Source organism: Triticum urartu, chromosome 4, assembly GCF_003073215.2.
Source record: "Triticum urartu cultivar G1812 chromosome 4, Tu2.1, whole genome shotgun sequence".
NCBI classification, from domain to species: domain Eukaryota; kingdom Viridiplantae; phylum Streptophyta; class Magnoliopsida; order Poales; family Poaceae; genus Triticum; species Triticum urartu.
Window position 1 is genome coordinate 76,032,740 of NC_053025.1, and position 72,089 is coordinate 76,104,828.

At 45.2% G+C, this 72,089-nt stretch overlaps 1 protein-coding gene and 1 pseudogene across 1 annotated transcript; both read left to right on the forward strand.

Annotated features, from left to right (window-relative positions):
* The first annotated feature begins 7,213 nt into the window (after nt 1-7,213).
* LOC125553582 (dirigent protein 22-like) lies at nt 7,214-8,065 on the forward strand. The gene has a single exon (XM_048717350.1). The coding sequence runs from the start codon at nt 7,271-7,273 to the stop codon at nt 7,832-7,834; it is 564 nt and encodes a 187-aa protein (XP_048573307.1). The 5' UTR covers nt 7,214-7,270; the 3' UTR covers nt 7,835-8,065.
* Nucleotides 8,066-11,794: 3,729 nt separating this feature from the next.
* LOC125553583 lies at nt 11,795-41,998 on the forward strand (annotated as a pseudogene).
* The last annotated feature ends 30,091 nt before the right edge of the window (nt 41,999-72,089 follow it).

Genomic DNA, 72,089 nt, shown 5'->3' on the forward strand with positions numbered 1-72,089 from the left:
CAGTAGTGCCGAAGGGAGCGGTAGTACCGCTTAACCCAGCGGTAGTACCGCTGTCTCCTGCGGTACTACCACCCCAAGGTTCATGTTTTGTTGCTCCTTTTCCCTGTTTCTTCCACCTGAGCGGTAGTACCGCTCGTGGAGCGGTAGTACCGCTCGTGTGCGGGTTGAGCACATAACGGTTGGATTTTTCCCCTCCTATAAAAGGGGGTCTTCTTCCCCATTGAACCTTATCCTTAGAGCTTGTGTTCTTCCTCCATTGTTGACCTTCTTCGAGCTTGCTAATTCTCGATCCCTCCATGGATTCTTGCTAGTTTTTGAGGGAAAAGAGAGAGGAGATCTAGATCCACATTTCCACCAATCACTTTCTTCTCTATGTGAGGGGAACCCCTTGGATCTAGATCTTGGAGTTCTTAGTGTTCTCCTTCTTGTTCTTCCTCTCGTTTTCCTCCCTAGCATTAGTTACTTCGGTGGGATTTGAGAGAGAAGGACTTGGGCACTCCGTGTGCCCTTGCCATTGCATTTGGTGCATTGGTTTGAGTTCTCCACAGTGATACGTGGAAGTGAAGTTTGAGAAGCTTATTACTCTTGGGTGTTTGGGCACCCTAGAGCTTATTCCTCTTGGGTGCCTTGGCGCCCTAGATGGTTGGTGTTGTTCGGAGCTCAATCATTGTGGTGTAAAGCTTTGGGCAAGCGTCGGGGTCTCCAATTAGGTTGTGGAGATCGCCCCGAGCAATTTGACGGGTACCGGTGACCGCCCCCAAGGGTTACCAAAGTGTACGGGTTCGGTGACCGCCCCCAAGGGTTGCCATTTGTACGGGTTCGGTGACCGCCCTCAAGGGTCCCTTAGTGGAATCACGGCATCTTGCATTGTGCAAGGGCGTGAGGAGATTACGGTGGCCCTAGTGGCTTCTTGGGAAGCATTGTGCCTCCACACCGCTCCAAACGGAGATTAGCATCTGTAAGGGTGTGAACTTTGGGATACATCGTCGTCTCCGCGTGCCTCGGTTATCTCTTACCCGAGCCCTTTACTTATGCACTTTACTTTGTGATAGCCATATTGTTTCTTGTCATATATCTTGCTATCACATAGTTGCTTATCTTGCTTAGCATAAGTTGTTGGTGCACGTAGGTGAGCTTAGTTGTTTTAGGTTTTGTGCTTGTCAAATTAACCGCTAGGTTTATTCCGCATTTGTTAAAGCCTAAATCGTAATTATTTTAAAACGCCTATTCACCTCCCTCTAGGCGACATCGACGATCTTTCACCAAGCATCATGCCATGGTCAACATGTCATAGACGAGAAAAGATAACAAGACTAAGTCAAAGAGCCATATCAAGCAAAGAAGTCCAAACCCATAGAGAAATCTGCCTATGGTGCAAGGAAAATTCCTGCCATCGGGCACAATTTCTCTCCTATCCCACCATGAGCTCACGGGTCGATGAGCCTAAGATTATCGTCACTATTTCTCCTACCCACCATCACAAACCTCCTTCTATCGTCGGGGTTATGTAACGGTTAAGCATCCTCCTCACGCGTGCTCCATGATTCGTGCGGTGAGAGGCCCATCCAAAATGTATAGATATGTATTCACATATTATTGCCCATTGTCCATTAAAACATCACTATCAGCTGGGTCCACCACAGTTTTGTGAGAGACCGCGAGTAGGTAGCATGCATGTTCAAGACATATTCTCCCTCCTCTGTCTTCTAAAGAACACATGCACTTTAATTTTCTTTTGATATTTTCGACCATTCATATATTCCACACCGAAATTCGCTTTCTGAATTTTTTATATATATTTGAATTCCTGATAAAAAAAGACCTTACAAACAAGACCAATCTTGGATACATCTCAAAGTAGTTTAATTTTCACTATTTCAATCAGATTTCAATTAATACAGTTCAATGTAGTTTAATTTTTACTATTCAACCAGATTTCAATCAACTGAAATATGTGTAAAAGAAATATAAAATGGTGAAACAATTGAAACATGTTTTTTCCTGAAATTGAGTGAAATAATTGTTCAATCTTTTGCTCAAATAAGTGAAACCTATTTCTTTTGAATATATTGAATTGGTTATCTACAAAATATGAAACTTATTTTTTCTCAACATGTTAAACTTATTTCATTCAATTTATTTTAAAATAGTGAAACCGGTTCAATCATTTTAAAATAGTGAAACCTACAAAATATGTGAGTGAAATTTGTTTTTCCTAGTGAGTGAAACCAACTTCTTGAAAGTAATTGATACATGTTTTTTATTGAAAATCGGTGAACTCCATTTTTGAAATGTGTGCAATCATTTGAAATGAGTGAAGTAAGGTTTTTTTAAATGAGTGAAACCCGTTTTTTAATAAGCAGAATGTGTTTTTTCAATGAGTACAATTTTTCTCTTAATCAAGTGAAATCAATTTTTTTAAATGAGTGAAATATGTGAATTTTTTATTTCAAAAACATGAAACAGGTTATCTCGTATTTAGCTAAACTCATCATTTCAAATCAGCTTATTGAAATTAGTGAACTTATTTTTTAAATTGTGTGAAATATGTAGATTCTCAAATATAAAATTTCAATTTCAGTAAAGTAATCATCTTCTATGTAAAATATAACTGGAATTGAAATACAATTGGAAATTCAAACTAGTCAAAATATGTCCAAGATCGGTCTTGTATTAAAGATCTTGTCGGCTTGCATTCAAATAAGTAAAAAGTTCCAAAAACAAAATTTTGGTTCATAAGTTATGACTCATCGAAAATGTTACAAAGAAAATAAAAATGGCCTTTTGCTGGAGAGTGAGAATTGTGTATGGATGCAACCATGGGCCCTCCTCTCTCTCACACACTTTCTTATGTGACAGAAAGTCTGAATAGTGATGGACCATCCTCACATTCTATTGCTATGTACTCCCTCCGTCCCAAAATTCTTATTTTAGATTTGTCTAAATACGGATATATCAAGTCACGTTTTAGTATTAGACACATCCGTATCTAGATTAATCTAAGACAAGAATTTTGGGATGGAGGGAGTATTAATTTCAGAAGACAGTGCACAACTTATGTAGTAGAAAAGGACGGTGTGAATATCAACAAACCAATGGACGGTGGATCATTAACCGCTATGACTCGGGCCTTTAGAATTATTATTTTCCATCGACCATCTTAAGGGTAGCATTGGTCATTTATCAATGTCCCCTTGCTTATATAAGATCTTCATGGGCATGTTACTCATTCAATCTCACTTTAATAAACTCAATGACAGGATTATAAAGCTCCAAGACGCATTTGGAGAGCTCTAGAGTCAGGTCTGAGGAGTTGAGCATGAATGGGGCCGACATCGAGGAGGAATAGTGGATGAGGGTGCCGATGAGTCGTGAAAGATTTGGGCATGCGACCACACCTTGCTGATCGTGTTCCTAACATAGAACTAGGCCATGCTCCTTAGAGGCGGTTGAACATATTTAAAAACTACAACATGTCAACTTTGTCCATGTATCACAACCTTCGCTATAAGGTTGTCATATGCATTCCTTATTACTCGCAATCTCGACCACATGGACACACACTAATTGAAAGTTGTTTCTATAAACAAAAATATATGTATATTTCTTTTGAAAAGGATCTAGAATATAAAAGTTCATTGAAAGTAGAAAGCAACTCAAACATAATAAAAATTACATCAAAGTTTTTGGTCCACTGATTGACCACTACTGCCACCAAAATGATCCGTTGACGCACCATTGTCGCCGCACCTCATCGGAAGCTGCCTGACCTTGTTGATAACAGTCGGGAAGTCTTCGCGCACATGCCCCTGAGTAGCAGGGCTCTGGAACCACAACTATCACCCTTGAATCCTTGAATCGATATGAAGCGTCTAACATTGAATCTCACAAGCATACATGCATGGCGAAAAAGCCTAGCCTTGTCGCCTAAAGAAGTGGACAAGTGTTCGGTCATAATGCCTTATCTTTTTTATAAAATCATAGCCAATTACATCCGAAAAGGAGTCTGTGACGGCTTCGTCAATCTTAAGGTGATTAGGTGATGTGCTGGCTCAGTTTCTCGGAAGTGCTTATAGAGGTACAGTCAGGGCACCGGTAAATTCTGTAATTACCTATATATACAGCGCATATATAGCTGTGACACCGGTAAAAAAAAACAGATGGACACCGGCTAAAGCTACTCAAGCGCGGCCCATCTGGTGGCCCCTCGGCCAGCGCCCAGCGACACAGTGACGCGTGCGGGCGAGGCATGAATGCAGCCAGGTACCAAGCTATCGGTCAATTTTTTATTTTCGAATACTGATCCAGCCACCACGCCCCTACAATACTGTACTGGAGTAGTATAGATCACTAGCTAATTAAAAGAAAAGAGATAGTACAACGATTCATGCATCAACCTCTCTATTGTGCGTGCCTCTGTAATTTTGTTTTTTCCTTCCTAATTCTTGCTTCCTCCATAACTCAATAAATATACTTGATTAGTTTATTTTTTATATAAATAATTTAGCTCTATGTGATCAAGATATTTGTTTTCATAGTTTGGATTTTTCTATAATTTGATGTCCACCTTTCCTAATCAACTACTCTCTCCGTCCCATATTATAAAACCGTTTTTTACACTAGTGTAATATCAAATACGTTTTTATATTATAGGACGGAGGGAGTAGTATTCCAAGTATAACACTTCACTACCCGGAAAAAAAAGTATAACACTTCATTACATGGAGTATTTCAATTTTAGTGTCATGCCCTTTGCCTTTTTGCAAAAAAGATTATTTTTTAGTATATGTTACATTTACATATAACATTGGTTGAGCATCAAAAGACCCAAAGTATGTGATATACACATGGACACCGAGACATTTTTGTCCTGGGTCCGCCCCTGGGTACAGTGTGTGTGCGTGTGCGTTCATAAGGATGAGTGTATGTGCATATGTATGAGCGGCTGTGTCTGTATCGTGTTAAAAAATATAGAGATAATGTGGCTCTACATTTCTTTTAAAAGGTAGGAGGTTTTTTTCGCGAGTACAAATGCAACTCTTCTGATTGTTTTCCAAATTTAAGTGACCGGTATTTAAGAAGTATTTCATGCAACAGGGGTTTAGGAAGACCCGGGAATAGTAAAAGTACTAGTGCAACTGCTATGAATGTTTCAGCTTTACCTTCTTTTTGCTGCGAATTGTATTGGGGACACTAGCTAGCACATGTGTGCAAGCACGAACATGTCAAGCCCTGCCGCCCTGCGCTCATCCATGATCCATAAAGGGCGACTCGCACTGCTGCCGATGGCACGCATGCACGAGTGCTTTTTCAGTTTTCTCAGCTCTCGTTGCCCCGCGTGGAAGCCAAGCACCACAGGATCGGCCCACTACACACAAAGGCTGCACGGCCAACATTCTGCACCCCTAAATCCATACAAAGACACAATTTTCATTTCATACAGTTGGGGTTCGATAACTCACCTACCGTTTGTTTACATCTCAGAGCAGGCCTAGATCCGACCGAACATCCATGGATTTTCTCCGGGGCGCCGGGCCACGCGGTTCGCGGTATGATAACTAGTGGACCATATGTTCGGAGGGCCTAAAATGTCAGCAAATCCAGCATGCACACTACTCATACGTCATAACGCTCGTTCCCCAAAAAAAGTGATAACGCTCCAGGTCCGATGGTAAAACGCTTACTTAATATAGCACGCCATGATTATCACTTTGTCATAGAAATCGATATAATCAGTGGAATCTCAATTATCATCGATCTAATCGACGGGTGTACTTAGAGCATCTACAGCTGGAATTGACAAATCCGGTCCCTCAAACGCCCGCACTCAAAGGCCCGTAGAGGCGACCGGGCGCATCCGCGAACAGTGGCCGGGCCCATCTCAAATTAGCTATTTTGAATCTGAGTCTCTCATATTTGAACCCCTAAATCCATACAAAGCATTAAAAAAAATTCTAAGTACTACATACTACGTACTACCATAGCTAATTTTGCCGTTGGAGATGTCCACGACATCGGTGCCGGGCGACGGGTGGACGGGCGCATAGGAGGGCTCTGGCTTCTCCTCCTCCTCCTGCCCGACCTCATTCATGTAGACGAACATCTCCTCCTCCTCCAGGGCGTGATGCGCCTCCATCTTCTGCCGGCGATGGCGTCTCGCCTCCGCATCCTACTCTGATAGAAGGGAATCGAGGATGACCTGCTGCTCCGTCTGCAGATCCGCGTCCTCGGCATTCCCCATATCCTCCTCCTCAACCTCCTCCTCCGGATCCACTGCATACAGAGGTAGCCCTGCGGCGATCCTTGCCCGGATCTGCTCAAGGAGCTGCAGCCAGCGCTCCGTCGTTAGAAATGGGTGGCCCCTTATCCGGCGGCGTGAGGGCATGGCTACTAGTGGTGGTGGATGGGGAGTGGAAAGTGGCGGCGGCGGCGGACGGGGGAAGGAAGATGTGGAGGGGTAGGGTTTCGGTGCAGACGGTCGGCTTAAATAGCCAGGCTAGGCACTATGCGGCCCGCCGGGGCGGCGCCACGCAACGACATGGTCCAATGGAGGAGACGAGCTTCAGACTACAGGCTTTCCGAGCGATTCCGCGTGGGAGCCCGACGTCAGTCTGACGTGGCGGGTGCGGTCGGGCGCCCCCATAGCCGTCTTATATTTGGGCTGGATATAAGGGGTGCTGGTCAGTTCGGACGTTTGAGACCCGTTTGAGACGGTCAACATGGTCAAAATTTCATGACCGGTTAGTGACCCGGGCGGCCTGCCCAGACGTTTAAGACGGGTTTGAGATGCCCAGTTGTAGATGCTCTTAACCCTACCCGTCACTATGGACGAATACCATCCTATGCTTGATCTTGTCAGTTGCCAAGTATTCATCCTCCACAGGCGAGAGAGGCTGTGAGGCTTTAACGATTTGATTTCCACCCCAGAGATTAATATTTCTCCGTAGTTGACTGGCCGCCACCGACAGCTGAAATCTGGTGATCCACCAAAGCCACAATCCACAAGTAACATCATGACCATTGCTCCTGTGCATTGTGCTCCCCAGCTGCATATCACCATTAGCACTGGTGTCCATTTTACCCTACTACCACTCCAGTTTATGGAGCAGCCTTCTGAATCCCAATTGCTGCACGCCACGTGTCGCTTGTGTTCCTCTTACGCTCCTTCCATCCACTATAAATAGCTGGTGACCTACACATGAAAGAGCACAAGTCACAGACACACGTAGTAGCATCTACGGAGTAGCACACATATTACTTAGCGAAAGAGATGACCAAGGGAGCGGTGATGCTTCTTGTTCTCTTCATCACGGTGCTGTCCGCGGTGAGTGAGGCCCATAGGCCCGGTAACAGGGCCCTAGCCCATGGGCGTCGCCCGGGGGCCGACCCAGTTGCACCGACACACCTCCACTTCTACTTCCACGACAGCTCGAGAGGCACTCCCCCCACGTCGGTGCGGGTGGCAGGCCCGGCGAAGCCGTCGTTGCAGACCTTCTTCGGGGCGGTGTACGTGATGGATGACCCACTGACGGAGAGGCCGGAGCTCGGGTCAGCGGCCGTGGGACGGGCCCAGGGCGTCTACATAGGGGCGGACCAGACAGCAATGGGCTTCCTGCAGGTCATGAACCTCGTGCTCACCTCCGGCGCCTACAACGGCAGCTCGCTCACCGTGCTCGGCCGCAACTTCCCGCTCGCCGAAGTCCGGGAGATGCCCATCGTCGGGGGCACCGGCGCCTTCCGCTTCGCCCGCGGGTACGCGCAGGCCCGGACCTACTCGATGAACACCAAGACCGGCGACGCCAACGTCGAGTACGACGTCTACGTCATGCATTAGCATGCAAATATTTAAGGGCTAACTGATTGTAATGCTTCACAGAGTGTTTTCATTTCATTTTTTATTGCTTCAGGTTGGCCGTGCTTTGAGATTTGGACTTCTCCTTTTCCTCAATATTGGTGTGCCTTTGCTTGGGTTGATCGTCTAGCAAGTGGCAAGAAATAAGTGAACCTAGGTGAAATGTGGTGTGCTTTTTCTTAAATCAATGGAAATTTATTTATCGCATTTAAATTTGTGTTCCCTTCTTGCGCTTCTGAATTTGATTGCTTTATGACTTTATCCTTGCTGCTCCCTCCGTTTTAAATTAAGTGTCGCTGATTTAGTAATTTAGAACCAAGGGAATAGTTCAGAAACTATAATTTCTTAAGTATTCTGAAGAGATTGACTTCTTGCCATCACCGATGTAGATTTTAAAGTCGGTTTTAAGCTGTGTTTCAGTCAGTGCTATTTTTCACTCAGTGTGCTATAACATACTAGCATTCCTCCAATGTTTAATACTCACATGGGTCTTAGTGTGGAGCTCAAATGTCATTCATTTTTTCTTGTGGTTTTAACCCCTCGAATCATGTCAGAGAAGAGAAATGATTTTTATTCCTTATGACTTGATCTTAGCACTATGACCCGGTCTTCAGAATTTTTTTCTTGTTTTTTGCTAAGACCCTTCCTTACAATCCTTGAGGATAGGTTTTAATGCTATTTTTTTTGGCTTAAACCCCAAGTCTTTGCAACATTGGAGACGCCCAAGTCACTAGTTCACTACTACCTAGCAACTAGCATGACAATAATGTATTAGGCCAAATTACGACGCAAACGATTGGTCTATGGGTGTATATACACTCTATATGAAAAAATAGTAATTAAATAAAAACTCAAAAAATCTGAAAATATTTTTGAAATAAACTTGACCTTCCATTGTACTCGTAAAAAAATTCACGAAAAAAAACCTGTTGACTTCACAGCAAAAAAACATTTTTTTGGTCAAAATAGTGTGAATGGTGATTTGTATATAGCAATATTTTTTCATTTTTTCCCTAAATTCAACTCTATGTTTTTATTCGTGAAAAATTATATACTAGTGCAAAAGAAAGTCAGGTTTATTCCCAAAAAATCAGAACTTTTTGACCTTTTTGTAATTATTATTGTTATTCTCCATATAGGGTGAATATACACCCAGGAACCAAGACATATTTCCGACAAATTAGTGCATACTGTCGCTGCCTGAAAATCTCATTTTGATCCCGAGCTCAGATGCTCCTTGGATGAATTAAACAGTAAATTCAAATAGAATACCAAAATAATAAATAGTAAAATCTCATTTTGAGAGACTCTTCTAGGTTCTTGCAACTTTATTTCGTTGAGATGACATTCGAGGAGCTTGATACAAAAATAAAATAAAGTCAAGCTCGAATTTGTTGCAGCATTGGACAGTTTGCAGCTCCAATTTTATTATTTTTATACCGAGATCCTGTGATGCCACCTCAGCGCGATTTGCAAGCACCTAGGAGAGTCCCTCTTCTTTGATGTATACAACCTTCAGATTTTTTTAATACATTTTCTATTTTATTTGAATTTACTATTGATGCGGGTGCCCAAGCACCAAAACGCCTCGTTGGTACCTATAATTTTAAGTTGCCAAGTGATAGTTACATTATAAACTAGATGATACCCCGTGTGTTGCTGCGTGAATCGATTGCAATATATTTCAGTAAGATTTGATTGTATGAAATATAAATACTTAGATTAATAACACGTGAAGAAAAATAGAAATACATATGACTTATAATATTTGATTATGTATAGTTGTAAAAAAATTTATTGAATATAGATAGAATTAAAAATATTTTCCCTTGCATGGTTGCATGTGGTGGTGGGTCTTTTTTCCATGCATGGTTGCATGTTAAGGTGAGTCTTATCCCATCCATAATTATACGGTGATGTGCCATGCTTGCATGTTGAGATAAATAAATTACCAGAGATCACCCTCTTAGGTAGTATAAGGCTGGTCATAGTGAGAGTAACTTAGCAAGTAACATAGCGCATTTCAAGACAAGTTTGCTTATGTGGCATAGAGTTAATGAGGAGAAAGGTGTTTGGAGTAACATAATATGTTACTGTAACATAACGCAACCCAAAGCAAAATGAGTCTATAATGTAATAAATGCTATCATCTATGTTACTACTTATATGTTATTTTGCACTATGAAGGTAGTAACAAAAAATAATTTAGTCTAAGTTACTTCCCACTATGACTAGCTTAAGGCATAGGATAACTAGAGCTTCTCTGATGAAAATGTTCTCATGGATGCTGAAGTGAATATGTACTTGTACTAGTAAAATTATAATGTTATAAATGAAAATACAAAAAATAATTTAGTCAAAAGTAAAATTAAAGATAAAACTATTTTGCTCATCCACATTTTGTTCCTCATACTTTCAAACCGAACATGACTCGTCCAAACGGTGGTTCGGCGTTGATGTGGACCTGGTATTGAGAATTGATCTCGCCATATTAGCGCCATGTCACACAATATGGGTCCAAAATTCTCTCTCGATTCCCATCGCAGTCCAACAACGAAGGCGAATTGCGGGAATAGCATTGCACATAGGCATGGGGCACAACTGCAAAGGTGGTCGAGGTCTTAGGTGGAAGGATGTTGCGTTGTTCCCGGCGGAGGAGTCATGTCATATTTCTCTTAAGGGTTGGGGATGCTCCTCCCTACTCTATTCCTCCTCCTCCTCCCCCTCCCTCTCTCTCTCTTTCTGTGTGTGTGTCCCCTCCCTCACTCCCTCTCTCTCATGTCCCCTCTCTCTCTCATGCCCCTCTCTTCCAACTGGGGTCGAGTAGGGTTGGAACGACGAGTGCAAGAATAGACAACGAGAGAGGTAATACGAGGGAGCAGGCACGCATTGTTGCTATAGCTCGGGCAGCAAGGTGGTGGCCACAGTTGCGACGTCCTTGATGCCGAGCTCAAGGCGGCGGAAATAGAGGCTCCTGCATCTTAGATTCTTGAGAGGAAAGGGACGTCGGTAGTCAAGGTGCATGACATATCTTTCTCCTCGTGAGGAGGATGGTGGCCACGAGCTCCATGACCACAACGGCTTCCAGGCATCCAGTCGAAGCCGAGGAAGAAGGTTGAGTGTGATCTCCCATGATTTGGTGACCTCTATTTTTCGGGTGTGGATACAACTGTGGCTGCTCCTCTAGAACATGGGTAAAATCCCCATGTGTGATCCCCTCTGAAACATCTGGTAGTGTTCTTCACCCTGCTGAAGCTATTAACGGATTTCAGTACCGTCAACCGGTGACCAACCGTGCAATTCGATTAAAAACGAAGCTCGCGGACCATCCGTTACATCTCATGGCAAAAAATGTCAGCAATTCCAACATGAACTATCGCGAACTCCAAGTACAATGGTAGAAATGCCGACCTAGGAGTGCGCCCTGATTCTTATTTTGGCCACATCATGATCACCGATCTACTTAGTGGAAGTTCCATTATCATTCCCTCGCTCGTTCTCTCAGGAAAAAAAAGAGTTCCATTAGTGAAGGTGTACAATTCTATGCCCATCAGCCCATATGTTATTGATTTCCGCCTCTATTTTTTCATAGTTTTGCCACCGATAACAGAAATCTGGTGATCCTCCACTCACAAAATTCCTCCAAAACCACAATCTAAAATCTAAAGGCAACATCATAACCGTTGATCCTCTCATTGTGCTCCCCGAGTCAGGTGCCTGTCACCATTGGCCAAGCAAAGTTTTATTGTCCACCTTGCCCTACCACTGTCCACTCCTGCCTTCTGAATCGCCAATTAGAACCCACCACGTGTCACTTATTTTCCTCTTACACTCCCTCCATCCCACTATAAATAGCTGGTGAGCTACACTTGAAAGATAGCACAAACTCACATACACTCACGTAAGCATCTATGGAGTAGCACACATTACTTAGCTCTAGAAATGGCCAAGGGAGCAGTGATGCTTCTTGTGCTCTTCACGGTGCTCTTCACGGTGCTGTCAGCGATGAGCGAGGCCCAGCCGCAGCACGAGCCCGGTCACGGGATCTTGGCCCACGGGCATCGCCGGTCTGACCTAGAGGCATCATCCAATGTGGGCCAGGATCCTAGTGGCACCTTCGGCGCCACCGGTTAACCACCTCCTATTCGCTGATGACAGACTGCTGTTCTTCAAGGAAAACAGTGTGGGTGCTATCGAGGTGAACCACGTGTTGGATATATATTGCAATGCACAGGTCAGCGGATAAATTTCGACAAATCATCTATATTCTTCAGCAAAGGTGTCCCTGAGGCTGTTCGCAATGACATAAAAAAGTATTGTGAATGTTCCTAATGAAACATTAAATGAGAAATATCTGGGCATGCCCACAGATGTTGGGGCCTCAAACAATGGATCGTTCAAGTATTTAAAGGACAGGTTACGGAACATGATCCAAGGATGGGTTGAAAGGACAATGTCATCTACGGGCAAGGAGGCGCTGGTCAAAGCAGTGGCACAGGCTATCCCAGTCTTCTCCATGCCTTGCTTCAAATTTCCTACACTAGTAGAAAAAGGGCCATTTGTTCCGGTTCATAAGGGCCTTTAGTCCTGGTTTTGGAACCGGGACTAAAGGGTCGTTACTAAAGGCCCCCCCCTTTAGTCCCAGTTAACCGGGACTAAAGGCCCTCCACGTGGCCGCTGCGTGGAGGTCCACCTTTAGTCCCGGTTGGTAACACCAACCGGGTTCTAAAAAATATTATTATTTAGTAACAATAATATTTCTTGAATAAGTAGTTTGACCATTGTTTGACCACAGTTTGACAAGATTTGACCAAAATTCAAAAAAACTGAAATAATTATTTAGTAAGACTAATAGTCTCGAATAATTATTTAGTAACACTAATACTTCTTGAATAAGTAGTTTGACCAGATTTAACGAAAATTCAAAAAAACTGAAATTTGAGCATAACTTTTTTCCTTTTAGAATTTGAGGATTCTAACAATTTGCAAACAGGCCGTAGGCTGTCAAAATCGGATGCGGATTTTCGTGCTGAACATTTTGATATATTATACGTTTTTTCTGACATCGTATGCAAAAGTTATAGTCGTTTTACATTTTCCCTACACTTTTTGCAAAACATGTCCAAATTTAAGTTTTTAAATTTTCCTAACTAGTAGATGTAGTAACATAACTACATCTCGAAGGATTTTAACTTTTGAAGTTTTTATCATTTTCTTTTGCTTTTTACAAAACTGAAAAGGCGATACACGGGGGGGGGGGGGGGAAGAATTTTAAAATTGCACCATTAGTACTGGTTCATGGCTCCAACCGTTACTAAAGGTCTACCTTTAGTACCGGTTGGTGCCATGAACCGGTACTAATGCCTCAACCCCATTTGTCCCGGTTGGTGGCTCGAACTGGGACTAAAGGTCTAACCTTTAGTACCGGTTCGTGCCACAAACCGATACTAATGGGCATCGCACCCTTTAGTTCCGGTTCGTGGCACCAACCGGGACTAAAGGTCCCATTTGAACCGGGACTAATGCCTGTACGGTGCCCTAGCCGCTCGAACCGGGACTAATGCTCATATTAGTCCCGGTTCGTAATGCAACCTGGATTAATGCTCTTTTCTGACCGAACCAAAGCCCTATTTTCTACTAGTGCTAGAGGACTATGTGAGCACCTGAACATGTTGATCCGGAAGTTTTGGTGGGGGGAGTAAGAATGGTCAACGTAAACCACATTGGGTCTCATGGAAGGCAATGACTCAGCCTAAGAGTATGGGAGGTTTGGGCTTCAAAGACTTCGAGCTTTTCAATCTAGCTATGCTAGCTAGACAGGTATGGCGCATGCTGCAGGATCCTCACTCCCTCAGTGCGCGAATTATGAAGAGCATCTACTTCCCTAATACCACTATCCTGGATGCCTCCCTCGGGAGTCACCCAAGCCAGATATGGTGAGCCCTAGTGGAAGGACATGACACATTGAAACTGGGACTAATCAAGCACATTGGCAATGGGGAGAGCACCGATATATGGAGGGACAACTGGCTCCCTCGTCCGGAAATGATGAGACCATATGGCTGTATTGCAAATGCACCGCTGATACTAGTAGCGGAATTGATTGATCACACTAGTGCTACATGGAACAAGCAAAAGATCGACGCCACCTTCCTGGCATTTGATGCGAAGGTAGTTCTTAGCATGCCTCTGTGCACAACTCCCATGGAGGACTATTGGAGCTGGGTACACGAAAGAACCGGGCATTTCACTGTGCGATCGGCCTACAACATGCTAGTGGCGACCAGGCAACGGAGAGAAGCATGGTTGGAAGGTTCTTCGGGCTCCTCGACAGCACAGGCAGACTCGAGCTCATGGAAGACTCTGTGGAAAATAGAGGTACCATCCAAGGTGCATATGTTCTTGTGGAGGTTATCAAAGCAGTCTTTGCCAACGGAAGACGTGCGAGCTGATCAAAAGATGTCGACGACCAGCTCCTGCGGGTTTTGTGGAGCGCATGACTCCTGGCGACACTCCCTACTCGAGTGCACCGTGTCCAGATGCACCTGGACGATTGTTAATGAAGATTTGGGCAGTACCTTGGTGGCTACAAACAAGAACCGAGCTAAGAGTTGGCTCTTTAACCTAATGGGCTCGCTCTTGCATGAGCAGTTCACTCTCATGGCGGTAATGTTGTGGGTTGTTTGGACGTCTCGAAGAAAGCCCATACATGAAGCAATATTTTAGACCCCACATGCGATAAAGGACTTCATAACACACTACATGCAAGATCTTGAGGCAGTCATGAAGCCTATGAATCAACACCGGGCGGCAGTGAGTGGGGCACCGTTGGTTTCCAGACCAAAGGCACCACCGGCAAACTTTGCAAAGATACATATAGACGCTGGGGTACATCCTCACAGAGGAGGTTCAGCAGTAGTGATTTGCAGAGATAGCCAAGGAACTTTTTCAGGCAGCTCAGTGTAACGCCCTCGATGCGGCTATATCTCCCACGTGTCGAAGCACGACTTAGAGGCATAACCGCATTGAAAGCAATGTCGCAAGTGAGGTAATCTTCGCAAACAACCCATGTAATACAATAAGGGAAAAGATACATAGTTGGCTTACAATCGCCACTTCACACAATTACATGAATAAAGCATTACAACATCCAAAAACAATCAAGGTCCGACTACGGAACCAAAATAAAAGAAGAACCCCAAATGCGACAAGGTCCCCGATCGACCCCAACTGGGATCCACTACTGATCAACTAGAACGGAACAACACAAAGGACAAGATCTTCATCGAGCTCCTCCTTGAGCTTGGTTGCGTCATCTGCACGGACTCATCAGCACCTGCAAGCTGGTTTTTGAAGTAATCTATGAGCCACGGGGACTCAGCAATCTCGCACCCTCGCGATCAAGACTATTTAAGCTTATGGGTAAGGTAAAGGTATGATGTGGAGCTGCAGCAAGCGACTAGCATATATGGTGGCTAACCTATTCGCAAAAGAGAGCGAGAAGAGAAGGCAAAGCACGATCGAGAAACTATGATCAAGAAGTGATCCTAGAACAACCTACGCCAAGCATTACTCCAACACCGTGTTCACTTCCCGGACTCCGCTGGAAAGAGACCATCACGGTTACACACGCGGTTGATGCATTTTAATTAAGGTTAACTTCAGGTTTTCAACAACCGGACGTTAACAAATTCCCATCTGCCCATAACCGCGGGCACGGCTTTCGAAAGTTCAATCCCTGCAGGGGTGTCCCAACTTAGCCCAAGACAAGCTCTCACGGTCAACAAAGGATATACCTTCTCCCGAGACATTCCGATCAGGCTCGGTATCCCGGTTCTACAAGACAACTTCCACAAGTTAAAACAAATCCAGCAACACCGCCCGAATGTGCCAACAAATCCCGATAGGAGCTGCACATATCTCGTTCTCAGGGCACACTCAGATGAGACTAGCTACGAGTAAAACCAAACCTCAAGTTGCCCCAAGGTGGCCCCGCAGGCAGCTCAGTCGGACCAACACTCAAAGGAGCACTAGCCCAGGGGGGTTTAAATAAGATGACCCTTAGGAGCACGACTCCCAAGGGAAAAGAAAAGGCTAGGTGGCGAATGGTAAAACCAGTGTAGGGCATTGCTGGAAGAGTTTTATTCAAGGCGAACCGTCAAGGGGTTCCCATTATAGCCCAACCGCGTAAGGAACGCAAAATCCGGGAACATAACACCGATATGATGGAAACTAGGGCGGCAAGAGTGGAACAAAACACCAGGCATAAGGCCGAGCCTTCCACCCTTTACCAAGTATATAGATGCATTAATTAAATAAGATATATTGTGATATCCCAACAAGTAAACATGTTCCAACAAGGAACAACATAACCATGTCCCAACAAGGTACAAACTTCATCTTCACCTGCAACTAACAACGCTATAAGAGGGGCTGAGCAAAGCGGTAACATAGCCAAACAACGGTTTGCTAGGACAAGGTGGGTTAGAGGCTTGGTTCAACAATATAGGAGGCATGATAAGCAAGTGGTAGGTATCGCAGCATAGGCATAGCAAAAGAGCGAGCAACTAGCAAGCAAAGATAGAAGTGATTTCGAGGGTATGGTCATCTTGCTTGAAATCCCGCAAGGAAGAAGAACGAGTCCATGAAGAAGACAAACGGACATAGTCGAACGAATCCTCACACACATGAGGTAATCGGAACCAACCCGAAGAAGCAACACCGGAAAGAAGCAAACAACCACCACATAAACATGACATGATGCACAACCAAGTATGATGCATGTCCGGTTTAATGAAGCATGGCATGGCAAAATGCACAAGCAATCGTACAAATTAAGTGGAGCTCAATATGCAATGAGTTGCATATTGACGAAACACCACATGACTTATTTAGTTCTCTCCCATTTATGTACTCAACAATATTAAATGTTGATTATCATGGAAAGAGGTGAAACATAAAGGGATTATCTATCTAAACAATTTAAATGGGGCCGGATATAGCAAACAACAAATCCGGTAAATCCCCATATGCATTAGTAAATTAATGCAAACAACAATTTAGACCATCTTAATGTTGTTAACATGATGCGGATGACATGTTCAAGTTTTACGCAATTTTAAGAAAATGTTGACAAGAGCATTATGAAGCATTTGTCATCGTGGCGGAAACGAAAAAGGGGTGCCACGGCAACGATAAGGAAAACGGTGCCATGGCAGCGTTCCGGTTCCAGTAACTCGATTGAGATACCGATGCAAAGGGGAAGTGTGCGGAACGTGACATGCAAGGATGGTGGGGTGATCTCGGATACCGAGTTCCCACATGTCGGTGGCAAGGCAAAAAGAGGGGCTACGTGCATCGACAATTCGAGCATGGAGCAAGCACGAGCATCTCATACATCACACATGCATTCGTTCACGGGCGGTCGTCTCAGGGTTATACCTTCGAATCATGCATTATCGGAACGGATCGATTTCGGCGGTAGGGGTACACGTGTCGAAGGGGAAGTAGTTGTTCACGGGGTCGTCGTGGGAAGTAGCGGTTCACGTGACGGTAGTTGAACTTGACGTTTGTGTTACACGGGTCTTCGGCGACGGTCGTCGTACATGGTTCGGAGTGGTACTTGCTTCTTCGGACTTGTCGGTCTCGATTCTTGTGACGGTAGCGGTATACGTCTCGTTTTCGGAGAGGTACTTGGGGTCATTTTAACTTGTCGGTCTCGTCATCTCGAAGGGGGTGCTTGACGTTCTTAGCGATTCCGACGATGACGGTAGAGGTACACTTGTTGTAGGGGTACTTGTCGGATCCACGGCGACGGTAGAGGTACAAACATTCTCGCGGTACTTGGGTCATCGTGGAACTTGGCGATAGTAGTGGTACAAGGGTTGTGGCCGGCCTTGGCGGTTCATCGTGTAGTCGTAAGCGTTCCGTAGATGTTCATGTCGTCGTAGCCGTTCAGATCTTGGAGCGATGGTAGTCGTTCACTTGACGGTCTTGAAGGATTCGAAGGGGTACTGGGTGGTCTGTCGTGGTACTCGTTCGGGCATCCGTGTGTCGTGGTACGTGGTATCCCTGTAGTTGACCTTGCCGGTCTTGATGGTTGAAAAGAAGTAGCACAAGGACCTCGGGAGAACGACGAAGCCGCATGGAGGCTTGCGACAGGGAAGTCGAGGAAGACGAGCTCGAAGCAGTGCTGGAGCATGGCGACGCGGTGGCCGGACCAAGCAGGGTGACGAGGTGGCGGCGAGGAGCTCCTGGACCGGCTGCAGGAGACGATGCACTTGAGGTCGCGGCGATGCAGGGAGCAGCAGCAGCTCTAGGAGCTTGATAGCAGGTGAGGAGGTCGAGGCCAGCACCGGTCGGCGCCGTGGCGCAGCTCGGTTGCGGCAAGGCGAGGGGCGTCCTTGCAGGAGAGGGAGGCGCATGGGAGGAAGAAGGAGAGTCCGGCGATGTTCACTGTAGGTGGTGGGGTATCGAGGGTGAGGCGGAGGCGCCGGGAGCCTGCAGGGTGGAGCCGAGGAGGAGGTCCGGTGATGGCCGGTGTTGTGGCTCCGGCGAGCTCCGGCCAAAATTGGGACGAGTGGTGCGGGGCCTTGCTGGAAGAAGGAGTGGAGGGGCTCGGCGTGAGCGAGAGAGAGGGAGGCGCAGGTGGTTCAGACACGGGAGCGAGAGGTGGGGAGATCGAGCGAATGGAGAGGAAGAGGGAGTCGGGTACGAGCGATCCTCTCCTGGCGGCGCAAGCAGGAAACGAAGGGGGAGAGAGGATCGTCCAGAGGGTGTGGGCTAGGGTTAGGTGTAGGTGGGATGGCTGGGCCTTGGAGGGGCAAATGGGCCTGCGCTGGAGGTTGGGCCGGCCTGTGCTATCTCTCTTCTCTCTCTCTGATATTTCCTTTAACAGAAAAGAATTGGAGAGACGAAAATAAAGAGAGGGATAGGGAAAGAATTAGCGCACGCAAATAATATTCCCAGACTCGCAAAAATGCGCTGGTTCCAAGAAAAATAGGAGAGGCATGATCGCAAGGATTTAATTCAAAATCATTTGAATTTAATTCAAATGGTTTGAACAAGGGCTAGGAATTAGAGGTGTCCAAAAATGTTGAGGTTTTAGGAGGAGCCTCGAGAAAAGAGATGAGAGATATTGGCAAGGTTTGAAGGTCAAAATCGAAGAGGAATAGACATGGGAATTATTTTGCACGTGTGTTACGATGATTCCAAATTAATGGAATATTTATAATAACTCCCTAAATATTAGGAGGATAAAGTTATAAAGAGAAGTCACTCTTCCCTCGATTTAAATGGATCGAAGATCCACACAAATTCTTTAGTTGAGATGCAAAAGATTTATGACATGATGCAATGCACATGATGCAAAGATAAAATGCATGACACGCAAGCAAAAGACGAGGCAACAACAGTGAATAACTAGACGACACCTGGCACATCGGTCTCGGGGTGTCACAACACTCCACCACTACGAGAGGATCTCGTCCCGAGATCTAGGATGGCACCGGAGGGAAAAAGAAGAGGAAGAGAAGAGGTAAACTAAGTTGCTTCTTTGACAAACGAGTGAGACCAAAGAACCTTGAAAGGTTAAGCCATTTCCGAGAATAGAATAAACGGAGATGAACGAAGTTGAAGACACACTGTTAAGAAAGAGGAGAAGAAAGAGCCGATTCAGGTAGCACTTCGGTTGAAAAGAGATGAAAGACTTGATAAGGCGAAAAGAACATGAGCAAAAAGGGCACAACACTCCGGTTAAATGGATAGGCATAAAAAGAACATGATCTTTGACAAAACGAGATGATGGGTGAAAAGAACAACATCGCAATGCCTCCGGAACGAAAGAATAGAAGATAGATAATTGAAATAGGAGAGTGGAGAAGAAAATGTCAACTTCTACCACAAAAGAGCTTGAAAAGCATCTTTAGGAGAAGGGTCGAACGGAGTTGTTGGAACACCAGCAACGAAAAGAATACGCTTGATATGGTCTTATGGAATACATCTCAAATTATGAGGTGACAACCTGCCACTCACGGGAAAAGAATTGGATTGGTATGAACCAGGAGACGAGAAAGCTATTACACCGGGAGGATAGATGAAGAAATTGGATCATTTATAAGCACCATAATTAGCAACAATCCTTAGGGAAAGTTCTAGGTGAAATATAACCCAAGATAATTCCAATGAAGAGATTGATGGATTTAAAATACCTCATTCTTAACAATGTGTGAATCATGAAACATGAACTCAAATTATCAAGAATGACATAATACCACCTCCGATGATACAGAAGAAAGAATTGCACTCCGGATAGCAAGATGAAGAAAAACTTGAGCTCCTCTGAAAAGAATCTTGATGAACACTTCGAGAAGGAATTAAATCCTTGATGAACCATCATGCAGAACCTTCATGAAGAACTCCGTTAAGCAAAAGAATGATCAAACGGAAGGAAAGAGAAGTTGAAAACACAAGGTGAATCCTTGTACCGATTTAGATGAATCTCCGTGGTGAAATAATTGAGAGAACTTGGAACTCCAGGAAAAAGAGAAGATGAAACAATTGAATTCAGGAATTTGATGGACCTCCGGAATAAGGAATTAATCACTATGAAGAAACAAGAATAAGAATTACGTCATGCTTATCCTTCACAAATTTAAATTGATGATAATCAACGGATTTGACATATTACTTATTCTCGTAGAAAAGATTAAGAGAGATATAACATAAACTTAATGGACCACCGATAGGATTGAAACAACGAATGAATTGATATGATAAGAAAGAAAAATCTGGAACGTACCACCGTAAGCATTGACAAAGAACGAAATAAAGGGATAAATCACCGGAAAGGATTAGAGAACGAATGAAAATACTTGAGGGAAATTAGATCCACGAGAACAAAAGATCACGAGCTGATTAGAGAATATACTTGGATGATGCACCGGTAAGATTGAAGAACGGGAGCTGAAAGCTAGAATGAATAATCCTGAAATGATGGCCTTCGGAGAATCAAACTGAAAATACTCTGAATTACTCCGGATGGGTGAAAAGAAATTCTCACAACCGAAACAATTATGGGAGGATGGCAGAGAATGGGGCAAGATTTAAAAGAAACTCTTCTTCGGACTTCAAAATCTGAGAATGACGATGAGAAACACCACCAAATTGTTGAGATACTCCGGGATGAAAAATGGAAGGTTGATCCAATGATGAAAAGAATTATAAGATCTTGGAGAAAGGCATTTGACTGATGACAATTCATTCTTACCTCAAACTTCGAGAAGAATTTTACGGATCTCTCCGGGAGAATTAGAAGAGTCAGGTAAGATCCTGGAAAAAGACCTGTGGGTTAGGGCCCACTCAAAAGAAACACCGTTGAATGATTTCTTGAAAAGGAGATAGCACCGGTTGAATTAAACGGCTTGAATGAGATAACAACATCGAAATAAGTTGAGTGGATCTTGAATGACAAGACGAGCCTTGAGATATCTTTAGCACTCCGGAACCAATGAATAGTGAGAAATGGAATGACAAAAGAAGTGCACCGGCATGAGAAGATATTTGAAACGAGGAAAAGGATATGGTCAACACCGCAAACTTGGATTAAATCTACCGGAGAAGGGAAAAGAACGAAGGGTGACGAACTTGATGCCCGTTAGTATCTTCATGAGAATCACCGGATAAGAACATTGAAGGAAAAGAATGGAGAGACTTCACATCAATAAGATGGATACTTGATTAAGAAATCTTAGTCCTTGCAGAAAAACAAAGGGAGGGAGGGTGGGAAAAACAAAGACAATTTGGAATGGATGAAACGAACACCGTTGAGAAACTTAGAATTGATCTTGCGGATGTTGAAATGATCGGATCCACTTGAAGAGAAGCACACCGATGAAAAGGATTGACATGACAATCTCGATTATCATGAAGGATTTGTATTCACATCGGAGTATGAGAACACCGTTTAAGAAAGGTATGGAATAAACACTTGGCATTGAAGCAACTCGAATACCACAACTCAAAAGCAAAACGAAGGATTGGCTTGCAGAATAAGCCAGAACAAACATATGATAGAGATTTCGTCCGAAGTTTTCGTGGTGGGGCCTACACGGGCTCGATCGTACAACACCATCATGTACAAGGCAGTGCACATGACATACGAAGCGTCCCCGAGTCGACATAGCCAAGGACTCTTTAAGACACAACGAGACCACTGTAAAACCAACCGTGAATAGGCGGACCACTAGGCATCGAACCCCAATTTCATATCATACATCTGTCGGAAAGATATCCTAAGAGCTACTTGAATTCCCACTTATAAACTCCCAAAATTTTCCGGTTATGCAATTAGGTGTTGGGGATACAGGGGAAGCATAATATCTCACCCAAAACTAACAAATCCTACATCCAGCTGTATCCATCCTTCAACACATAACCAAGAAACCTTCGGAAATCATCTACTTCAACCTTCGAAAAGCATCCGTTATACGAGTTATGGCAATACTCCCGAACTCCCGCCCCAGTACTGGGTGGCGTCGAGGTTATCTCACCAACAACTGCATAAAAGAGATTTTCGATGTCGGCGAAACTAAACTCAGGTATTCCAGAACTGCAATGATAAAATTGTGACGACAACACCTCGGAGCTCAACTCCCCGGGACACTGCCACAACCCCTAAATGACAGGAGGCACCAAGAACAATGTTCTCGTCACAAAGCCATCGGAACGATTCCAAGATACCCGCGTGATCCTAAAAAAATTTTAAGTGAAATTTGAGAAGAGAAGAGTCAAAACTCTACGTCAGGATGCCTCACCAGAGCGACGAAGGGACTGGGGAGTAAAAAGAATTCCTAAACTCTCCGATATATATAATCCTAAATGACTCAAAACATTTTTCTAGACTCAACTCGTCAGCTAATTCGATCAAGCAGGGGGGCTCCTAAGGTCGGGGAAGGCTCTAATACCAACTTGTAACGCCCTCGATGCGGCTATATCTCCCACGTGTCGAAGCACGACTTAGAGGCATAACCGCATTGAAAGCAATGTCGCAAGTGAGGTAATCTTCACAAACAACCCATGTAATACAATAAGGGAAAAGATACATAGTTGGCTTACAATCGCCACTTCACACAATTACATGAATACAGCATTACAACATCCAAAAACAATCAAGGTCTGACTACGGAACCAAAATAAAAGAAGAACCCCAAATGCGACAAGGTCCCCGATCGACCCCAACTGGGCTCCACTACTGATCAACTAGAACGGAACAACACAAAGGACAAGATCTTCATCGAGCTCCTCCTTGAGCTTGGTTGCGTCATCTGGACGGACTCATCGGCACCTGCAAGCTGGTTTTTGAAGTAATCTGTGAGCCACGGGGACTCAGCAATCTCGCACCCTCGCGATCAAGACTATTTAAGCTTATGGGTAAGGTAAAGGTATGATGTGGAGCTACAGCAAGCGACTAGCATATATGGTGGCTAACCTATTCGCAAAAGAGAGCGAGAAAAGAAGGAAAAGCACGATCGAGAAACTATGATCAAGAAGTGATCCTAGAACAACCTACGCCAAGCATTACTCCAACACCGTGTTCACTTCCCGGACTCCGCCGGAAAGAGACCATCACGGTTACACACGCGGTTGATGCATTTTAATTAAGGTCAACTTCAGGTTTTCTACAACCGGACGTTAACAAATTCCCATCTGCCCATAACCGCGGGCACGGCTTTCGAAAGTTCAATCCCTGCAGGGGTGTCCCAACTTAGCCCATGACAAGCTCTCATGGTCAACGAAGGATATACCTTCTCCCGAGACATTCCGATCAGGCTCGGTATCCCGGTTCTACAAGACAACTTCGACAAGTTAAAACAAATCCAGCAACACCGCCCGAATGTGTCGACAAATCCCGATAGGAGCTGCACATATCTCGTTCTCAGGGCACACTCAGATGAGCCTAGCTACGAGTAAAACCAAACCTCAAGTTTCCTCGAGGTGGCCCCGCAGGCAGCTCAGTCGGACCAACATTCAGAGGAGCACTGGCCTAGGGGGGTTTAAATAAGATGACCTTAGGAGCGCGACTCCCAAGGGAAAAGAAATGGCTAGGTGGCGAATGGTAAAACCAATGTTGGGCATTGCTGGAAGAGTTTTATTCAAGGCGAACTGTCAAGGGGTTCCCATTATAGCCCAACCGTGTAAGGAACACAAAATCCGGGAACATAACACCGATATGACGGAAACTAGGGCGGCAAGAGTGGAACAAAACACCAGGCATAAGGCCGAGCCTTCCACCCTTTACCAAGTATATAGATGCATTAATTAAATAAGATATATTGTGATATCCCAACAAGTAAACATGTTCCAACAAGGAACAACATAACCATGTCCCAACAAGGTACAAACTTCATCTTCACCTGCAACTAACAACGCTATAAGAGGGGCTGAGCAAAGCGGTAACATAGCCAAACAACGGTTTGCTAGGACAAGGTGGGTTAGAGGCTTGGTTCAACAATATAGGAGGCATGATAAGCAAGTGGTAGGTATCGCAGCATAGGCATAGCAAAAGAGCGAGCAACTAGCAAGCAAAGATAGAAGTGATTTCGAGGGTATGGTCATCTTGCTTGAAATCCCGCAAGGAAGAAGAACGAGTCCATGAAGAAGACAAACGGACATAGTCGAACGAATCCTCACACACACGACGTAATCGGAACCACCCGAAGAAGCAACAGCGGAAAGAAGCAAACAACCACCACATAAACATGACATGATGCACAACCAAGTATGATGCATGTCCGGTTTAATGAAGCATGGCATGGCAAAATGCACAAGCAATCGTACAAATTAAGTGGAGCTCAATATGCAACGAGTTGCATATTGACGAAACACCACATGACTTATTTAGTTCTCTCCCGTTTATGTACTCAACAATATTAAATGTTGATTATCATGGAAAGAGGTGAAACATAAAGGGATTATCTATCTAAAGAATTTAAATGGGGCCGGATATAGCAAACAACAAATCCGGTAAATCCCCATATGCATTAGTAAATTAATGCAAACAACAATTTAGACCATCTTAATGTTGTTAACATGATGCGGATGACATGTTCAAGTTTTATGCAATTTTAAGAAAATGTTGACAAGAGCATTATGAAGCATTTGTCATCATGGTGGAAACGAAAAAGGGGTGCCACGACAACGATAAGGAAAACGGTGCCATGGCAGCGTTCCGGTTCCGGTAACTCGATTGAGATACCGATGCAAAGGGGAAGCGTAATACCCTCGATGCGACTATATCTCCCATGTGTCGAGGCACGACTTAGAGGCATAACCGCATTGAAGGCATATGTCGCAAGTTAGGCAATCTTCACAACATCCCATGTAATATAAATAATAAAAGGGAGATAACATAGTTGGCTTACACTCGCCACGTCAATCAAGTACATTAATAACATTACATCATCCAAACACTCATGGCCCGACTACGGCGCCAAAATAAAAGAGAACCCAACATGCGACACGGTCCCAATCACCCCCAACTGGGCACCACTACTGATCATCGGGAAAGGAAACATAGTAACATTGAGAGTCTTCGTCGAACTCCCACTTGAGCTCGTACGCGTCTCCTGGAGTGGAATCATCGGGCCCTGCATCTGGTGTAATAGTAATCTGTGAGCCACAGGGACTCAGCAATCTCACACCCTCACGATCAAGACTATTTGAGCTTATAGGTAAGGCAAGGTAAAATATGAGTGGAGCTGCAGCAAGCGACTAGCAAGTATGGTGGCTAACTTATTTGCAAAAGAGAGCGAGAAGAGGAGGCAAAGCACGAGAGAGAAACTAGTGAGCAACCTACGCAAATATTATTCCAACACCGTGTCCACTTCCCGGACTCCGCCGAGAAGAGGCCATCACGGTAACACACTCAGTTGATTCATTTTAATTAAATTAAGGTTCAAGTTATCTACAACCGGACATTAACAAATTCCCATCTGCCCATAACCGCAGGCACGGCTTTCGAAAGTTCAATCCCTGCAGGGGAGTCCCAACTTAGCCCATGACAAGCTCTCACGGTCAACGAAGGAATAGACCTCCTCCCAAGACGTTCCGATCAGACTCGGTATCTCGGTAACTCAAGACACTTCGATAGGTCAAAACAAGACCAGCAACACCGCCCGAATGTACCGACAAATCCCGATAGGAGCTACACATATCTCATAATCAGGGCACACTCAGATGAGACTAGCTACGAGTAAAACCAAACCTCAAGTTTCCCTGAGGTGGCCCCGCAGGCAGCTCAGTTCGGACCAACACTGAGAGGGAGCACTGGCCCGGGGGGGTTAAAATAAGATGACCCTTGGGCTCCGGTAACCCAAGATAAAAATAGGCTAGGTGGCGAATGGTAAAACCAAGGTTGGGCATTGCTGGAAAAGCTTTAATCAAGGCGAACTATCAAGGGGTTCCCATTATAACCCAACCGCGCAAGGAACGCAAAATCCGGGAACATAACACCGATATGACGGAAACTAGGGCGGCAAGAGTGGAACAAAACACTAGGCGAGAGGCCGAGCCTTCCACCCTTTACCAAGTATATAGATGCATTAAGATAACAAGATAATATAATTATATCCCAACAAGTAAATAAAAGATGTTCCAACAAGGAACGGCCTCCAATCTTCACCTGCAACTAGCAACGCAATGCTATAAGAGGGGCTGAGCAAAGCGGTAACATAGCCAATCAACGGTTTGCTAGGACAATGGTGGGTTAGAGGTTTGACATGGAAATTTGGGAGGCTTGCAAGCAAGTGGTAGGCATCGTAGCAATGGCATAGCAAAAGAGCGAGCAAACTAGCATAGCAAAGATAGTAGTGATTTCGAGGGTATGATCATCTTGCCTGCACAGTTGTCAGAGTTGACTGGATCCTCGAAAGCAAACTCAACGGGCTCCTCGTTAGCGAACTCGTCTCTCGGCTCTACCCAAACAAGACAAACAAGCAACAAGGATACAATCAACCACGTGCAAACTCAAACAACACGATGCAAAGATGATATGCTATGCGGGATGCAATGCGGGATGCAAAATGCAAGATATGACAGGAAATGCATGAACCTGGCCTCAACTTAGAAAGCCAAGTGTGCCACTAGAAAGATGAGATGAAATCGTGTAAAAACGATATAAAGAACGCCGAAATCGGAGTTACGGTTTGGAAATGGCAAGCGATTCAAAAATGACACCGGTCTGCGATTTATAGCAAGTAGGCATCTAAATGCAACGAAATGAACATGCTACAACACCCAAACATGACAACAAAATACATGGCAGGGAAGCATTCAAGATGCTTAACAAAAGTCTAGCACTGAGCTACGGCCAAATCATCCACTAACAGGTTCAAACAAGCATGGAAAGAACGCAAATGGTAAAACAGATCTCAGACTTAGTGAAATTAACACTTGTCTGGAATTTCAGATCATATAGCCCTCTTCGAAGCAACAAAACAACATGCTACAGGACCTGAACATGACAAAGAAAGACATGGCATGGAGCTACTCAACAAGCTTAACAAAAGTCCCTTAGTTACCTTGAGCCAAAAGGGATCACAAAATATACTAACAAGCACACGAACATAGCAAAAACATAATCAGTTTCAGACTTAGTGAAAAACTGGGACATGCTGAAACATAACTCACGAAGGCATGTTTACGAGCTCGATGCACTCACCACGGTGCAAGTCATGACAAGACAAGCATACAACCCTTAATAAGGCACAAAATGCAAGCTAGACATGGTAAGAACAATGGCATATCATGCACGGATCAACTACAATAACATCGGCAAAATCGCAAACAAGTTGACGATCTGCCCAGATTCGCAACGAAGCAAAAGTAGAGCTCGATTGACTCAATCTAGGGTGCTCCATAATTGCAAACAAAGACATGGATGGATAGAGCACTACAATATTAACAAAACTCCCTTACTGATCATCCTCAAAAGAGGCACGGATCACTAGGAAACAACATGAACATATGGCATCATGAGATAAACAATCCCAGGACTTAGTGAAATACTAAGTCCCTGAAAACAGAATTAGCAAGTGCACCACTTTGCTAGCTTGCACAAGTCACCGCACACATCCTAAAAATACATGGGTTGCACCTCTGGAAAGATGACAAAACCCTTAACAAAACATATGAAGAACTCACGGGCATATCATGCACACATTAATCATGGCAAAAATGACAAAAGTGCTAAACGGAGTAACAGATCTGACAATTAACTCAAGTAACCCTCTTCTAACAGCATTTCAGGCACCAAGACAAGCTCAAATGAAAATGATGCAATGGAATGAAATGATGTACTCTCTAGGCGAACATTTTGATATGCTATATGCATGAATCGGAGCTACGGATGCAAAGTTACGGAGCCGCGAACATGGCAACTTGGATCAGGAATTCTAGGACTTAGATGAAAAACAACCTCTCCGGAAAAGTCAAACCGGGACGGAGAGGACCCGGGACGAGAAGATCCGGGCGAGGCGAGGTCATTTGGATCGGGGACCGGTGGATCTGGTCCTGATCCGGATCGGAGCTCCGGCGAGCGGCGACTCCGGCGAAGTCCGGGCGGCGGCGCGCGGCAAGGTGAGGTGCGCCGGCGACGAGGGCCCGGCGGAGGAGTGCGGCGGCCGGGGCGAAGGCGCGGCGAGGCGGCGGCGTTCCGGTGGGCGGAGGCGGCCGGTGGCAGGAGGCGGCGCGGGGAGCGCGGCGGGGTCGCCGGTGAGGCGGCGGCCGATGGCGTGGAGGCGGCTCGAGGCGGCGGGGTGGAGTGGATCGGGCGGCGGCGGGCGACGCGCGGGCCGCGCGGGCCAGCTGCGGGCCTGCGGGCCGGCGGCGAACTGGGGACCCGCAGCGCCACGTGGTGGCACCGGGTTGGATGGCGGGGGCGGCCGACGTTGTCCGGCTCCGCCCGGACACGTCCGGAGCGGCGGATCTGGGATTTTTAGGGTTAGGGGGGAGAGGATCCGCGAATTTGGAATGGGGGGTATATATATAGGCATAGAGGGAGCTAGGAGAGTCCAAATGAGGTGCGGTTTTCGGCCACGCGATCGTGATTGAACGCTCTAGATGATGGAGCAGAGTTTGGTGGGTTTTGGGCCAAATTGGAAGTGTGTTGGGCTGCAACACACACGAGGCCTTTTCGGTCCCTCGTTAACCGTTGGAATATCAAACGAAGTCCAAATGGTACGAAACTTGACAGGCGGTCTACCGGTAGTAAACCAAGGCCGCTTGGCAAGTCTCGGTCCAATCCGGAAATGTTTAATCCCCACACATGAAACAAAGCTAGAAATGACCACCGGAGGAGAACGGAGCGCCGGAATGCAAAACGGACAACGGGGAAAATGCCTGAATGCATGAGACGAACACGTATGCAAATGCAATGCACATGATGACATGATATGATATGCATGACAACGACAACAACACATGGAGACAAAACCCAAACCCGAGGAAATAAATATAACTTAACGCCGGAAACGGCAAGAGTTGGAGTACAAATAGGGAAAGTTACATCCGGGGTGTTACAACACTCCACCACTACGAAAGGATCTCGTCTCGAGATCTAGGACTGAAAGAACGCCGGGTACTCAGAACGGAGGTGATCCTCGCGTTCTCAGGTAGCTTCACGGTCGGAATGGTGTGACCACTTGACTTTGAGAAATTTGATTGACTTGTTGCGAGTCTTGCGTTCAGTCTCTTCAAGAATAGCAACTCGGTGCTCACGATAAGAGAGATCTTGTTGGAGCTCAATGTCCTCGAAGTTGACGGTGGGTTCAGGAGTCTTGAAGCACTTCCGAAGCTGAGAGACATGGAACACGTCATGAACATTTGCAAAGTTTGAAGGAAGCTCGAGTTGATAGGTGAGGTCGCCTCTCTTGCTGAAAATCTTGAAAGGTCCCACGTATCTAGGGGCAAGCTTCCCTTTGATACCGAAGCGACGAGTACCTTTCATAGGAGAGACACGGAGGTAAACATGATCTCCGATCTCAAAAGCCAAATCACGGTGCTTACTATCATAGTAGCTCTTCTGACGGGATTGGGCTGCTTTGAGGTTATCACGAATGACTTTGCACATTTCTTCTGCTTCTGTGATTAAGTCATTACCCAAAAGCTGACGTTCACCGGTTTCAGACCAGTTGAGAGGGGTACGGCACTTCCTGCCATACAGAATTTCAAATGGGGCCTTGCCCGAACTTGCTTGAAAACTGTTGTTGTAGGAGAATTCAGCATAAGGAAGATAATCCTCCCACTTCATGCCGAAGGAGATCACACAAGCCTTGAGCATATCTTCAAGAATCTGGTTGACACGCTCGACTTGACCGCTTGTTTGAGGATGGAAAGCTGTGCTGAAGCGGATGTTCGTGCCCATGGCCTTCTGAAAAGAATCCCAAAACTTCGAGGTAAAGATGCTGCCACGGTCTGAAGAGATCACTTGAGGAATACCGTGCAGAGAGACAATACGAGAGGTATAGAGTTCCGCCAATTGAGCTGCAGTGATTGACTCTTTGATAGGCAGAAAGTGAGCCACTTTGGTGAGTTTGTCGATGACAACGAATATAGCATCATTGCCACGCTTGGACTTTGGAAACCCAGTCACGAAGTCCATTTCAATGTGGTCAAACTTCCATTCTGGAATGGCAAGAGGTTGGAGGAGACCAGCTGGCCTTTGGTGTTCTGCCTTCACTCTTCTGCAGACATCACATTCATTCACGAATTGAGCGATCTCGCGCTTCATTCGAGTCCACCAATAAGCTTGCTTAAGGTCCTGATACATCTTCGTGCTCCCAGGGTGGATGGAGAGGAGAGAATTGTGAGCCTTGTTCATGATCACTTTACGGAGGTCACCTCTGGGTACAACAATACGATCCTCGAAGAAGAGAGTGTCCTTGTCATCAAGGCGGTAGCACTTGTACTTGGACTGACTCTTGGCAATCCCAATCTTCACCTTTTTCACCATAGCATCAAGTAGCTGGGCTTGGCGAATCTGGTCTTCCAAGGTAGGAGAGACTTGAAGGTTGGCGAGGAAACCTTGAGGAACAACTTGCAGATTAAGTTTGCGGAAAGCTTCACAAAGCTCGGGTTGATAAGGCTTCAGAATCAGACTGTTGCAGTACGCTTTCCTGCTCAAAGCGTCAGCAATCACATTGGCCTTGCCTGGAGTATACTCGATACTCGGATTATACTCTTGAATCATTTCGACCCAACGAGTTTGCCTGAGGTTGAGATTAGGCTGAGTGAAGATGTACTTGAGACTCTTGTGATCAGTGAAAATGTCCACTTTTCTTCCCAATAGAAGATGTCTCCAAGTCAAAAGAGCATGCACAACTGCCGCCAACTCGAGATCATGAGTGGGGTAGTTCTTCTCATTAGGCTTCAACTGGCGAGATGTATAAGCAACAACTTTCTTCTCTTGCATCAATACTGCGCCAAGACCTTGGAGAGAGGCATCACAAAAGACCTCGTACGGCTTGGATTCATCAGGCAGAGTCAGAACTGGAGCAGTGATCAATTTCTCTTTCAAAGTGTTGAAAGCAATGTCACACTCCGGAGACCAAACGTACTTGACGTGCTTTTGAATAAGATTTGAGAGAGGCTTCGCGATCTTAGAAAAGTTTTCAACGAATCTTCGGCAATAGCTTGCGAGACCGAGAAAACTGCGGAGTTGCTTCATGTTCTGAGGAGGTTCCCAATTCACAATTGCAGACACCTTCTCAGGATTCACGGCAATGCCCTTGGCAGAGATGATATGACCAATATAAAGAACCTCATCGAGCCAAAATTCATACTTGGAGAACTTGGCGTAGAACTGATGTTCTCTGAGCTTATCAAGAACCAAACGCAAATGCTTGGCATGATCTTCCTTGTTCTTGGAGAAAACCAGAATGTCGTCGAGATAGACCAAAACGAAGTCATTGGTGTAGGCATTGAAGATGAAGTTCATCGTGCGAGAGAACGTCGGAGGAGCATTGGCGAGGCCAAAAGACATGACAGTGTATTCATATGAACCAAAGCTTGTTCTGAATGCTGTCTTGGGAATATCTTCTTCACGAATGCGAATCTGGTGATAGCCCATACGGAGATCAAGCTTGGAGAATAGTTGGGCACCTTTGAGTTGTTCGAACAGCTCATTGATGTTGGGAAGTGGGTATTTGTTCTTGATGGTCTTCTTGTTCACTGGACGGTAATCAACACAAAGTCGGTCCGTTCCATCCTTCTTCTTCACAAAAAGAACACCACAACCCCACGGAGAAGAACTAGGCGGATGAGACCCATTTTCTCTTGCATATCGAGTTGCTTCTTCAGCTCCTTCAACTCTTCAGGTCCGAGCTTGTAAGGACGTTTGCACACAGGTTCCGTACCAGGCTCAAGATCAATAACGAATTCAACTGGACGGTGCGGAGGCATTCTTGGGAGCTCTTCTGGAAAGACGTCTTGATATTCGCAAACGACTGGAATTTGTGAAATAGCATCCAATTCACCCTTTTCATTGAGAGAAAACAGACGAATGGTATCATCACGAGCGGCAAAGACAATTACATCCTCAGACGAATGAGTCAATTGAATCTGCCTGGAAGCACAATCAAGATGTGCCTTGTGCTTAGAAAGCCAATCCATTCCGAGAATAAGATCAATATCCGAGTTACCAAGAACCACCGGAGAAGAGAGAAACTTGTAATCGCCCAATGTGATAGAAACATCTGGGGCAATAGCACTTGCATTCATGAATTTACCCGGAGAAACAACAGATAACTGTCTAGGCAAATCTTGCAAAGGCAACTCATGCTTAGAAACAAATGGCCTCGAGATGAAACAATGCGATGCACCCGTGTCAAAAAGAACTTTAGCTGGAATATCATTAACAGGAAGGTTACCCATGATCACATCTGACGAGTCCTCTGCCTGAGCTGCGTTCAGCAAGTTGACCTTGGTGGACTTGGGGTTATGCTTGACCACAGCTGTACTTGCCGATCTCACAGGAGGAGGAGGAGGAAGACGCCTCTGGTTGAAACACTTGTTGGCATAGTGACCCTTCTGTTGGCACTTGTTGCACGTGACCTTTGAAAGCGGATGGTGATACGGAGCACTCGATCTTGGAGCTTGAGATGAAGTCTTGTTCTGAAAGCCAGGGTTGGGTGGGTGGGAAGAACCACTGCCACCTTTACTCTTCTGCTGATACGGCTGACGGAACGGATGAGGAGGAAGCCAAAAATTCTGCTGCTTGGCCACTTGAGTAGAGGAAGAAGGAGTAACATCTCTGACTCGCTTCTTGGAAGCATCACACCTCAACTGAGCAGCCTCTTGCTTCAGTGCCATGTTGTAGAACTCATCGTATCTCAAGGGCTCAAAGAGGACAAGAGCGAGCTGAATATCTTCCCTGAGACCACCCATGAACTAATATATCATGCTCTTCTCATCAGGGACGTCCTGCTTAGCAAAGTGGGCGAGCTTCTGGAACAACTTGTTGTAGTCATAGACAGACAAAGAGCCTTGCTTCAGATTGCGGAATTCCTCACGCTTGCTTTCAACCATGCTCTGGGGAATATGATGGGCTCGAAAATCTCGACGGAAATCATCCCAAGCGATAACACGTCCACCTCTGGAATCCTTGTACTGCTGGAACCATTCTGCAGCTTGATCTTTGAGTTGGAAGGAAGCGAACTTGACAAAGTCCTCAGGCCTGACGTTACTGCACTCGAAATGCTTACACAGATCCACAAGCCAATCGTCAGCATCAGTTGCCTCAACACAATTGCTGAAAGTCTTTGGCCCGTTAGCAAGGAACTGGTTGAGTGTAGCAAAGTGACTCTGATTGCTGCCTTGATTCCCTTGACTGCCTTGATTGCGCTCTTGGAGAATTTGCATGATCAACTGTGTATTTACATTGGTTGCGGCCATCACAGCTTGCCATGCCTCTGGAGGAGGTGGAGGTGGTGGCGGATCAGGATTCGAAGTCGTGCGCGTTGGAGGAGCCATCCTGAAGAGGTTGACCACCATTAGCACATTGACAGCCAAATATTGAAGCTGAATCCAACGGAATGAAAATTGCAACATATAGTCTTCACATCCGAACAAAATGAACGAATGCATTCCCCTTGAAATGGTCACATATCCATAAATTGAGAAGCCACTTAGAATTAAGGTAGAGAAATAAATCAACAAGGTACGGATCAAGAACGAATAATCGGTAAGAAATCCCAATCTCAAACCAATATCCGTGGAAGAAAAACTAGAGCTACTAGAATTCCCACCTATGAAACTCTCGAACCTTTCCGGTTATGCAATCAGGTGTTGGGGATACAGGGGAAGCATAATATCTCACCCAAACTAACAAATCCTACATCCAGCTGTATCCATCCTTCAACACATAACCAAGAAACCTTCGGAAGCCATCTACCTGAACCTTCGAAAAGCATCCGTTATACAAGTTATGGCGATACTCCCGAACTCCCGCACCAGTACTGGGTGGCGTCCAGGTTATCTCACCAACGAACTGCATAAAAGATATTTTCGATGTCGGCGTACTAAACTCAGGTATTCGAGAATTGCAACGATAAAATTATGATGACAACACCTCAGAGCTCAACTCCCCGGGACACTTCCACTAAAACCCTGACAGGAGGCACCAAGACAATGTTCTCATCATAAAACTATCGGAACGATTCCAAGATACCCGCGTGATCCTAAATTTTTTTAGTGAAATTTGAGAAGAGAAGAGTCAAAACTCTACGTCAGGATGCCTTACCAGAGCGATGAGGAGACTGGGAAGTAAAAAAGAATTCCTAAACTCTCCGATATATAATTCCTAAAAGACTCAAAACATTTTTCTAGACACAACTCGGCCACTAAAAACGATCAAGCAATGGGGCTCCTAAGGTCGGGGAAGGCTCTGATACCAACTTGTAACACCCTCGATGCGACTATATCTCCCACGTGTCGAGGCACGACTTAGAGGCATAATCGCATTGAAGGCATATGTCGCAAGTTAGGCAATCTTCACAACATCCCATGTAATATAAATAATAAAAGGGAGATAGCATAGTTGGCTTACACTCGCCACGTCAATCAAGTACATTAATAACATTACATCATCCAAACACTCATGGCCCGACTACGGCGCCAAAATAAAAGAGAACCCAACATGCGACACGGTCCCAATCACCCCCTACTGGGCACCACTACTGATCATCGGGAAAGGAAACATAGTAACGTTGAGAGTCTTCGTCGAACTCCCACTTGAGCTCGTACGCGTCTCCTGGAGCGGAATCATCGGGCCCTGCATCTGGTGTAATAGTAATCTGTGAGCCACAGGGACTCAGCAATCTCGCACCCTCGCGATCAAGACTATTTGAGCTTATAGGTAAGGCAAGGTAAAATATGAGTGGAGCTGCAGAAAGCGACTAGCAAGTACGGTGGCTAACTTATTTGCAAAAGAGAGCGAGAAGAGGAGGCAAAGCACGAGCGAGAAACTAGTGAGCAACCTGCGCAAACATTATTCCAACACCGTGTCCACTTCCCGGACTCCGCCGAGAAGAGGCCATCAAGGTAACACACTCAGTTGATTCATTTTAATTAAATTAAGGTTCAAGTTATCTACAACCGGACATTAACAAATTCCCATCTGCCCATAACCGCGGGCACGGATTTCGAAAGTTCAATCCCTGCAGGGGAGTCCCAACTTAGCCCATGACAAGCTCTCACGGTCAACGAAGGAATAGACCTCCTCCCAAGACGTTCCGATCAGACTCGGTTTCTCGGTAATTCAAGACACTCCGACAGGTTAAAACAAGACCAGCAACACCGCCCGAATGTGCCGACAAATCCCGATAGGAGCTGCACATATCTCTTTCTCAGGGCACACTCAGATGAGCCAGACGTCGGGTAGGCCAGCCCAGAGTTGCCCCTGGTAGCCCCGGACATCGCTCGGTGGGACCAACACTCAGAGGAGCACTGGCCCGGGGGGGGGGGTAAAATAAGATGACCCTTGAGTCTGCAGAACCCAAGGGAAAGAAAAGGCTAGGTGGCAAATGGTAAGACCAATGTTGGGCATTGCTGGAAAAGCCTTAATCAAGGGGAAATATCAAGGGGTTCCCATTATAACCCAACCGCGTAAGGAACGCAAAATCCGGGAACATAACACCGATATGACGGAAACTAGGGCGGCAAGAGTGGAACAAAACACTAGGCGAGAGGCCGAGCCTTCCACCCTTTACCAAGTATATAGATGCATTAAGATAACATGGCAATATAATGATATCCCAACAAGTAAATAAAAGATGTTCCAACAAGGAACGACCTCCGATCTTCACCTACAACTAGCAATGCTATAAGAGGGGCTGAGCAAAGCGGTAACATAGCCAATCAACGGTTTGCTAGGACAATGGTGGGTTAGAGGTTTGACATGGCAATTTGGGAGGCTTGCAAGCAAGTGGTAGGCATCGTAGCAATGGCATAGCAAAAGAGCGAGAAAACTAGCATAGCAAAGATAGTAGTGATTTCGAGGGTATGATCATCTTGCCTGCACAGTTGTCAGAGTTGACTGGATCCTCGAAAGCAAACTCAACAGGCTCCTCGTTAGCGAACTTGTCTCCCGGCTCTACCCAAACAAGACAAACAAGCAACAAGGATACAATCAACCACGTGCAAACTCAAACAACACGATGCAAAGATGATATGCTATGTGGGATGCAATGCGGGATGCAAAATGCAAGATATGACAGGAAATGCATGAACCTGGCCTCAACTTAGAAAACCAAGTGTGCCACTGGAAAGATGAGATGAAATCGTTTGAAAACGATATAAAGAACGCCGAAATCGGAGTTACGGTTTGGAAATGGCAAGCGATTCAAAAATGACACCGGTCTGCGATTTATAGCAAATAGGCATCTAAATGCAATGAAATGACCATGCTACACCACCCAAACATGACAACAAAATACATGGCAGGGAAGCATTCAAGATTCTTAACAAAAGTCTAGCACTGAGCTACGGCCAAATCATCCACTAACAGGTTCAAACAAGCATGGAAAAAACACAAATGGTAAAACAGATCTCAGACTTAGTGAAATTAACACTTGTCTGGAATTTCAGATCATATAGCCCTCTTCGGAGCAACAAAACAACATGCTACAGGACCTGAACATGACAAAGAAAGACATGGCATGGAGCTAATCAACAAGCTTAACAAAAGTACCTTAGTTACCTTGAGCCAAAAGGGATCACAAAATATACTAACAAGCACACGAACATAGCAAAAACATAATCAGTTTCAGACTTTGTGAAAAACTGGGACATGCTGAAACATAACTCACGAAGGCATGTTTACGAGCTCGATGCACTCACCACGGTGCAAGTCATGGCAAGACAAGCATACAACCCTTAAGAAGGCACAAAATGAAAACTAGACATGGCAAGAACAATGGCATAGCATGCACGGATCAACTACAATAACATCGGCAAAATCGCAAACAAGTTGACGATCTGCCCAGATTCGCAACGAAGCAAAAGTAGAGCTCGATTGACTCAAGCTAGATTGCTCCATAATTGCAAACAAAGACATGAATGGATAGAGCACTACAATATTAACAAAACTCCCTTACTGATCATCCTCAAAAGAGGCACGGATCACTAGGAAACAACATGAACATATGGCATCATGAGATAAACAATCCCAGGACTTAGTGAAATACTAAGTCCCTGAAAACAGAATTAGCAAGTGCACCACTTTGCTAGCTTGCACAAGTCACCACACACATCCTAAAAATACATGGGTTGCACCTCTGGAAAGAAGACAAAACCCTTAACAAAACATATGAGAACTCACGGGCATATCATGCACACATTAATCATGGCAAAAATGACAAAAGTGCTAAACGGAGTAACAGATCTGACAATTAACTCAAGTAACCCTGTTCTAACAGCATTTCGGGCACCAAGACGAGCTCAAATGAAAATGATGCAATGGAATGAAATGATGTACTCTCTGAGATGAACATTTTGATATGCTATATGCATGAATCGGAGCTACGGATGCAAAGTTACGGAGCCGCGAACATGGCAACTTGGATCAGGAATTCTGGGATTTAGACGAAAAACAACCTCTCCGGAAAAGTCAAACCGGGACGGAGAGGACCCGGGACGAGAAGATCCGGGCGAGGCGAGGTCGTTTGGATCGGGGACCGGTGGATCTGGTCCCGATCCGGATCGGGGCTCCGGCGAGGCGAGGCCTCCGGCGAGCGGCGACTCCGGCGAAGTCCGGGCGGCGGCGCGCGGCAGGGTGAGGTGCGCCGGTGACGAGGGCCCGGCGGAGGAGTGCGGTGGCCGGGGCGAAGGCGTGGCGAGGCGGCGGCGTTCCAGCGGGCGGAGGCGGCGCGGGAAGCGCGGCGGGGTCGCCGGCGAGGCGGCGGCTGCCGGCGTGGAGGCGGCTCGAGGCGGCGGGGCGGAGTGGATCGGGCGGCGAACTGGGGACCCGCAGCGCCACATGGCGGCACCGGGTTGGATGGCGGGGGCGGCGGACGTTGTCCGGCTCCGCCCGGACACGTCCGGAGCGGCGGATCTGGGATTTTTAGGGTTAGGGGGAGAGGATCCGCGAATTTGGAATGGGGGGTGTATATACAGGCATAGAGGGAGCTAGGAGAGTCCAAATGAGGTGCGGTTTTCGGCCACGCGATCATGATTGAATGCTCTAGATGATGGAGCAGAGTTTGGTGGGTTTTGGGCCAAATTGGAAGGGTGTTGGGCTGCAACACACACGAGGCCTTTTCGGTCCCTCGGTTAACCGTTGGAATATCAAACGAAGTCCAAATGGTACGAAACTTGACAGGCGGTCTACCGGTAGTAAACCAAGGCCGCTTGGCAAGTCTCGGTCCAATCCGGAAATGTTTAATCCCCACACACGAAAGAAATCTAGAAATGACCACCGGAGGAGAACGGAGCGCCGGAATGCAAAACGGACAACGGGGAAAATGCCTGAATGCATGAGACGAACAAGTATGCAAATGCAATGCACATGATGACATGATTTGAGATGCATGACAACGACAACAACACACGGAGACAAAACCCAAACCCGAGGAAATAAATATAACTTAACGCCGGAAACGGCAAGAGTTGGAGTACAAATAGGGAAAGTTACATCCGGGGTGTTACAGGAAGTGTGCGGAACGTGACATGCAAGGATGCTGGGGTGATCTCGGATACCGAGTTCCCACATGTCGGTGGCAAGGCAAAAAGAGGGGCGACATGCATCGACAATTCGAGCACGGAGCAAGCACGAGCATCTCATACATCACACATGCATTCGTTCACGGGCGGTCGTCTCGGGGTTATACCTTCGAAGCGTGCATTATCGGAACGGATCGAGTTCGGCGGTAGGGGTACACGTGTCGAAGGGGAAGTAGTTGTTCACGGGGTCATCGTGGGAAGTAGCGGTTCACGCGACGGTAGTTGAACTTGACGTTTGCGTTACACGGGTCTTCGGCGACGGTCGTCGTACATGGTTCGGAGTGGTACTTGCTTCTTCGGACTTGTCGGTCTCGATTCTTGCGACGGTAGCGGTATACGTCTCGTTTTCGGAGAGGTACTTGGGGTCATTTGAACTTGTCGGTCTCGTCATCTCGAAGGGGTGCTTGACGTTCTTAGCGATTCCGAAGACGACAGTAGAGGTACACTTGTTGTAGGGGTACTTGTCCGATCCACGGCGACGGTAGAGGTACAAACGTTCTCGCGGTACTTGGGTCATCGTGGAACTTGGCGATAGTAGTGGTACAAGGGTTGTGGCCGGCCTTGGCGGTTCATCGTGTAGTCGTAAGCGTTCCGTAGATGTTCATGTCGTCGTAGCCGTTCGGATCTTGGAGCGATGGTAGTCGTTCACTTGACGGTCTTGAAGGATTCGAAGGGGTATTGGGCGGTCTGTCGTGGTACTCGTTCGGGCATCCGTGTGTCGTGGTACGTGGTATCCCTGTAGTTGACCTTGCCGGTCTTGATGGTTGAAAAGAAGTAGCACAAGGACCTCGGGAGAACGATGAAGCCGCATGGAGGCTTGCGACAGGGAAGTCGAGGAAGACGAGCTCGAAGCAGTGCTGGAGCATGGCGACGCGGTGGCCGGACCAAGCAGGGTGACGAGGTGGCGGCGAGGAGCTCCTGGACCGGCTGCGGGAGACGATGCACTTGAGGGCGCGGCGATGCAGGGAGCAGCAGCAGCTCCAGGAGCTTGACAGCAGATGAGGAGGTCGAGGCCAGCACCGGTCGGCGCCGTAGCGCAGCTCGGCTGCGGCAAGGCGAGGGGCGTCCTTGCAGGAGAGGGAGGCGCACGGGAGGAAGAAGGAGAGACCGGCGATGTTCACTATAGGCGGTGGGGTATCGAGGGTGAGGCGGAGGCGGGGGGAGCCGGCAGGGTGGAGCCGAGGAGGAGGTCCGGTGACGGCCGGTGTTGTGGCTCCGGCGAGCTCCGGCCAAAATTGGGACGAGTGGTGCGGGGCCTTGCTGGAAGAAGGAGTGGAGGGGCTCGGCGTGAGCGAGAGAGAGGGAGGCGCAGGTGGTTCGGACACGGGAGCGAGAGGTGGGGAGATCGAGCGAATGGAGAGGGAGAGGGAGTCGGGTGCGAGCAATCCTCTCCTGGCGGCGCAAGCAGGAAACGAAGGGGGGGGAGAGGATCGTCCAGAGGGTGTGGGCTAGGGTTAGGTGTAGGTGGGATGGCTGGGCCTTGGAGGGGCAAATGGGCCTGCGCTGGAGGTTGGGCCGGCCTGTGCTATCTCTCTTCTCTCTCTCTCTCATATTTTCTTTAACAGAAAAGAATTGGAGAGACAAAAGAAAGAGAGGGATAGGGAAAGAATTAGCGCACGCAAATAATATTCCCGGACTTGCAAAAATGCGCTGGTTCCAAGAAAAATAGGAGAGGCATGATCGCAAGGATTTAATTCAAAATCATTTGAATTTAATTCAAATGGTTTGAACAAGGGCTAGGAATTAGAGGTGTCTAAAAATGTTGAGGTTTTAGGAGGAGCCTCGAGAAAAGAGATGAGAGATATTGGCAAGGTTTGAAGGTCAAAATCGAAGAGGAATAGACATGGGAATTATTTTGCACATGCGTTACGATGATTCCAAATTAATGAAATATTTATAATAACTCCCTAAATATTAGGAGGATAAAGTTATAAAGAGAAGTCACTCTTCCCTCGACTTAAATGGATCGAAGATCCACACAAATTATTTAGTTGAGATGCAAAAGATTTATGACATGATGCAATGCACATGATGCAAAGATAAAATGCATGACACGCAAGCAAAAGACGAGGCAACAACAGCGAATAACTGGACGACACCTGACACATCGGTCTCGGGGTGTCACACTCAGCCATAGTGATAGCGGGGGTTAGTGATCCTGCGACGTTGGAAGCCATTGCATGTCGTGAGGCTGTTGCATTAGCGGAAGATCTCAACCAACAACATTACATTGTGGCCTCCGATTGCAAACAGGTGATAGAGGACATTGCTAAAAGGAGTCAGAGAATATATGGAGTCATCATCAGAGAAATTAGATCAAGATCACCCACTACTTGTAAATTTACTTTTGAAAGGCGTGAGGCAAATGTTGAAGCTCATAAGCTAGCTAAACATGTATTGTCTTTACTGCCAGGGCGTCATGTGTGATTAGGCCAGCCACATGATCAAAATTGTATCCCACATCTTGTGGACTTTGAGTAATAAAAAGGTATTTTCCCTTAAAAAAAACCAACACACCTTTACTTCTACTTCCACAACACTGTAAGCGGCGCATCCCCGTCGGCGGTGCGGGTCCGGACCCGTCGTCGCGGACCTTTTTTTGGGGATGGTGAACGTGATGGACGACCCGCTGACCGATGGCCCGGAGCCCGGCTCGGCGGCCGTGGGCCGCGCCCAGGGCCTATACATGGGGGCGGACCAGGCGGAGCTAGGTTTCCTACAGACCATGAACCTCGTGAGCTAGGCGAGATGCCCGTTGTTGGCGGCACCGGTGCCTTCCACTTCGCCCATGGGTATGCGCAGGCCCGGACCCACTGGCTCGACTTCGAGACTGGCGACGCCACCATCGAATATGACGTCTATGTCATGCACTAGCGTGCAAGTGTTTTGAGGGCTTAAATGTGATATACTTCGCAGACCGTTTCTTTTCAGTTTTCTCGTTTGTTTACTTTCGGTTATGGTTTGAGATTTGGGCACTTCTTTGTCTATTTTGCTAAAGCAGATTTAGATGTGTCATAAATATCGCACATTTAAGTTTTATGTCATTGATCTTATGTGAAGATTCATATGATTTTTTTTTGCTTTTTCTTTTTCTTTTCATACTTGATTGTGTCACTAGATGTGCAATAATTATGGCACATCTAGATATGCACTAGACAAATCCTTTCTTTGTCCTAAATGTGGGTTCCTTTGTTTGGGTTAATTGTCTGGCAAGTTGCAAGAATAAGTGGTCCTATGTAAACTGTTTATACTTATTATTATTGAAACTTATTTATCACTTTTTTGCTTGAGAATGCAAAAGCCTTGTATTTTGAACTTTTGATGCATTGATGTGTAAGATCGAAGAAGGGCAACATCTGGTGATTACAACGCGGCTTCTCTAACTGGTAGAAATTGTCATCACCGGAAGCACTGCTAGGCCTCTTGCTTTGTCATTGTTTGTTCAAAACAAGGAAAAATGTAGCCTGCTACAACAAAATAGTGTCGGCCTTAAAATACGCTATTAGCGTGCTATATCACGCTATAGCGTGCTATTAGCAAGCCATTGTACATAGACTTATTTACGGAGCCCATTATCAGCATGCTATAGCGTGCTATTTTTTTCAGTGACAAAATAATAATAATTTCTAAGTATTGTGGAGAAACCAACTTGTTACATGTCATTAGTTCACTGTACTACCTAGCAACTAGCATGACCGTATCATACAAGTACAAACCAGTGCGTATATACTTACCATTGTATGCTTCCTTTGTAGGAAACATTTCGGATGGGTGCTGGATAAATAACTACGGGCACTAGTAAATGTTAGAATAAAAACAACAAACTGTTTTTTTAATATGCATTTATATATGTTAGATCTACATAGTTTTGATTCATCGATGACCAAAAGTTAAATGAATTGAGGATCAAAATTTGGATGCAGGGATTTTAGGATTTCAAATAAGAAAGAATAGACGCAGACTACTTTGTCAGAGTACATAACCAGTATGCAGAGTGGATCAATTCGAAAGTTCAGATATCTTATCAAAATCATGATAAACTATTAAAAATTAGGCACTAGCTCGTACTTTTATCCATGAGTGTGTGCTCATGTGGCAGCCCCATTATAATTAAATAAAAAGGATATAGGTGGGGGAGAAGATGCAAAGACATTCTCAAGTACTCCCTCTGTTCCTAAATATAAGTTTTTTTTAGACATTTCAAATGGAATGCAATATACGGATGTATGTAGACATATTTTAGAGTGTAGATTTACTTATTTTACTCCGTATATAGTCACTTGGTGGAATCTTTAGAAAGACTTATATTTAAGAACGAAGGGAGTAGCTCTTAGAATGTTCTTGATAATTAGTGGAATCAATTTCCTATGCAAAGAGATCCTGTCTCGGGAAGGTAGTATGCTTGAGAAAGTTGTATCAGGAGCATATAGTATTTTTTTTTAATCACCGGTTCTGCTACTAGTTATTGTTGATCAAGTTGGCTTCATTTTCGTTAGTTGCGTCTCCCAAAATTTCCTTTACACCATTGATCTCCTAAACTGCTGCCATGGAATTAAATCACCCACCATGATCATTAAGCTTGACTTCAGGAAATCATTTGACTCCATTTGTTGGCCTTCACTGCTCAACATTCTTCGTGTTAGGGGCTTTTCTGATAAGTGGTGCCCAGCGTTGGTCCTGATATTTCGGTGACCCGGGGCGAAACAAGAACCTAAGGCCTCTAAATATAAATATGAAAGTAATACAATTCCAACTTTTTAAAGCTTTTCTCAACATAAACTTTCTGTAGATAAAATATGCAGTAGGAATTGGAGAATTTTCTATACAAATTGTTTGGGACAACCCTGCATTTGATCCACCGCTCCATTCGTTGCAACATTGGCATTGGCCTTTTTTTTCTTACTTTACGGCAGTCCTAATCAATCCAACAAAAGTAACCACCAATTTTTGCCTAAGAGTTAACCATATACTAGCATTTTGGGCTATGTTTTCACATTTTGTTAAGGACTTCCCTTAAAAATTGGAAGTAATTTCATATTGCAAGAATCCATCAAAATAATTTATTCGACAAAGAGGGAGAAAGCAAAAGTCTACGAAACTTTGCTTGTATTAAGAACACCAGCCTTCGCTGGTCCTTCAAAAGAAAAAAAAGAATTCTACATGGTATCCCTGTATGTGGCAGACCGATGTAGTATCCGTTCCCATACCCAGCTTCGAGATTAAAAGCGAGCTCGCTGAAGGGCGACCCGACACTTTTCACCCGGAATAGGCCATGGGCTCCAAGCTATCATCACCCCAGTGTTAGCCAGGATAGATATTTGTTATCGCCGAGGTAATTGACCAACGTGACAAGATTGCCGTAGACAGGGGCAACATGGTGTACTGTTCCGGCCTGCCGGAGGGTGCTTTGGATGTGTGGAGTCAGCGTACGCTCGTACCCACATATTTCGGGCGCGACGACGTGATACCTGACCCGTGCAGCAACAACCACGATGGAAATTCAGGAGACGACGATCACGATGCGCACAGGAGTCAGAAGATCGTGGAATCAACCTTGCGGTCACAGGCGGAGATCATGCGCTAGGCCTCGACGGAGATCGTGGAGTCAACCGTCACTTTGGGCCAGACCTAGTACAGAGGCACGACGGGGCCCTATTGGTTCCGGGGGCTGTTACTTGTGAGCTGCGTCGAGATTTTTTCCGAAGTGAAGGGAAAATGCAGTACAGTAGAGATAAGCATCTCCAATAGATGGTCCAAATGTAAAAATAACTAACTTTTGAACCGTCTGGAGCAAAAAACGCTACTCCAACAGACGGTTTATATGCAAAAAAAATTGGACCGCGGCTTCTGGTGATGTAAAATGCAACACCTCGCGATGCAAATATACATCACGAGAAGCATTTGGTCCAAAACTAGCCGCCGCCCGCGAACGCCCAACCGCCACTTCATTTTCGTTCCCGCCCGCGCCCGTCCGCCCGCCCGCGACACAGCCGGCCGGAATCCGCCGCCGCAACCGCCCAAAACCTTGCCGTCGGTGCCGCCACCACCCCACATCCCCCCCGCCGCCCTCCTCCACCGCCGCCCTCCGCCCCCGTCGCCTCCCTGCCGCCGCCGAATCGAGTGGTAGCCGGCGCTGGATTCGGCCCCTCCGGCGGTCCTGCTGCCACGGTAGGCCTCCGCCGAGTCTTTTAGGCTGCCGCCGACCTCCTCCCGTCGGCCGTGAGCCTGTCCACGGCCGTTGCGCCGGCCGCACGACCGCCTCCCCGCCGCCCTCCGCCCGGCTGCCGAATTAGTCTTCGCCGCCCACCGAGCTCCTCTTGGCCGGCCTCCAACCTCATTTCTTATCACCGCCGCCGTCCGGAGCCGACCGCAGCTGTCAGCAGCAGCCAATCCAACCGGCGGCCATCTTCTTCCACCGTGCGCACAAGGTGTTTGAAGGAATTCCTCAAGATAAAAAAATGACAAAACTTAATGATTTAACTTGGGTTTGGATAGTATGTTTGACGATGGTTGTGTGCATTGTAGATGAGCTCGGTTGACTCCTCTTTTGTGGATGATTCATCGTCGGACGAGGAATTTGATTTGCATGAAGAAGAGGAGATTGCTATGCTAGTGGCCATGCACAAGAGGAAGAAACCGAAGCACGGTGGTTCCGTTTATGGTCGTACGTTCATTCGGAGAGAACGGATTGATGCGCACAAACGGTTGGTGCGCAACTACTTTGCATCACCACCTGTTTTTCCGGAGAATTACTTTCGACGCTGTTTCAGAATGTCGAAAGACTTGTTCTTCCGCATTTGCAATGAAGTGAAGCAGCATAACCCAGTCTTCGAGCAGAGAAGGAACTGTGCCGGGTTGCTTGGCCATAGCATTGAACAGAAGGTCACTGCCGCTTTGCGCATTATGGCATATGGTGTTCCGGCAGACTACATTGATGACAACTTGGCGATGGCAGAGATCACTTCTATCTTCTATGTCAAGCAATTTGCAATAACTATGGTAGAAGTGTTCGGTCCACAGTATTTGAGAGCACCCAATGCTCAGGACACTCAGAGGCTTTTGGAGATGAACAAAGCTCGAGGGTTTCCAGGTATGCTCGGGTCTGTGGATTGCATGCATTGGAAATGGAAGAATTGTCCAAAAGCATGGCATGGACAATTCAAGGGTCGTGGGAAGGATGCCACTATCATTCTTGAGGCAGTTGCTGATTATGAAACATGGATTTGGCATGCATATTTTGGTATGCCCGGTTCTTGCAACGACATCAACGTGCTCGACCGGTCACCTCTCTTTGCCAACTTAGCAAATGGAGAAGCACCACCGGTGACCTTCGAAGAAAATGGCCGCACCTACAACTATGGGTACTATCTTGCAGATGGGATCTACCTGAGGTGGAGTACATTCATCAAGCCGATTGCAAAACCTGAAGGTAAGAAAGAACTTGTCTTTCATAATGCACAAGCGGCGGCTAGAAAAGATGTTGAGAGGGCATTTGGGATTTTGCAATCCCAATTTGCTATTGTGCGAGGACCATCTAGATTTTGGGATCAAAAGATCCTTTGGTACATCATGACCGCTTGCGTGATCATGCATAACATGATCATTGAGAACGAGCATGGAAAACATTTAGATTACAACTTCTATCACTTGATGGGCATTCCTGTTAACCCCATGCGAAAAGAACAGCGCATCAGACGTTTCATGAAGGTTTACATCGAGATTAGAGACAGCGATGTGCATGACCAACTCCAGAAAGATTTGATGGAAGAGCATTGGAAATGGCATGGCGAAAGATCCGCATAGATTCATTATTTGTTTGTTCAAGACTATGTTGTATTTGTGCAAAACTATGTTGTATTTGTGTTGCATTGCATCTCCTGGATCTGAAGAACTATGTAATAATTTGATATTGTGGACATGAATTTTTTTTATGTTATTTTCAAATATTTGCGGCTGTATAGTGGCTGGACAGCGGTTGAACAACAGCAGGGCGGCTGCTGGCAGGTTTTGGACCATGAATTTGGACCATCTGTTGGAGTTGGCCTTTTTTCGGAGCTCCAAAACACACTTTTTGACGGTCCAAAATTTTCATCTCCGGTTTTGGACCGTCATAATTTGGACCATCTATTGGAGATGCTCTAAGAACTAAGGTTTATTAAACCAACAGAAGAATCCAGCAAAGCCTCGTGAACATCACCTACACACACAAAATCAAATATTTGCACCCAACACAGGCAAGAGAGTTGTCAATCCCCTTGAACTCGTTACTTGCAAGGAACAAACCTTGTATAGGTAGATGGATAAATTGCAAAACAAAATAAAAGAAATAAAATTGTAGTAAAGGGATTTTGTTTTTTATAAATATGATTAAAGTAGACCCGGGGGTCATAGTTTTCACTAGAGGTTTCTCTCTCGAACACATAGCATACAGTGGGTGAACAAATTACAATTAGACAATTGGTAGAAAAACGCATAATTATGACGATATCCAAGGCAATGATCATGTATATAGGCATCACGTCCAAGACAAATAGACCGAGTCCTGCCTGCATCTGTTACTATTACTCCACCCATCGGCCACTAGCCAGCATGCATCTATGGTATTAAGTTCATGGAAAATGAAGTAACACCTTAAGTAAGATGACATGGTGTATACAAATTAAATCCAATCAATATGATAAACTCCATCGTTTTATCATTAATGACAACAATACAAATACGTATCTTGTCCCCTTTTGTCACTCGGATATAGAGCACCGCAAGATTGAACCCATCATAAAGCACCTCCTCCCCTGAAGATAAATGGATCTAGTTGGCCAGACCAAACAGATAGATCAGAGAGAAATACAAAGCTATAAAAATCATGCATAATAAAGTTCAGAAAATACTCCGTTACTTCTCATGAATATTCAAATAATAAACCCTCAATTCATCGGATCCCAACAAACACACCGTGAAAGAAGATTACATCGGATAGAACTCCAAGAACACCAAGGAGAACATTGTATTGAAGATCAAAGAGAGAGACAAAGCCATCTAACTACTAGCTATGGAGCCGTAGGTCTATGGTGAACTACTCCTGAATCATCGGAAGGCAACAAGGGTGATGTAGAAGCCCTCCGTGATCGATTTCCCTTCCGGCAGAGTACCAGAAAAGGCCTCTGGATGGGATCATACAAGAACAGAAGCTTGTGGCGGCCGAAAAAGTGTTTCGGGTGGCTCTCTGTTGGTTTGGAAATATTTCTGAATTTATAGAGGTGGAATTAGGTCAAATGGTGCTATAGGGGGCCCATAAGCTCACGGGGCGCGCCTACCCCCTGGGACGTGCCCTATGAGCTTGTGGCTCACCCATAGCTCTTCTGGCCTCCTCCCGAACCTTCTAGAGCCCCTTTTGGTCCAGAAAAAATCATCGTAAAATTTCATCACATTCGGACTTCATTTGGTACTGATTTTATGAAAAGCCAAAAACAAGGAAAAAACAGCAACTGGCACCGGGCACTAGGTTAATTGGTTAGGCCCAAAAATGATATAAAATAGCATATAAATGCATATAAAATACCCTAGATTGATAATATAATAGCATGGAACAATAAAAAATTATAGATACGTTGGAGATGTATTAGGGCCCGAGGCGGCAGCCCCATTCGCCCCCCTAAGACCGGGCCTGGTGGTGCCTTTGGTTGAGTAACTCTTACGTCTAGGAAAACTGCTATCCTCCTTCATGGCATCCCTGGACCCTGGATACAATGTAAAATAAGCCTTTGGAAAGGTAATCCATGTCACCTTACCTATTCATAATTGTCATCGATGTACTTCAAAAACTGAGCCTAGAAGCCTACAACCAACAACTACTCTTCCACCCTATTCACTCGACTCTACCCTGCCGTGTTCAGTAGTACGCATATGATACATTAATTCTTATGAAGGCCACAAACACCGCGACCTCTACGTTGAAATGATTACTTGATGAATTTGCCAACATTACAGAACTTACCATTAATTTTCACAAGACTATGTTCATCCCGACGAATATCGACACTAATACTGCCTCTACTTTAAATGTTAACCTTGGCACTACGATTGCCTCCTTTCCCTAGACCTATTTAGGGCCTCTCTCATCACATAAACTATCGGCCTCCGATGTCCAATCTATTATTTCCTGTTGCAACATATAACTCTCGTGATGGCGTGCCTTGCTCTTCACAAAGGGGGGTCGACTTTTATTGTCTTCATGAGCTATTTCTTGTTGACCAAGTCAGTGTTGGGGAACGCAGTATTTCAAAAAAATTCCTACGATCACGCAAGATCTATCTAGGAGATGCATAGCAACGAGAGGGGAGAGTGTGTCGACGTACCCTCGTAGACCGAAAGCAGAAGCATTTAATAACGCGGTTGATGTAGTCGAATGTCTTCATGATCCAACCGATCAAGTACCGAACGCACGGCACCTCCGCGATCTGCACACGTTCAGCTCGGTGACATCCCTCGTACTCTTGATCCAGCTGAGGCCGAGGGTAAGTTGCATCAGCACGATGGCGTGTTGACAGTGATGATGAAGTTACCGATGCAGGGCTTCACCTAAGCACTACGACAATATGACCGAGGTGGAAAACTGTGGAGGGGGGCACCGCACACGGCTAAAGATCAACTTGTGTGTTTATGGGGTGCCCCCCTCCCCATATATAAAGGATGGGAGGAGGAGGCCGGCCGGCCACAAGGGGCGCGCCCAAGGGGGGGAATCCTACTCCTAGTAGGAGTAGGTTTCCCCCTTTCCTAGTCCTATTAGGAGAAGAAGGGAAGGAAAGGAAGAAGAGAAGGAAAGGGGGGCTGGCCCCCTAGCCCTAGTCCAATTCGGTTTGGGATAGGGGGGGGGGGCGTGCCACCTCTTGGTATGCCTCCTCTCTTCCACCACTAGGCCCATAAGGCCCAATAACTTCCCGGAGGGGGTTCCGGTAACCCCCGGTACTCCGAAACTTATCCGAAACGACCCGAACCATTCCGGTGTCCGAATGTAACCTTCCAATATATGAATCTTTATGTCTCGACCATTTCGAGACTCCTCTTCATGTCTGTGATCTCATCCGGGACTCCGAACAACCTTTAGTACATCAAATCACATAACTCATAATACATATCGTCATCGAACGTTACGCGTGAGGACCCTACGAGTTCGAGAACTATGTAGACACGACCGAGACACATCTCCGGTCAATAACCAATAGCAGAACTTGGATGCTCATATTGGTTCCTACATATTATATGAATATCTTTATTGGTCAAACCGCATAACAACATACGTTGTTCCCTTTGTCATCGGTATGTTACTTGCCCGAGATTCGATCATCGGTATCATCATACTAAGTTCAATCTCGTTACTGGCAAGTCTCTTTACTTGTTCCGTAATGCATCATCCTGTGACTAACTCATTAGTCACATTGCTTGCAAGGCTCATTGTCATGTGCATTACCGAGAGGGCCTAGAGATACCTCTCCGATACACGGAGTGACAAATCCTAATCTCGATCCATGCGAACTCAACAAACACCATCGGAGACACCTGTAGGGCATCTTTATAATCACCCAGTTATGTTGTGACGTTTGATAGCACACTAAGTGTTCCTCCGGTATTCGGGAGTTGCATAATCTCATAGTCAAAGGAACATGTATAAGTCATGAAGAAAGCAATAGCAATAAACTAAACGATCATAGTGCTAAGCTAATGGATGGGTCTTTTCCATCACATCATTCTCTAATGATGTGATCCCGTTCACCAAATGACAACACATGTCCATGGCTAGGAAACTTAACCATCTTTGATTAACGAGCTAGTCAAGTAGAGGCATACTAGGGACACTCTGTTTGTCTATGTATTCACACATGTACTAAGTTTCCGGTTAATACAATTCTAGCATGAATAATAAACATTTATAATTATATAAGGAAATATAAATAACAAATTCATTATTGCCTCTAGGGCATATTTCCTTTAGTCTCCCACTTGCACTAGAGTCAACAATCTAGATTACATAGTAATGATCCTAACACCCATGGAGTCTTTGTGTTGATCATGTTTTGCTCGTGAGAGAGGCTTAGTTAATGGGTCTGCAACATTCAGATCTGTATGTATCTTGCAAATATCTATGTCTCCCCCCTTGACTTGATCGCGGATGGAATTGAAGCGTCTCTTGATGTTCTTGGTTCTCTTGTGAAATCTAGATTTCTTTGCCAAGGCAATTGCACCAGTATTGTCACAAAAAAATTTCATTGGACCCGATGCACTAGGTATTACACGTAGATCGGATATGAACTCCTTCATCCAAACTCCTTCGTTTGCTGCTTTCGAAGCATCTATGTATTTTGCTTCACACGTAGATCCCACCACGACGCTCTTCTTAGAACTGCACCAACTGACAGCTCCACCATTTAATAAAAATATGTATCTGGTTTGTGACTTAGAGTCATCCAGATCAGTGTCAAAGCTTGCATCGACGTAGCCGTTTACGACGAGCTCTTTTTCACCTCCATAAACGAGAAACATATCCTTAGTCCTTTTCAGGTATTTCAGGATGTTCTTGACCATTGTCGAGTGATCCACTCCTGGATTACTTTGGTACCTCCCTGCTAAACTAATAGTAAGGCACACATCAGGTCTGGTACACAGCATTGCATGCATGATAGAACCTATGGCTGAAGCATAGGGAATGACTTTCATTTTCTCTCTGTCTTCTGCAGTGGTCGGGCATTGAGTCTGACTCAACTTCACACCTTGTAACATAGGCAAGAACCCTTTCTTTGCTTGATCCATTTTGAACTTCTTCAAAACTTTATCAAGGTACGTGCTTTGTGAAAGTCCAATTAAGCGTCTTGATCTATCTCTATAGATCTTGATGCCCAATATATAAGCAGCTTCACCGAGATCTTTCATTGAAAAATTCTTACTCAAGTATCCTTTTATGCTATTCAGAAATTCTGTATCATTTTTGATCAACAATATGTCATCCACATATAATATCAGAAATGCTACAGAGCTCCCACTCACTTTCTTGTAAATACATGCTTCTCCAAAAGTCTGTATAAAACCATATGCTTTGATCACACTATCAAAGCGTATGTTCCAACTCCGAGATGCTTGCACCAGTCCATAAAATGGATCGCTGGAGCTTGCACACTTTGTTAGTACCTTTTGGATCGACAAAACCTTCCGGTTGCATCATATACAACTCTACTTTAAGATATCCATTAAGGAATGCAATTTTGACATCCATTTGCCAGGTTTCATAATCATAAAATGCGGCAATTGCTAACATTGTTCAGACGGACTTAAGCATCGCTACGGGTGAGAAGGTCTCATCGTAGTCAACTCCGTGAACTTGTCGAAAACCTTTCACAAGAAGTCGAGCTTTGTAGACAGTAACATTACCGTCAGCGTCAGTATTGTTCTTGAAGATCCATTTATTCTCTATGGCTTGCTGATCATCGGGCAAGTCAACCAAAGTCCACACTTTGTTCTCATGCATGGATCCCATCTCAGATTCAATGGCCTCAAGCCATTTTGCAGAATCTGGGCTCATCATCGCTTCCTCATAGTTTGTAGGTTCGTCATGGTCAAGTAACATGACCTCCAGAACAGGATTAGCATACTGCTCTGGTGCGGATCTGACTCTGGTTTACCTACGAGATTCGGTAGTAACTTGATCAGAAGTTTCTTGATCATCATCATTAGCTTCCTCACTAATTGGTGTAGGAATCACTGGAACTGGTTTCTGTGATGAAATACTTTCCAATAAGGGAGCAGGTACAATTACCTCATCAAGTTCTACTTTTCTCCCACTCACTTCTTTCGAGAGAAACTCCTTCTCTAGAAAGGATCCATTCTTAGCAACAAATATCTTGCCTTCGGATCTGTGATAGAAGGTGTACCCAACAGCTTCCTTTGGGTATCCTATGAAGACACATTTCTCTGATTTGGGTTCAAGCTTATCAGGTTGAAGCTTTTTTACATAAGCATCGCAGCCCCAAACTTTAAGAAATGACAACTTGGGTTTCTTGCCAAACCACAGTTCATATGGTGCCGTCTCAACGAATTTCGATGGTGCCCTATTTAACGTGAATGCAGCTGTCTCTAAAGCATAACCCCAAAACGATAGCGGTAAATCAATAAGAGACATCATAGATCACACCATATCTATTAAAGTGCGGTTATGACGTTCGGACACACCATTATTTTGTGGTGTTCCAGGTGGCATGAGTTGCGAAACTATTCCGCATTGTTTCAAATGAAGAGCAAACTCATAACTCAAATATTCACCTCCACGATCAGATCGTAGAAACTTAATTTTCTTGTTACGATGATTTTCCACTTCACTCTGAAATTCTTTGAACTTTTCAAATGTTTCAGACTTATGTTTCATCAAGTAGATATAGCCATATCTGCTCAAATCATCTGTGAAGGTCAGAAAATAACGATACCCGCCACAAGCATCAACACTCACCGGACCACATACATCAGTATGCATTATTTCCATTAAGTCTGTTGTTCGCTCCATTATTCCGGAGAATGGAGTTCTAGTCATCTTGCCCATGAGGCATGGTTCGCAAGTATCAAGTGATTCATAATCAAGTGATTCCAAAAGCCCATCAGCATGGAGTTTCTCCATGCACTTTACACCAATATGACCTAAACGGCAATGCCACAAATAAGTTGCACTATCATTATTAAACTTATATCTTTTGGCTTCAATACTATGATTATGTGTATCACTACTATCAAGATTCAATAAAAATAGACCACTCATCAAGGGTGCATGACCATAAAAGATATTATTCATATAAATACCATTATTCTCTGATTTAAATGAATAATCGTCTTGCATCAAACAAGATCCAGATATAATGTTCATGCTTAACGTTGGCACCAAATAACAATTATTCAGGTCTAAAACTAATCCCGAAGGTAGATATAGAGGTAGCGTGCCGACCGCGATCACATCGACTTTGGAACCATTTCCCACGCGCATCGTCACCTCGTCCTTAGCCAATCTTCGCTTAATCCGTAGCCCCTGTTTCGAGTTACAAATATGAGCGACATAACCAGTATCAAATACCCAGGCGCTACTGTGAGCACTAGTAAGGTACACATCAATAACATGTATATCAAATATACCTTTCACTTTGCCATCCTTCTTATCCGCCAAATACTTGGGGCAGTTCCGCTTCCAGTGACCAGTCCCTTTGCAGTAGAAGCACTCAGTCTTAGGCTTAGGTCCAGACTTAGGCTTCTTCACTTGAGCAACAACTTGCGTGCCGTTCTTCTTGAAGTTCCCCTTCTTCCTTTTTCCCTTTTTCTTGAAACTAGTGGTCTTGTTAACCAACAACACTTGATGCTCCTTCTTGATTTCTACCTCCGCAGCTTTTAGCATTGCGAAGAGCTCGGGAATTGTCTTATCCATCCCTTGCATATTATAGTTCATCACGAAGCTTTTGTAGCTTGGTGGCAGTGATTGAACAACTCTGTCAATGACACTATCATCAGGAAGATTAACTCCCAGTTGAGTCAAGTGGTTTTGGTACCCATACATTCTGAGTATATGTTCACTGAAAGAACTATTCTGCTCCATCTTGCAGCTGTAGAACTTATTGGAGACTTCATATCTCTCAATTCGGGCATTTGCTTGAAATATTAACTTCAACTCCTGGAACATCTCATATGCTCCATGACGTTCAAAACATCATTGAAGTCCCGGTTCTAAGCCGTAAAGCATGGCACACTGAACTATCGAGTAGTCATCAGTTGTGCTCTGCCAGACGTTCTTAACGTCATCGGTAGCATCTGCAGCAGGCCTAGCACCTAGTGGTGCTTCCAGGACATAATTGTTCTGTGCAGAGGATAATCCTCAAGTTACGGACCCAGTCCGTGTAGTTTCTACCATCATCTTTCAACTTAGCTTTATCTAGGAACACATTAAAATCAAAGGAACAGTAGCACGGGCCATTTTTCTACAACAACATAGACCCGCAAAATACTATCAGGTACTAAGTTCATGATAAATTAAAGTTCAATTAATCATATTACTTAAGAACTCCCACTTAGATAAACATCCCTCTAATCATCTAAGTGATCACGTGATCCATATCAAGTAAACCATGTCCGATCATCACGTGAGATGGAGTAGTTTTCAATGGTGAACATCACTATGTTGATCATATCTACTATATGATTCACGCTCGACCTTTCGGTCTCAGTGTTCCGAGGCCATATCTGCATATGCTAGGCTCGTCAAGTTTAATCTGAGTATTTTGCGTCTGCAAATCTGGCTTGCACCCGTTGTATGTGAACGTAGAGCTTATCACACCCGATCATCATGTGGTGTCTCAGCACGATGATCTATAACAACGGTGCATACTCAAGGAGAACACTTGTACCTTCAAATTTAGTGAGAGATCATCTTATAATGCTACCGCCATACTAAGCAAAATAAGATGCATAAAGGATAAACATCACATGCAATCAATATAAGTGATATGATATGGCCATCGTCATCTTGTGCCTTTCATCTCCATCTTCAAAGCACCATCATGATCACCATCGTCACTGGCTTTACACCTTGATCTCCATCGTAGCATCATTGTCGTCTTGCCAACTATTGCTTCTACGACTATCACTGCCGCTTAGTGATAAAGTAAAGCAATTACATGGCGATTGCATTTCATACAATAAAGCGACAACCATATGGCTCCTGCCAGTTGCCGATAACTTTGTTACAAAACATGATCATCTCATACAACAATTTATATAATCACGTCTTGACCATATCACATCACAACATGCCCTGCAAAAACAAGTTAGACGTCCTCTACTTTGTTGTTGCAAGTTTTACGTGGCTGCTACGGGCTTAGCAAGAATCGTTCTTACCTATGCATCAAAAACCACAACGATTTTCATCAAGTGTGATGGTTTAACCTTCAACAAGGACCGGGCGTAGTCACACTCGATTCAACTAAAGCTGGAGAAACAGACACCCACTAGCCACCTGTGTGCGAAGCACGTCGGTAGAACTAGTCTCATGAACGCGGTCATGTAATGTCATCGGTCTGGGCCGCTTCATCCAACAATACCGTCGAATCAAAGTATGACATGCTAGTAAGCAGTATGACTATTATCGCCCACAACTCTTTGTGTTCTACTCGTGCATATAACATCTACGCATAGACCTGGCTCGGATGCCACTATTGGGGAACGCAGTATTTCAAAAAAAATTCCTACGATCATGCAAGATCTATCTAGGAGATGCATAGAAATGAGAGGAGAGAGTGTGTCTACGTACCCCCGTACACCAAAAGCGGAAGCGTTTAGTAACGCGGTTGATGTAGCCGAACGTCTTCGCGATCCAACTGATCAAGTACCGAACACACGGCACCTCCGCGATCTGCACACATTTAGCTTGGTGACGTCCCTCGTACTCTTGATCCAGCTGTGGACGAGGGTGAGTTGCATTAGAACGACGGCGTGTTGACAGTGATGATGAAGTTACCGACGCAGGGCTTCGCCTAAGCACTACAACAATATGACCAAGGTGGAAAACTGTGGAGGGGGCACCGCACACGACTAAAGATCAACTTCTGTGTCTATGTGGTGCCCCCTCCCCGTATATAAAGGAGGGGAGGAGGAGGCCGGCCGGCCACAAGGGGCGCGCCCAAGGTGGGGAATCCTACTCCTAGTAGAAGTAGGTTTCCCCCTTTCCTAGTCCTATTAGGAGAAGAAGGAAGGAGAGGAAGAAGAGAAGGAAAGGGGGGCCGCCCCCCTAGCCCTAGTTCAATTCGGTTTGGGCTAGGGGGGGGGGCGCCGTGCCACCTCTTGGCCTACCTCCTCTATTCCACCACTAGGCCCATAGGGCCCAATAACTTCCCGGAGGGGGTTCCGGTAACCCCCGGTACTCCGAAACTTATCCGAAATGACCGGAATCATTTCGGTGTCCGAATGTAACCTTCGAATATATGAATCTTTATGTATCGACCATTTCGAGACTCCTCGTCATGTCTGCGATCTCATCCGGGACTCCGAACAACCTTCGGTACATCAAATCACATAACTCATAATACATATCATCATCGAACGTTAAGCGTGCGGACCCTACGGGTTCGAGAACTATGTAGACATGATTGAGACACATCTCCGGTCAATAACCAATAGCGGAACCTGGATGGTCATATTGGTTCCTACATATTCTATGAAGATCTTTATCAGTCAAACCGCATAACAACATATGTTGTTCCCTTTGTCCTTTGTCATAGGTATGTTACTTGCCCGAGATTCAATCGTCGGTATTATCATACCGAGTTCAATCTCATTACCGGCAAGTCTCTTTACTCATTCCGTAATGGATCATCCCGTGACTAACTCATTAGTCACATTACTTGCAAGGCTCATTGTGATGTGCATTACCGAGAGGGTCCAGAGATACCTCTCCGATACACGGAGTGACAAATCCTAATCTCGATCTTTGCCAACTCAACAAACACCATCCGAGACACCTGTAGAGCATATTTATAATCACCCAGTTACTTTGTGACGTTTGATAGCACACTAAGTGTTCCTCCGGTATTCGGGAGTTGCATAATCTCATAGTCATAGGAACATGTATAATTCATGAAGAAAGCAATAGCAATAAACTAAACAATAATAGTGCTAAGCTAATGGATGGGTCTTGTTGATCATATCATTCTCTAATGATGTGACCCCGTTCATCAAATGAAAACACGTGTCCATGGCTAGGAAACTTAACCATCTTTGATTAACGAGCTAGTCAAGTAGAGGCATACTAGGGACACGCTGTTTGTCCATGTATTCACACATGTACTAAGTTTCCGGTTATTACAATTATAGCATGAATAATAAAAATTTATCATCATATAAGGAAATATAAATAACAACTTTATTATTACCTCTAGGGCATATTTCCTTCAGTCAGTACTGAGAAGATCGATAAATGCAGACATTCCTTCTTCTGTATGATTTTACAAACTCCTTAACACAATTTTCACCAAATAGTTTGTGCACGTGATATTTAAAATTATATCCAAAGTGCATGCAAATTGTTCAACGAGAATTTTGCATGAGATTTTTTTGCATGAGCAATCAATGTTTGTACTTGGGAGATTAATCAATGACAATATCATAGTAGCATATGAGTGTTTTGCTCCAGGAGTAAGAGGACTTTGCATTGTGCTTTGAAACTGGATATGACGAAGGCATATGATCATGTTGAATGAGTGATTAAGGAAGGGGCTACCGGTAATCAGAGACACAATCCAGGAGTAGTGGGAGTCCCCGGGACAGCAGATAAATTTGGTCAAATACAACATATTATTTGGGAAGGGTCGATGATACGTCTTGAACATATCTATAATTTTTTATTGTTTCACGCTATGTTATCATTTTGGCACCAATTTTTTATCGTTTTTTTGGACTAACATATTGACTTAGTGCCGAGTGCCAATTGTTGTTTTCTACATGTTTTTGGACTTGTAGGGAAAAAATTACGGAGCTCCAAAATTCCTAAAAAATCCATATTTTTTGCGTCGGTAGCTTCCAGAGAGCCCGGGCCCCACCGAAGGGGGGGGTGCTGTGGGCCCCATGTGGCCAGAGCAGACGACCAAGGGCTGGCCATGTGGGCCCCAAGCGACTCTGTTTCACCGCCTCTTGACGCCTATATTTATCATTTTCTTTGAAACCCTAACCATCGAGGAGTTTTTCTGTTTCCGCCGCTGCACCTCTCTGTTCCATGGAGATCCAATCTAGGGGTATTTTCCGTTACTCTACTGGAGGGACAAATCATCATGGTGGCCATCGGCATCAACTTGAAGGTCACCATGATTGCCCATGAGTATTTTCCTTTGGACTATGGGTTCATAGCAGTAGCTAGATGGTTTTCTCTCCCTTGCTTCTTAATACAGAGATCGCATGAGCTGCCCTACATGATTATGGTCCATCTGATGCAATATTTTGGTGTGTTTGTTGCAATGTGATGCATTGTCACTTTATGAGTCGGATCTATCCATGAATTCTTTTGAGATCAATTTGGTTTATTTGTTGTATAATTCTTATTCATACATGCTCTCTCATCTATTTTTCTTTCTTTGGCCAAGTTTGATATATGATGTCCAATATGGAGTTGTGTACAATAGCTGGTTTCAATTTTGCAAGTAATCTATCACACTGATAGAAAGTGGAAAAGGCTTGTATTGTATTGTTTCCACTAGGGATAAAAAGATGATTGTGTAGTTGTTCTTAGAACGCAGGGTGAAGATAATATATCATCTAGTTCATGCTATCGTACTTAATACAACACTCTATTTTATTACTTAACATTTTAAGATACATGTTGGATAGCAATCTTGGGCGGAGTATTAGCTATAGATGTTGTTGGATAATGGTCTATAGATGTTTGGACGGGATGCTCATATGTAGTTATGCCATGTATAATCATAGTCACAACAAACTGCAATTGAATGGATGCACAATTTTAACTTGTTTGCCACACCATGCTATCTTTTGGAGAGAGACCACTAATGAACCTATGGCTTCCGGTCCATTCCTCCTCCTATCTCTTCCAACCTCGATCAATGCTCTTTTACAATTCCTTGCTTTTACTTTTCCATTGCAATCAATCTTCCATACACACTTACATTTAATCATTCTAACTAGCAAGGCTAGTGAGACTGAAAATCTTGCTTGTTTCGATGGAGGCCAACCCAACTTTGTATTTGCAGCTGAAAGTAAAGACATGTAGGTGCAAAGTAAAGAATTAGAGTTGTGAGTATCGCAAATGCAATAGGCTCAATGAAGATTTTTCCAATGGTTCGGATAGTTGGCACTATCTTACATCCACGTTGATGGAGGCTTCGATCCATGAAGGATCTAAGATCACAAGCATCTCGGTTGTGAGATTCCATGAATGAACGGTCCACGAAAGTACACTCACCCACAAAGGTGTAACGCCCTCGATGCGGCTATATCTCCCACGTGTCGAAGCATGACTTAGAGGCATAACCGCATTGAAAGCAATATCGCAAGTGAGGTAATCTTCGCAAACAACCCATGTAATACAATAAGGGAAAAGAGATACATAGTTGGCTTACAATCGCCACTTCACACAATTACATGAATAAAACATTACATCATCCAAATACACTCAAGGTCCGACTACGGAACCAAGATAAAAGAAGAACCCCAAATGCGACAAGGTCCCCGATCGACCCCAACTGGGCTCCACTACTGATCAACTAGAACGAAACAACACAAAGGACAAGATCTTCATTGAGCTCCTCCTTGAACTTGGTTGCGTCATCTGCACGGTTCAACGGCACCTGCAAGCTGGTTTTGGAAGTATCTGTGAGTCACGGGGACTCAGCAATCTCACACGCTCGCGATCAAGACTATTTAAGCTTATAGGAAGGGTAAAAGGTATGAGGTGGAGCTGCAGCAAGCGACTAGCATATATGGTGGCTAACATACGCAAATGAGAGCGAGAAGAGAAGGCAAAGCACGGTCGAGAAACTATGATCAAGAAGTTATCCTAGAACAACCTACGCCAAACATAACTCCAACACCGTGTTCACTTCCCGGACTCCGCCGGAAAGAGACCATCACGGTTACACACGCTGTTGATGCATTTTAATTAAGGTCAACTTCAGGTTTTCTACAACCGGACAATAACAAATTCCCATCTGCCCATAACCGCGGGCACGGCTTTCGAAAGTTCAAAATCCTGCAGGGCGGTCCCAACTTAGCCCATGACAAGCTCTCACGGTCAACGAAGGATATTCCTTCTAGAGGGAAGACCCGATCAGACTCGGAATCCCGGTTACAAGACATTTCGACAAGGTAAAACTAAACCAGCAACACCGCCCGAATGTGCCGACAAATCCTGATAGGAGCTGCACATATCTCTTTCTCAGGGCACACTCAGATTGTCTTAGGTACGGGTAGGCCAGCCCAGAGTTGCCCCTGGTGGCCACCGGCAGCTGGCAGGTGGACCAACACTCAGAGGAGCACTGGCCCGGGGGGGTTAAAATAATGATGACCCTTGAGTCTGCAGAACCCAAGGGAAAGAAAAGGCTAGGTGGCGAATGGTAAAACCAATGTTGGGAATTCCTGGAGGAGTTTTAATCAAGGCGAACTGTCAAGGGGTTCCCATTATAGCCCAACCGCGTAAGGAACGCAAAATCCGGGAACATAACACCGATATGACGGAAACTAGGGCGACAAGAGTGGAACAAAACACCAGGCATAAGGCCGAGCCTTCCACCCTTTACCAAGTATATAGATGCATTAATTAAATAAGAGATATTGTGATATCCCAACAGGTAAACATGTTCCAACAAGGAACAACATCTCCGTGTTCCAACAAGGAACAAACTTCAATCTTCACCTGCAACTAACAACGCTATAAGAGGGGCTGAGCAAAGCGGTAACATAGCCAAACAGCGGTTTGCTAGGACAAGGTGGGTTAGAGGCTTGGTTCAACAATATAGGAGGCATGATAAGCAAGTGGTAGGTATCACAGCATAGGCATAGCAAAAGAGCGAGCATCTAGCAAGCAAAGATAGAAGTGATATCGAGGGTATGGTCATCTTGCCTGAGATCCCGCAAGGAAGAAGAACGAGTCCATGAAGAAGAAAAACAGACTTAGATGAACGGGTCCCCACAAACGCGACGTTACCGGAACCATCCCGAAGAAGCAAACACCGGAAAGAAGCACACAACATAGTAAACAACCAACACATGAACATGGTATGATGTGCGGGATGCGGGATGCGATGCATATGCATGATTTGACAAGGAATGATTGAACCTGTCCTCAACTTGGAAATCCAAGTGTGCCACTTGAAAGGTGATGTGATTTCGGTTGAAATCGATATAAAGAACATCGGAATCGGAGACACGGTTTGGAAATGGCAAGCAAAACAAATATGGCACAGGTCTGCGATAAACAGCAAGTAGCCATCTAAATGCAACAAGACAGACATGCTACATCACTTAAACATGGCAACAAAAAACATGGCAGGGATCCATTCATGATGCTAAACAAAAGATGAACACTGAGCTACGGCCAATTCATCCATTAACAGGTTCAAACAAGCATGGCAAAAACGCAAATGGTAAAACAGATCTCAGACTTAGTGAAATTAACACTTGTCTGGAATTTCAGATCATATAGCCCTCTTCGGAGCAACAAAACAACATGCTACAGGACCTGAACATGACAAAGAAAGACATGGCATGGAGCTACTCAACAAGCTTAACAAAAGTCCCTTAGTTACCTTGAGCCAAAAGGGATCAGAAAATACAATTGCAAGCATGTGAACATGGCAAAAACATAATCAGATCACAGGCTTAGTGAAAAACTGGAGCATGCAAAACAGATATCAAGTAGGCATGTTTACGAGCTCCATGCACTCACTACAAAGCATGTCATGACAAACTAAGCATGCACCCATCAATAATACACATTATACAAGCTAGACATGGCAAGAATTACAACATAGCATGCATGGAGCAACTACAACATCATCGGCAAAATCGCTAACAAGTAGACAATCTGCCAAGATTCATGAAATAGCAAACGTAGAGCTCGATTGACTCAAGCTAGGGTGCTCCATAATTGCAAACAAAGACATGGATGGATAGAGTACTACAAGATTAACAAAACATCCTTACTGATCATCCTCAAAAGAGGCACGGATCACTAGGAAACAACATGAACATATGGCATATTGATAAAAACAGATCAAGGACTTAGTGGAATTGCTAAGTCCCTGAAATCGGTATTAACGAATGCACCACTTTGCAAGCTTGTGCTAGTCACCACACACATCACAAAAATACATGGATAGCACCTATGTAAAGATGGCAAAGCATATAACAAAACTCATGTAGAGCTCAGGGGCATATCATGCACAAAATAATCATGGCAAAAATGACAAATAGCTATTTGGTGTAGCAGATCTGACAATTAACTCAAATAGCACTCTTCCAATAGCATCTCGGGCATTAAGATGAGCTCAAATGAAAATGATGCAATGAGATGAAATGATGTGCTCTCTGAGGCGAACATTTTGATATGCTATATGCGCAAAACGGATCTACGGATGCAAAGTTATGATATGATGAACATGGGCATTTGAAACATGGAAATCTCGGGGACTTCAGAAATTTCACCTCCTGAAACGGATCTAGGGTTTCGGGCACGCCGAACGAGGTTCGCCTGGATCTTAGCCGGAAGAGCTCGATCTCGCCGGAGAAAGGAGAGGATGCCGGGGCAGCGGGTCGGGGCACCGGATCCGGGGCCCGGCGAGGTCCGGCGAGCAGGGCGGGGGCCGCGGGAGGCGCGCGCGAGGGCCGCGGCGATTGCCGGCTGCGGCGCGGGGCGGAGCTCCGGCAGGTGCCGGGGGGGCCGGCGAGCACCTGGCGGCGGCGGTGGCGGCGGGGCGCCTCGGGGGGCGGCGCAGAGTCGAGCGGGCTGGAGGCGCGGGGGCTTGGGCCCGGTCGGCGCGGAGGAGGGCCGGCCGCGGGCTTCCGCGGGCCACGGCGGCGGCGGACGGCGGCGTGACATGTGGCGGGCGGTGGTTGGCCAGGCTAAGCGGGGTGGACATGTCTGGCCGGCCGATTTTCATCCGGCGGCGCGGAGAGGAGAGATCTAGGGTTTGGAGGGGAAGGACCCGAAAATGAAATGGAGGGATCTATTTATAGAGGTAGAGGGAGCTAGGAGAGTCCAAATGAGGTGCGGTGTTCGGCCACGCGATCGTGATCGAACGACCGAGATGATGGAGGAGGTTTAGGTGGGTCTTGGGTCAAATTGAAGGGGTGTTGGGCTGCAACACACACGAGGCCTTTTTGGTCCCTCGGTTAACCGTTGGAGTATCAAACGAAGTCCAAATGGTACGAAACTTGACAGGCGGTCTACCGGTAGTAAACCAAGGCCGCTTGGCAAGTCTCGGTCCAATCCGGAAATGTTTAACCCCCACACATGAAAAAAGGTAGAAAGGACCACCGGAGGAGAAAGGAGCGCCGGAATGCAAAACGGACAACGGGGAAAATGCTCGGATGCATGAGACGAACATGTATGCAAATGAAATGCACATGATGACATGATATGCAATGCATGACACGCAATCAATGACAAGGCAACAACAGCGAATAACTGGAGGACACCTGGCACATCGGTCTCGGGGCGTTACAACACTCCACCACTACGAGAGGATCTCGTCCCGAGATCTAGAATGGCACCGGAGGAAACAACGGAAGAGAAAAGAGGAGAGGTAAAACTAAGTTGCTTCATTGACAAACGAGTGAAACCACGAACCTTGAAAGGTTGAACAAATGCAAGAAAGAAAGCAACAGAGATGAACAAAGTTGAAAGCACTCCATAAAGAAAGAGGAATAAGAAAGAACCGATTCGGGTAGCATTTCGGTTGGAAGGAGATGAATGACTTGAAAAATGAAAGACCTTGAGCAAAAGTGACACAACACTCCGGTTAAGTGGATAGGCATGAAAAGAATAAGGTCCTGACAAAAATAAGAAGAAAGGCTGAAAAGAGCAACATTACAATGCCTCCGGAATGAAAGAATAGAAATTGGATCGTCGGAACATAAGAACAGATAAGAAAACAACATCTTCTACCTCCGATGAGCTTGAAAAGCATTTTAAGGAGAAGGTTCGCACGGAGTTGTTGGAAAAGCCAACAATGAAAAGAATAAGCTAGATATGGTCTTATGGAATACATCTCAAATTATGAGGTGACAACCTGCCACTCACGGGAAAAGAAATGGATTGATAAGAACAAGGATAGGAGAAGCTTATTTCACCGAGAGGATAATGAAGAACTTGGGTCAATTATAAGCACCATAATTAGCACCAATCCTTAGGGAAAGTTTTAGGTGAAATATAACCCAAGATAACTCCAATGAAGAGATTGATGGATTTTAAAATACCTCATTCTTTATAATATGTGAATCATGAAACATGAACTCAAATTATCAAAAATGACATAATACCACCTCCGATAATATGGTAGCAAAAATTGCACTCCGGATAGCAAGAAGAAGAATGCTTGAGCTTCTCTAAAAAGAATCTTGATGAGCACTTCGAGAAGGAATTTAAATCCTTGCTGAATCACCATGTCGAGCCTCCATGAAGAACTCCGGTACAAAAGAATAACGAAAAGAAAGAGAAGTTGAAAACACAAGGTGAACCCTTGTAATGATTAGATGAAGCTTTATACGAGATAGAGTGGAAACTTGGGATTCCGGAAAAGAAAGATGGACAACTTGAATCGAGAATTTGATGAACCTCCGGAATAAGAAATTAAATCACTTGGATGAAACAAGAATAAGAATTACATTATGCTTATCCTTCACCAATTTAATTGATGACAAGCAACGGATTTGGCATACTACTTATTCTCGTAGAAAGGATTAAGCGAGATATAGCGCAAACTTGGGAAGATCTTCAACGAACCACCGTAAGAATTGAAACAACGAATAAATTGATATGATAAATGAAGGAAGAAGAATCTTGGAAGAACCACCGTAAGAATTAAAATGAACGATGAGAAGATAAAGAAAACACCGAGAAGAATTAGCAAATGAATGAAGATGCTTGAGAGAATTTAGACCCATGAGAACGAAAAGATTACGAGCTGATTAGAGGATATTTGAGCGATGCACCGGTAATATTGGAGAATGATAACTGGAAGCTGAGAATGAATAAATTCTGAGATGATGGCCTTCGGAGAATCAAACTTCAAGGACTCTTGAATTGCTTCAGATGGGTGAAAAGAATTCTCACAATCAAAACCAATTATGAGAGGATGGCAACAAACTAAAACCATGAATCTTCAAGAGAATGGAGCAAGATTGAGAGAAAAATCTTCTTCGGTCTTCAAATGCATAGAATGGCGATGAGAAACACTACCAAGAATTATTTAGACAATCCGGAAGAATCAAAAGCGAAGAGGTTGAGCCAACTATGAAAAGAATTTGAAAGATCTTGGAGAAACACATCTGACTAAAGAAAAATCATTCTTACGTCAAGCTTCGAAAAGAAATTTGGGGATAGCTCCAGGAAAATTAGAAGAGTCAGGTAAGATCTTGGAAAAAGACATGTGGGTTAGGGCCCACTCAAAAGAAACACCATAGAACGATTACTTGAAAATGGAGATTGCACCGGTTGAATTAAATGGCTTGAATAAGATAAGACCTCAAAATAGGTTGAACGGATCTTGAATGACAAGACAAGCCTTCTGAGGTATCTTGAGCACTCCGGGACAATAGAATAGCGAGAGGTGAACGATTAAGAATTGCACCGGCATGAGAAGGTATTGAAAGGAGGAAAAAAAGGATATGATCAACCAGGCTTGAATTGGATCCACCGGAGAAGAAAAAGAACGAAGAATGATGAACTAGTAGAACATCTTCTTGAGAACCACCGGGTAAGAATATTGATGGAAAAGAATGGAGAGACTTCACATGAATAAAAGGATACCTGATTAGGAAATCTGAGTCCTTGAAGAAACAAGGGTGGGAGGGTGGGAAAACAAAGACAACTTGGAACAGATGAAGCAAACACCGTTGAGAAGAACTGATACTTGATCTTGCGGTTGTTGAAATGATCGGATCCACTTGAAGAGAAACACGCCGGTGAAAAGAAATTGGCATGACAATCTCGACTATCATGAAGGATTGGTATTCGCAACAGAGTATGAGAACACCGCTTAGGAACATGTATGGAATCAACATTTGACTTCGAAGCAACTCGAATACCACAACTCAAAACAAAACAAAGGATTAACTTGCAAAATAAGCCAGAACAAACATATGATAGAGATTTCGTCCGAAATTTTCGTGGTGGGGCCTACACGGGCTCGATCGTACAACACCATCATGTACAAGGCAGTGCACATGACATACGAAGCGTCCCCGAGTCGGCATAGCCAAGGACTCTTTAAGACACAACGAGACCACTGTAAAACCAACCGTGGATAGGCGGACCACTAGACGTCGAACCCCAATTTCATATCATACATCTGTCGGAAAGATATCCTAAGAGCTACTTGAATTCCCACTTATAAACTCCTGAAACTTTCCAGTTATGCAATCGGGTGTTGGGGATACAGGGGAAGCATAATATGTCACCCAAAACTAGCAAATCCTACATCCAGCTGTATCCATCCTTCAACACATAACCAAGAAACCTTCGGAAATCATCTACCTCAACCTTCGAAAAGCATCCGTTATACGAGTTATGGCAATACTCCCGAACTCCCGCCCCAGTACTGGGTGGCGTCGATGTTATCTCACGAACAACTGCATAAAAGAGATTTTCGATGTCGGCGAACTAAACTCAGGTATTCCAGAACTGCAACGATAAAATTGTGACGACAACACCTCGAAGCTCAACTCCCCGGGACACTGCCACAACCCCTAAATGACAGGAGGCACCAAGAACAATGTTCTCGTCACAAATCAATCGGAACGATTCCAAGATACCCGCGTGATCCTAATTTTTTTTAGTGAAATTTAAGAAGAGAAGAGTCAAAACTCTACGTCAGGATGCCTTACCAGAGCGATGAAGGGACTGGGGAGTAAAAAGAATTCCTAAACTCTCCGATATATAATTCCTAAATGACTCAAAACATTTTTCTAGACTCAACTCGTCCCCTAATTCGATCAAGCAATGGGGCTCCTAAGGCCGGGGAAGGCTCTGATTACCAACTTGTAACGCCCTCGATGCGGCTATATCTCCCACGTGTCGAAGCACGACTTAGAGGCATAACCGCATTGAAAGCAATGTCGCAAGTGAGGTAATCTTCGCAAACAACCCAGGTAATACAATAAGGGAAAAGAGATACATAGCTGGCTTACAATCGCCACTTCACACAATTACATGAATAAAACATTACATCATCCAAATACACTCAAGGTCTGACTGCGGAACCAAAATAAAAGAAGAACCCCAAATGCGACAAGGTCCCCGATCGACCCCAACTGGGCTGCACTACTGATCAACTAGAACGAAACAACACAAAGGACAAGATCTTCATCGAGCTCCTCCTTGAACTTGGTTGCGTCATCTGCACGGTTCAACGGCACCTGCAAGCTGGTTTTGGAAGTATCTGTGAGTCATGGGGACTCAGCAATCTCACACGCTCGCGATCAAGACTATTTAAGCTTATAGGAAGGGTAAAAGGTATGAGGTGGAGCTGCAACAAGCGACTAGCATATATGGTGGCTAACATACGCAAATGAGAGCGAGAAGAGAAGGCAAAGCACGGTCGAGAAACTATGATCAAGAAGTGATCCTAGAACAACCTACGCCAAACATAACTCCAACACTGTGTTCACTTCCCGGACTCCGCCGGAAAGAGACCATCACGGTTACACACGCGGTTGATGCATTTTAATTAAGGTCAACTTCAGGTTTTCTACAACCGGACATTAACAAATTCCCATCTTCCCATAACCGCGGGCACGGCTTTCAAAAGTTCAAAACCCTGCAGGGGAGTCCCAACTTAGCCCATGACAAGCTCTCACGGTCAACGAAGGATATTCCTTCTAGCGGGAAGACCCGATCAGACTCGGAATCCCAGTTATAAGACATTTCGACAAGGTAAAACTAAACCAGCAACACCGCCCGAATGTGCTGACAAATCCCGATAGGAGCTGCACATATCTCTTTCTCAGGGCACACTCAGAATGTCTTAGGTACGGGTAGGCCAGCCCAGAGTTGCCCCTGGTGGCCACCGGCAGCTGACAGGTGGACCAACACTCAGAGGAGCACTGGCCCGGGGAGGTTAAAATAATGATGACCCTTGAGTCTGCAGAACCCAAGGGAAAGAAAAGGCTAGGTGGCGAATGGTAAAACCAATGTTGGGGATTGCTGGAGGAGTTTTAATCAAGGCGAACTGTCAAGGGGTTCCCATTATAGCCCAACCGCGTAAGGAACGCAAAATCCGGGAACATAACACCGATATGACGGAAACTAGGGCGGCAAGAGTGGAACAAAACACCAGGCATAAGGCCGAGCCTTCCATCCTTTACCAAGTATATAGATGCATTAATTAAATAAGAGATATTGTGATATCCCAACAGGTAAACATGTTCCAACAAGGAACAACATCTCCATGTTCCAACAAGGAACAAACTTCAATCTTCACCTGCAACTAACAACGCTATAAGAGGGGCTGAGCAAAGCGGTAACATAGCCAAACAATGGTTTGCTAGGACAAGGTGGGTTAGAGGCTTGGTTCAACAATATAGGAGGCATGATAAGCAAGTGGTAGGTATCGCAACATAGGCATAGCAAAAGAGCGAGCATCTAGCAAGCAAAGATAGAAGTGATATCGAGGGTATGGTCATCTTGCCTGAGATCCCGCAAGGAAGAAGAACGAGTCCATGAAGAAGACAAACGGACGTAGACGAACGGGTCCTCACAAATGCGACGTTACAGGAACCATCCCGAAGAAGCAAACACCGGAAAGAAGCACACAACATAGTAAACAAGCAACACATGAACATGGTATGATATGCGGGATGCGGGATGCGATGCATATGCATGATTTGACAAGGAATGATTGAACCTGGCCTCAACTTGGAAATCCAAGTGTTCCACTGGAAAGGTGAGGTGATTTCGGTTGAAATCGATATAAAGAACACCGGAATCGGAGACACGGTTTGGAAATGGCAAGCAAAACAAATATGGCACCGGTCTGCGATAAACAGCAAGTAGCCATCTAAATGCAACAAGACAAACATGCTACAACACTTAAACATGGCAACAAAATACATGGCAGGGATCCATTCATGATGCTTAACAAAAGATGAACACTGAGCTACGGCCAATTCATCCATTAATAGGTTCAAACAAGCATGGCAAAAACGCAAACGGTAAACAGATTTCAGACTCAGTAAAATTAACACAAGCCTGGAATTTCAGATTAGGTAGCACACTTTGGAGCATGAAAACTATATGCTACATGAACTTAACATGGCAAAGCAAGGCATGGCATGGAGCTACTCAAAGAGCTTAACAAAAGTCCCTTAGTGACCTTGAGCCAAAAGGGATCAAAAAATACAATTGCAAGCATGTGAACATGACAAAAACATAATCAGATCACATGCTTAGTGAAAAACTGGAGCATGCAAAACAGATATCAAGTAGGCATGTTTACGAGCTCGATGCACTCACTAAAGAGCATGTCATGACAAACTAAGCATGCACCCATCAATAATACACATTATACAAGCTAGACATGGCAAGAACTACAACATAGCATGCACGGATCAACTACAACATCATCGGCAAAATCGCTAACAAGTAGACAATCTTCCCAGATTCACGAAATAGCAAAAGTAGAGCTCGATTGACTCAAGCTAGGGTGCTCCATAATTGCAAACAAAGACATGGATGGATAGAGCACTACAAGATTAACAAAACATCCTTACTGATCATCCTCAAAAGAGGCACGGATCACTAGGAAACAACATGAACATATGGCATATTGATAAAAACAGATCAAGGACTCAGTGGAATTGCTAAGTCCCTGAAATCGGCATTAACGAATGCACCACTTTGCAAGCTTGTGCTAGTCACCACACACATCACAAAAATACATGGATAGCACCTATGTAAAGATGGCAAAGCATATAACAAAACTCATGTAGAGCTCAGGGCATATCATGCACACAATAATCATGGCAAAAATGACAAATAGCTATTTGGTGCAGCAGATCTGACAATTAACTCAAATAGCACTCTTCCAACAGCATCTCGGGCATCAAGATGAGCTCAAATGAAAATGATGCAATTAGATGAAATGATGTGCTCTTTGAGGCGAACATTTTGATATGCTATATGCGCAAAACGGATCTACGGATGCAAAGTTACGATATGATGAACATGGGCATTTGAAACATGGAAATCTCGGGGACTTTAGAAATTTCACCTCCCGAAACGGATCTAGGGTTTCGGGCATGCCGAACGAGGTTCACCTGGATCTTCGCTGGAAGAGCTCGATCTCGCCGGAGAAAGGAGAGGAGGCCGGGGCACCGGATCCGGGGCCCGGCGAGGTCCGGCGAGCAGGGCGGTGGCCGCGGGAGGCGCGCGCGAGGGCGGCGGCGATGGCCGGCTGCGGCGCGGGGCGGAGCTCCGGCAGGTGCCGCGGTGGCCGGCGAGCACCTGGCGGCGGCGGGGCGCCTCGGCGGGCGGCGCGGAGTCGAGCGGGCTGGAGGCGCGGGGGCTTGGGTCCGGTCGGCGCGGAGGAGGGCCGGCCGCGGGCATCCGCGGGCCACGGCAGCGGCGGACGGCGGCGTGACATGTGGCGGGCGGTGGTTGGCCGGGCAAAGCGGGGCGGACATGTCTGGTCGGCCGATTTTCGTCCGGCGGCGCAGAGAGGAGAGATCTAGGGTTTGGAGGGGAAAGACCCGAAAATGAAATGGAGGGATCTATTTATAGAGGTAGAGGGAGCTAGGAGAGTCCAAATGAGGTGCGGTTTTTGGCCACGCGATCGTGATCGAACGACCGAGATGATGGAGGAGGTTTAGGTGGGTTTTGGGCCAAATTGAAGGGGTGTTGGGCTGCAACACACACGAGGCCTTTTCGGTCCCTCGGTTAACCGTTGGAGTATCAAACGAAGTCCAAATGGTACGAAACTTGACAGGCGATCTACCGGTAGTAAACCAAGGCCGCTTGGCAAGTCTCGGTCCAATCCGGAAATGTTTAATGCCCACACACGAAAAAATGGTAGAAAGGACCATCGGAGGAGATAGGAGCGCCGGAATGCAAAACGGACAACGGGGAAAATGCTCGGATGCATGAGACAAACATGTATGCAAATGAAATGCACATGATGACATGATATGCAATGCACGACACGCAAGCAATGACAAGGCAACAACAGCGAATAAC

Coding starts and splice junctions, on each gene's coding strand:
- LOC125553582 (XM_048717350.1), top strand. CDS start 7,271: ATGACCAAGGGAGCGGTGATGCTTCTTGTTCTCTTCATCACGGTGCTG.